This window comes from Populus trichocarpa, chromosome 18, assembly GCF_000002775.5.
Source record: "Populus trichocarpa isolate Nisqually-1 chromosome 18, P.trichocarpa_v4.1, whole genome shotgun sequence".
NCBI classification, from domain to species: domain Eukaryota; kingdom Viridiplantae; phylum Streptophyta; class Magnoliopsida; order Malpighiales; family Salicaceae; genus Populus; species Populus trichocarpa.
In genome coordinates this window covers 1495831-1552553 of record NC_037302.2, presented here as the reverse complement: position 1 = coordinate 1552553, position 56723 = coordinate 1495831, and the positions used below count along the sequence as shown (strand labels likewise).

At 33.1% G+C, this 56723-nt stretch overlaps 3 protein-coding genes across 8 annotated transcripts; 1 reads left to right on the top strand and 2 right to left on the bottom strand.

The window, feature by feature from the left end:
- The first annotated feature begins 13555 nt into the window (after positions 1-13555).
- Positions 13556-18352, top strand: LOC7458409 (two-component response regulator ARR12). Of its 4 annotated transcripts, XM_024590365.2 has the most exons (7): positions 13556-13955; positions 14722-14874; positions 15238-15618; positions 15979-16055; positions 16142-17404; positions 17795-17825; positions 18112-18352. In XM_024590365.2, exons 1-6 carry the CDS (start codon positions 13823-13825, stop codon positions 17810-17812), a joined length of 2025 nt encoding a protein of 674 aa, XP_024446133.1. In that variant the 5' UTR covers positions 13556-13822; the 3' UTR covers positions 17813-17825; positions 18112-18352. The 4 variants fall into 4 exon arrangements, with proteins under 4 accessions (XP_024446133.1, XP_024446135.1, XP_024446134.1 ...); XM_024590367.2 differs by lacking the exon at positions 17795-17825 and having other exon boundaries at positions 16142-17383; XM_024590366.2 differs by lacking the exon at positions 17795-17825.
- Positions 18353-23918: 5566 nt separating this feature from the next.
- LOC7458410 (CHD3-type chromatin-remodeling factor PICKLE) lies at positions 23919-41477 on the bottom strand. 3 transcript variants are annotated; one of them, XM_024590413.2, is made up of 31 exons: positions 41313-41477; positions 40818-40967; positions 39331-39468; positions 39090-39244; positions 38641-38802; positions 37375-37616; positions 37160-37255; positions 36930-37066; positions 36645-36857; positions 36459-36566; positions 35625-35675; positions 35414-35513; positions 34411-34553; positions 34213-34316; positions 33643-33781; positions 33351-33520; positions 32897-32963; positions 32683-32805; positions 32127-32236; positions 31959-32040; positions 29891-30088; positions 29008-29173; positions 28823-28928; positions 28648-28722; positions 28125-28186; positions 27951-28027; positions 27545-27675; positions 25899-26280; positions 25187-25322; positions 24858-24931; positions 23919-24665 (listed from the first exon to the last, which is right to left on the bottom strand). In XM_024590413.2, the coding sequence occupies exons 2-31, from the start codon at positions 40962-40964 to the stop codon at positions 24165-24167; spliced, it is 4395 nt and encodes a 1464-aa protein (XP_024446181.1). In that variant the 5' UTR covers positions 40965-40967; positions 41313-41477; the 3' UTR covers positions 23919-24164. The 3 variants fall into 3 exon arrangements, with proteins under 3 accessions (XP_024446181.1, XP_024446182.1, XP_024446183.1); XM_024590414.2 differs by lacking the exon at positions 41313-41477 and having other exon boundaries at positions 40786-40933; XM_024590415.2 differs by lacking the exons at positions 40818-40967; positions 41313-41477 and adding an exon at positions 40392-40410.
- A 6386-nt stretch (positions 41478-47863) lies between these two features.
- On the bottom strand, positions 47864-51088 carry LOC7458411 (cytochrome b561, DM13 and DOMON domain-containing protein At5g54830). Its single transcript, XM_002324868.4, has one exon. It carries the CDS (start codon positions 50821-50823, stop codon positions 48121-48123), a length of 2703 nt encoding a protein of 900 aa, XP_002324904.3. The 5' UTR covers positions 50824-51088; the 3' UTR covers positions 47864-48120.
- Between the last annotated feature and the right edge of the window lie 5635 nt (positions 51089-56723).

Below are 56723 nucleotides of genomic sequence, written 5' to 3'. Positions count from 1 at the left end.
TTTTACTTGTAGCAGACATTGATCAATCAAATTGCAAGTTTAGTCAAATGAAAGGGTCAAGTCATGTCACGTACCAATCAAACATTGCTGTTACAGCAGAACAAGAATAATCTGAATTTCTTCGATCGTTCTTTTAAAATGCTTGTTGTCTGAAAAATATAATAATTAAAATAATGATTTTTGAGTGTTAAAACACAGATATTAAATTATAGAAAATCACTCAGTAAATCATTTTATCAAATAAAAAATTATCTAAAAACACAATTTAAAAAAATGCTTTAAAGAAGAATATCCAATCTTCATTACCAAATGATGCTTCAACTAATTAAGTTTTTTTTCTTCTCATTATTATTCTTCACCTCCCTTTAAATTGCAGAGTAACCCTACCATCGTAAGAGAGTGGGCTTCAATTATTATTATTATTATTATTTAAAATTTTATTATATTAGTATTATAAATACCGCAAACTTCTTATTGTTGGCATTAAAAAAAGCCATTTAAATCAAAACTAATATAATGATAAGATTTTTTTTCATTTTTTTTTAAATTTAAACTCAAAATATAATAACATAAAGAATAAATCTACCTATCACTCCATCTAAACCTTTAATGATGTAAGCTTATACGTGATGATCATCAATCTTACCATACAAAGTGTTTATTCTAAATACAGTATTAGTTTATTAACCTGCACTATATTGCAAGTTAAATATAAAAAATTAATGTTGAGGCCCTAAGAAATTACTTGATATTTTTATTAAATTTGACTTAAAAGGTTAACCTTGAAATCTTTCGACCTAACTTGAGTTTAAAATTAACTCATATGAAAGTTGTCTTGACATGATTTAATAAACATATATAATAATCCGTAAAAAACATGGTTTGACTTTAATCTTTTTTAAGATTATATCTTTTTAATTTTTTAAAACTAAGAAGATAACATATTTGATCAACCTGAGTTTTGTGGCTTAACCTGCAATCCAGATCATAAACTCTATTGGGTTTAACAAATATTTTTTAAACTATTTTTTTACTTAATGATATGATAATAAAAATAGACGCTCATAAAATTAAGCACTAATAAAATACCGGGATATTTATTTGAGATTGTGATAACCTTATAAAAAACAAACCAAAACAAATTATGAAAATCAATCCAAAATCAACCAAATGTCTCGATATGATCCAATCAACTTGGCCGATCTAAAAATAAACCAAAATAAATTATGAAAACTAATTTAAAATTAATATATTATTAATGGATAAAATTAAAAATATATAAAAGATTTAATTGGAAAATAAAAAAGAAGATAGAATTAAAAAAGAAAAGAAAAGAAGGGGGCAGGTGAACAAGGAAGGAGCTGGGTTGACCCTAGTAGGGTAGGGTGATTTATTCTAAGAGGAAAAAAACAAGAAAATATAATGCAGGTTTCGTATAAAATGCCATGAGTGGCGGGGCATGGAAGAATGGCCGACAAGGAAATTGGGAAGCTGAGGTGGAGCCATATATGCAGAGGCAGGCTAAAATGAAGCCGATAGTGGCATCTTATGCAAATGGTATTATTGGTTTTGACATGAACAAATCCCTAAGAAAATTAATCCTTGAGATGAGCATAATCTTTACCTTTGTACTTTATATTATTATTATCGAAAGCATATGTCATTTTAGCCAGCTTCCTTGGAGCCCCACCTCGCTGGGGTTTCTGTCGTCTTTCTCTCCTCGGCTCGCCCATCAGAAACACTCCATCTCCTGATTCTATTCTATGAACATTTTGCTTGTCAAATCAGTTTGAATCAAATCTCTTCCAGATCTCTTGTCTGTCCAGAATTAATCCCAAACTCTTCAAAACCCTAATCAAACATGAAATTCCTATTAATGTTAGGTACATATAATCTAGCTTTCAAGTACATCATCTTGTGCTCTTTTTATATATATATATATATATATATATATATATATATATATATATATATATATATATATGTAGTGTTTTTTTAACGCTGCTTTTGTTGTCCGTGAAAAAATTAAATTAATGTATTTTTTTTTATTTTTTAATATTTTTTTAATTGAAAATCACTTTTTTTAACGCTGCTTTGATTGATTCTGAATCTTGTTGCTAGATTAATGATTGATTTTAAACTATATATTATACTTTTCTGAGTTTTGTTGATTTTTTAATTGAAAATCACTTTTATAAAAGTATAATATAGTCATTTTTATACTATATGGCATTATCAAATACACATTTTAAAATAACCAAATAATAGAGTCAGTTATTAAGTCTGGCTCAATACTCATGTTAAGGGTTGGACCCATTAGCTAAGATTAATTAAAACAATGTAGTTTTGTTTTTTAAAATACTGTTTTGTTTTTTAAAAAAATTAAACTAAGTTTTGATTAGATTATGAATTAACTTGTTAGATGATTTGATTGGATTATCCATATCTTTGTTCGAGAATAATATAAATCATATCTTGAGATCTTATCTAACAGCTTAAGCTTTTAGGTGAGATGGTTCTTTGACATGGTTTCGGAGCCTTGATGACCAAGCGGTCACGAGTTCGAATCTCATCATCTTCATTTATTTGATAAAAATTAAGTACAAAGTAGTGTAGATCTATGCAAGTTTCAAGTCCAAAGGGCTTTCACTTGAGGGTAGGAGTGAGCAAAAAAACCGAAAAACCAATTAAATAGAGAAAACCAGAAAAAAATAACCGAAAAAACCGAACCGAAAAAAAAACCGATTAAAATTTTGAAAAAACAAGCCGGTTCGGTTCGGTTTTATAAGCAAAAAACCGAACCAAAAAACCGAGCCAAACCGGTTTTGCCCTAAAAAACCGAACCGAAACGGTCGGTTTGACCCAGTTTTGGTTTTTTTTAAAAAAAAATTTCGGTTTGGTTATTTTTTTTGATAAAAACCGAACCGAACAGAAAATGATCACTCATACTTAAGGGGGTGTGTTGGAGAATAATATAAATCATATCTTGAAATCTTATCTAACAATTTAAATTTTTGAATAAAATGGTTTTTTTGATAATTTTAAACGAATCATCGGCCATATTGATTTAATAACATTGAGTTCGGCTTGGAATAGCACAAAAAGATTATCACAAGGTTGAAACTTCATCAGGGATATGATGGGGGGGTTTTCCATTAAAAATATTTATTTTTGAAAAACTTATAAATTTCTAATTTTATGTGCCACAAAGCATAGATCACAATCTTCACTAGTTGAATATTGAAATGACCCAGTACGGCCATTTTCAAGCAATAAAGATATCCCACTGCCTCGGTGTCTATTTTCTTAAATCTAGCTTATTAAAAAAAAAGAAAAAAAAAGATTTTTCAATGATATAATGATACGAAAGTGCACTTTACACTTGACATTTCTATAATTATTGTTTTCTTCCCCGGTTTTCAAACTTGCCGAGTAATTCATGGAAAACAGTATTAGATCACAAAAGAAATGTGCATGAATGTCAAGTGGGAGCGCCCATGCATCCAATTGATAGTTAGGAATATCTCGTAATCATCCAACTAATATAAACTCTTAAAAAATTCAATACGGATATTGTAAAACCCGACATAAACTTAACCCATGATATATATTTGTATTATTGAAATGTATATGCTTTAAATATTTATATTACTAATTTATTTTTTATTGAATAATAAAAAATAATTGTAAAACTCGACTCGTTGATTGTCGTTCTCATTCCTGATTTTTCTTAAAAAATTACATTCTAGTCCGACATTTATTATCGTTGTATACTCTCTTTTTTTTAATGTGTAAATAGTTTTTATGTCTCAACATGTTCTTGCGTTCCTCTAATCTTGAATTTCTAGCTCTACTCTCTTACGCACTTTATCATTTTTATTAATATTGTTTCAGCTAAATTACTTTCGATGTGATTGAAGAGTATTTGAATGGGCCCTAAAATCGGCGTGGGCTGACATTTGAAAGGCAAGTCTGGCAGAAAGACCGATACGAGAATCTCAGGTGGGTCTGGGCCCATCAAATCCCTAGTCTAGTTGATAATAAACCATTGTCATCTCCCTGGAATTACCTTTTCTTTTCATTTTTTGGGATGCCACGTCGAAAATTAAGAATTATATATATAACATTATTATTGTTATAATAAGAAAGAATTTTCCGGTTTTTTATTACCAAAAACTCTATAAACGGGTAGGAAAAATATTGTACATCCAAACGCATTTTATTTATTATATTATTATTTTTTCTTCGAGGAAAAATCAAAAGCTTATGAGATGGGCCCTTTTCTCATGGTTTATTAGTTTATTACAGATTTGATTAAGGGTATATGTGACTTTTCTTGATTTTAGAAACAATAAAATGATTTTATTAAGCTCTAAGTAGATAAAAACTAATGTTGTTGAAAAGGGATATTTATGAATTTTTTTTTAATATAGTAATAACACACTTTACCCTTGGAATCAAAAAAATATACCACTAGTCCAAGGGCCTTTTGGTCTTCTTACATGTTTTTTTTTTGTTAATTCCAAAACCATGAATGGTAATTTGGCTTTTTTATGACTATTAATTAAGATTTAAACTCATAAAGCTACTAGCATATGCGAAGCGCCGTAGTGTTTTTTCTCTCCTAGTGCGGCACGTATAGGTTATGGTTATCTAGTTGGTTGCATGTGGACATTTATTTCCCTTTTCTCCCCCCTAAAAATTGCAGGGTACAACTTTAATATTTCTTTTTTTATTGATAATTTTTTTTCTTGATCCTTTTGTGAAGGTTTCGTTTTCAATTTATTTCTTCAATTTCAATTTGTGATATATTATATTTTTCTAATTTGATATTTATTCTTTTAATTTTTAATTTTTTTGTTGGCCCTTTTACAAAAGTTTTGTTAGTTTTAAATCTCATCTTTTAATCCAAGTTTATGTAGTATTTTTTTTTAAGTATGATCCTCATTCATTTGTTTTTTTTCGTTGTTAAAGTTATTTTTCTTTTCAATTTAACTCTCTAATAAAAATGTGGCTGTCCTCTAATTTTTTATTTTATTTTAATTCACTGTTATTCTTTTATTTCAGATCTTTTATTTTAGTTTTATTGATTTGTTGGGGATTTGGTTTCATATTTTTTATGTATATTGTGTTTTCGATCTAATAACCCGGATTACGAGTTTAAAAGGTTAACATGAGTTTATATTTTTTTTATAATTGTTTTATAATTTTATCATTTACTATTACTCCTTTTTAAATCAGCCAATATTTTTTTGTCCTTTTCTTGCTTCATGTTAGCACATGCAGACAAGATGCGAATCTTCTTCGTTCTAAACCAAATCAATCTGTAGTACAATGACAATTCCCCACGATTTGACATAGATTTTAGAACCTTGTGGTCACACACCATTCGTAACTCTTTTAAAATAATATTTTTTACTTTAAAATATATTTTTTATTTTTAAAAATTAATTATTAATATTATTATATTAAAATAATTCAAAATTATATAAAAAATCAATTTAAAAAAATTAAAATCTTTTAAAAATCATTTTTAAATACAAAAATAAACATACTTTTCTTTATCAAGCAAACAATTCATGTTTTTGGTTAAGATAGAATAATCAAATATCAGACAGCATTATTCTGAAAATTATAACGAGTCCCGCTTGAAATCAGACCTGAACATGAAAGTCTTGTGTGGATCTTTGCTTGTAGTTTTTTTAGGGTTCAGGAAGGCCCATCAAGCCTAGCCAGCTACAAGATTTATTATCGATCCCCTTTATTTCTGGTTATTAAACTTGATTTAACTAGTAGATTAACTCACTGACCATCAAACCAAAACTCATTCCATATTAGGTTTTAAACAAAATATTATGAAGTTAATTACGTTAAATTCAATTAACTCGACAAATCAACTCATAACTTAAAAAAAAAACCTTTGAGACGATGTTATTGTGGATGTTGATTAGGTTAATATCGTTGTTTTGATTTTTTTTAAATCTTAAAATAATATTATTTTAGATTAATTTATGTTAATCAATTCAATCCATACCGGAGTTTTGAATCAGGCTGGATTCAATAACTTTGTTATCTTTTTCTTCTTCTTCTTCTTTTTTTTTTGTAATTTTGAACTTCTGACCTCTGGTCCTCAACAATATAATCAACAATGATTCCAGTAATTAACCATCTAGGTGGTGGCACAGTGGTAAAAGTTTGGGACCAAGAGGTTTGCTCCCTCTGTGGTCTCAAGTTCGAGCCCTGTGGTTGCTCATATGATGGCCACTGGAGGCTTACATGGTCGTTAACTTCAGGGCCCGTGGGATTAGTCGAGGTGCGCGCAAGCTGGCCCGGACATCCACGTTAAACTAAAAAAAAAATAAAAATGATTCCAGTAATTGATGCATTAGTAACAACCGTATTCTCCCTCTATTTACTAACCAACAAAAGCGTATTCTCCCTCCCTCTATGTCAAGCAAATTCCTAATTAAAAAAAAAAAAAATTCCTAATAAAAACAAAGCAGCCAGCTATACCGTGCTTACGAAGAAGCTTCAGGAATTTTTTTTAAAATATTCCCCTTACGGGAGACAATATTAGCACGCGAACCTGTCCTTCTGAGCGCGTGAGGGCTAGGCGCTAGTCCTGGATTTTTTATGATTCTATTTTTTTATATTTAATTTTTACACTCTGAAACAAATTTAATGGATTTATTTATTCTTTAATTTTGATATAATCTAAAAAAAACAGAAACAAAAACAATACATGGTAAGATAAATAAGGAATATGGTAATAAAAAGATTTATCTTTTTAAAAAGATTAAAACAGCGGTAAGTAATTTAGAGTTTAATAACAATGTTAAATAATTTTTAAGATCCGAAAATTCTTGGAGGCTTCTACTGTATACTGTATACATTGATTGAGCAACTTATGCAGATAAGGTACGCTGTTCTTCTCCCCAATGCCCTTTCAACTTGAAATCATCTCAAAGGGAACTCGTGTAACTTTCCAAAAAGGCAAGGGATCTCAAGATTTGGCACCCAACTTGAATCTTCTGGAAATATATATTATATTGCAAAAAACTATAATATATTTTGGTTGTGGAGAGAAAGAGAGGGTTAATCATGTTAGCATGCAAAGGCAAACTGGTCATCACCCCCATTTGAATATTGTTGGAGCAAGACTCAGAGGATTATTGGGATAATTTCATTGGGATCATACGTCCATCCACCTTCTGGGTCTAGCTGGGAATTACTTCAATACGTCCCAAGAGCTAGAACACTAATAACTTCTCTCGTTGATCCTTTTAAGTTAAAGAATTTGAGATAAATTTGTATTTTTCATGCTTCGACTTTACAACATCACAGTAAATAGCTAATCTGCTAGGCTATGTAATGCTCCGACCACCATAGTAATGGCCAAAAATTAAATAAATAGAAGTTTTTCAAGTTGAAAATCTATTTTCAACCGATTTTCATCAAAAAAATGAGTGCAAATGCCACCACAGTTACTTCTTTGTTGTCTCATTTTTACCTTTTAGCTTACTTGGTATGTAGCAGTAAAATAACACTCCTTTTCCTCACTCTTTGTTCACAGAGCCAGACAATTATCATGGAGTAAGGATGTATTATGTTCGAGGTTGATTATTTGGTCACAAAATCTTATGATTTATTGGCATGACATACTTCTGGATCTTTTCTAGACAAATCTAAATTTATTGTGGATTTTCTGAGTTTGGTTGATTCTGAATCTTTTTGCTAGATTAACGATTGATTTTAAACTGCTTGAGCACTTGGGGCTTGAGACGGACCTACCTGCGTCAGTAAGCCAAGAACACTGCACATGGTCTTTTGCCCTCTGTGTTTCAGCTTTGAAGACTCTAAAGGAAGACATGCTGTAGATTTTCTATATGGATCCGTAGACTTCCTAAAAGCACTTGAAAATGATCAGTTTCATGCCATTTCCAGATTTCCAACATCTAATTCTAGAGGTGCCTACTAGTCTGATCAGAAGTACTCATTTTGTAAGTTGGATTCCACGATCGAATATTAGGACCTTCTTCTGTTCAGTTGAACAAGTTTGCTCACTGTGCTGTTTGTGCTCATTGCATATTATTGCAACATTTTTGCCACTTGTGGTTGTCCAGTTGGTGTTCATTCTACTTGCAGTGTTGTCAGCAAACAGTGATCGAATGCTTGTGATGAAGGCGATCGATCACTTATGGGCTAAAGATTGCAGCCAAAGTCACAATGTTGAAAAAGGAAAACATGCAGATGTTGTATTCTTAATTAGTTTAGGTTCTTGCTAGCTAGGGGCAATGAAGATTTAGATCTAAAGCTAATTTGCAACCTCAGATAAGAAGGCTCCAACATTGTGGATATATATCTTTTTCAATATCAAGAAAATTTTTAATTGACAATAGAAAAGATTATGCTTGCATTCTAAAAAATAAAAAAAAATAAAATATATGGATTGATAAATAAAAAAATAGTTGATAACAAGAATTAAAATTTAAAGTGAAAAGCTGATTTTCATTGTAAAAATGAATATTAACTTATGTAACTTTATATTTTTTTTATTTAATTGTATGGCAATAAAAATAAATATTCATAAGAAATACAATAATTTAAATTCTAAAGAAAAAAATGTTCGTTTCCTATTTAGTATTGCGGTAGTGATTAATTTTTAAAATATTTTTTATTTAGAAATGTATTTAAATAATATATATTTTTTAAAATTTATATTTGACACCAACACACTGAAAACACTAAAAAATTTAATTTGAAGCAAAGAAAAAAAATATATTTTTAAAATTTTTTAAAACAAAAAAAAATAAACGGGTTTTAAATATTATTCAGAAAGATTTGGGTTTTCCCCTCCTTCCTCTATTCTTTTTTTTTTTTTCATTTTTTGTCCTTTTTTTTTCTTTCTATTTTTGTCTTCAAACTTTTTTTATTCTTTCATTTGAATCCTTTTATAATCTAATTAGATGAGAATAAATTTGAAATTGTGGTAAAAAGATCAAATTAATAAAAACAAAGAAAATAAATAATTGATCATAATTTTTATTTTAATCCAAAAGTTTAATTTGTTTGTTTTTCATTCATTGAGTTTGAAAAAGAAAAGAAAATCATCGAAAACAATGGAAAAAAAATAAAGTTATTGGTTGTCATAATTTTAATAACCAAAATAGCCTAACTTTGTATCAAAGAGTATCATTTGATAAGAGAAGTTTGATGGTGGTTGTTTTAACCTTTAACTTGCCAGAAAAAATTGATTGGGGCTTGAAAAGTTTTGTGATTTCATGTTGTTTTTGTGATTTTAACCGATTTTTTGTTTCAATTTTAAAGTTATAAATAGGTTTATCGAGGTTAGGTCTTGGGTAGTTAGCCAGTCGAATAGGCCTGGCCTCTCTCTTTATTTATTTTTGTAATTTTTAGAAAATTCTTATTTAATACCCTCCCTCTCTTGAGTGCATTCTTTAGTTTACATTAATCTTTTTATTTCAATTAAAATTAATATCCTCTCTCCCTACCTTTTAAATTGTTTATTTTTTTCTTTATTGATGCAATGTAACTTTGTAATGATCAAATCCTCTCGGAATGATCGAATCCAAGAGAATCTTGGAATGATCAAATCCAAGATTATTTGGCTACAAGAACACGAACACTATACTAGCCATTGTAGCCTCCTTTTTCTTCATGTTTAGTCATTATTGAGCAATAAAAAGGGATGATGGAAAAAGTTGTGATAAGATTTGGTCTAATTACCTTTGTGCTTAAAAAATTGATTAAAAGGTACTTTCAACCAAACTATGAAAGCCCAAAGTGATAAAATTAGCTTTGGGGAACACGACAGAAATACTGTTGGGTAAAGAATTAATTTTTTTTTATATTTTTAAAGTGTTTTAATATATTAATGTTAAAAATAAATTTTAAATATAAAAAATATTATTTTTATATATTTCATTTTCTTTTTACCTTGGTTCTCGTATTTGTTTTAGTTTTAATTTTTATCACTTATTACTTAATTGTTTTAAATCAACCAAACTAAAGATTTACATATCAAGATAACCAAAACAAACTACAACATCAAGTTTCAAATAAAACCAAATTAAAGAGATAAGATTAAAAAAAAACATTGAGGAGCCGAATTAAAAAGGAGACATGAACTCTCACCGACCATGCAAATCAACCTGTGATGTTGGAAAAAAAAAAAAGATTGAACATTTCTTTAACCTTCAAATTTGGTCTTAAATTTAGAATTTTATTTCGCCAAACCAAAAATTAACCAAGTGACTAAATATTTTCTCGACATCTCGAGTTCTTTGTATGCCTGAATGTAAAGTAAATTATCAAGACCAATTACAAAACAAAGCAATTTTAAAGAACAAAATAAGAAGATGAAAATGAAAAGATTAATTAAGGGTGGTTGGTTCAAGTGGTTCAACGCTTGTTGCTTTTAAGTAAGGTCTTGAGTTCGAGTCTTGTGAATGAAGTATATCATCACTAAAAGAGTTTTATCTCTTAGTAGGCCGACCTGGCTTGACTCAATTAGTTAGAATCCAACAAACTTCTAGAATCGAAGTTTAGGAAAAAAGAAGACCAATATATATATATGTATATTATAATGTATATGAAGAGGAAGTTTATCTATGGTTAGAGATAAAAAGATTTATAAAAAATTTTGATCACAGAAGCCAGTGACAGCAGAACCCATTAACTCAACTCTTTAGTAATCTTACCATGAAAACAGAAGTAGTTGGTTGTCATGGCCAGCAAGTACCAGTCCTAGCTTGGTCAGTGTTCCTCAACGAACAGGACAGAACTACAACCTGATATCAACTTTATCTATAAACAGAGTACATAAACCTTAAAGGGAATTCACAGCTCTCATGCATTCTGCTGCCATGAAAAGAATTATTTTTTTCATGAGAATGTTTTTGATTTGAAAATTTATTAAAATAATAATTTTTTATTTTTTAATATATTATTTTTAATATCAATATATTTAAAAACATAAAAAATATTAATTTTTAAAAAAAATTATTTTTTTAAAAATACTTTTAAAACACAAAAACAAACATATGATAAATCATTGTCTCTCTCGCGAACACTGGCATTTTCCCTTTCCATGCGTACTGGACTATAATATTTGCACATTCAATGAAAAATGTGAACAAGCATGGGTGAAAGGATTTGATTAAGAAAAATTTAAAACTTTAGGAATCTAATTGATAGAACATTATGCTTTTGGATGAAATCCAGAATTGGATTTGGATAATGGATTGGGTCAAGGTTTCTCGTTGAAAAAAGTTTGAAAGACATGGAGATAAAAGATGACACGGTGTTCACTGTACCATAATTTTTAAATTTAACAATGATGAATTTATTTATTTATTTTTATTAATATAGATATTCGAGCTAGCTTGCGTGTACTCGAATAATTTTACGGTCATGAAGTTAATGATCATGTAAATCTTCAGTAACCCTAATGTTTGTGGGGCTCAAACTGGTGATCTTTAGAGAGTAAACTCAGAGTCTGACCAGTTGAGCTACACCCCACAGAGTTGATAGCGGTAAATTCTAGATTATAAGTCAGATGGGTTGATATGAAATAATCTAATTTTTTTTATTTTATAAAAAAATAAAATTGATATTATTTTTTTAAAAAATAACAGATTTTAACTAAGGTTTTTTAAGGGTGACCGGATTATAAATTAACTTAGGTTTTTCATATACTCACACTAAATTAATTTTTATTTTTATTTTTATTGTAATCTGATCTGATAAATCTAGACCCATCTTTACGGGCGGATTTTAAAACAGCTGTCTGCACCTACTTTCACGCGGGTTAAAATTCTTGCCGTTCCTATCCGTTGTTTACTGCAAAGCATTTTCTATGTGGTCCCTACTTTCAAGCATGTCTAAAATGGTAAAACCATTCACCATGTCGTCTTTTCCTTTTCAAATCTTAGAATTTTTCTTAAAATTTTGGTTAATATTAAAATTATTATCCCACTCTATTAAAATACATTAATCATATTAAAATATATTATTTTTTTGACAAATTTGTATGAAGATCAAAATTAAGTTACATTTTCGATATGTCAATGTGATACATCCAAAGAAATAATATTTTTAGAATTTGATTCAAAAAATTAAATTATAAGTCTGAAAAAGGAAACAAATTTTCTCAACTATTAAATGGATTTTTCTTAAATTTAATTAATCATATTAAGATAATTAACAGATTAAAATCTCGAGATTACACAAGAACTCAATACTAAAAAAAAAGCAACTCATTATCATTCTAGCTATGCCTAAAATGAATTAGGGTTTAAAATTCTCAATTTCCATGGGCTTAAAATCAAATTTTGAGATCCCATTAGCAAGTTTATACCATTAACAATCAATGAGGATAAAAAAAAAATAAAGTTTTAATCATAATTTTTATTTAAACCTATATATTTTTTTAATTTAATAGGAACTGCAATAAAATAATGATAATTTTACCAAAAATTACTTATTAAATTGATTGATTCCCCTAAATTTAACCCTTTATATTTCATTTTTTTTTTGGGAAAAACCTATCCTTTAACTAAATTTTGTAAAAATAGCATTGTTTCTGATATTATCTTATCAAAAGTAGAAAGTGCAACTAAATATTGTATTTTTTCCATGATAATAAGAATGCAAAGTATTCTAAGAGCGTACCCAAACGGAAAATATCCATAACAATCGAAATGGATGCGCGTGGAAAGCACGCGCAACCATAAATGGTAAAAAAACATTGACAATGATAAAAGCTTTCATCTTTCAACCTTCCCATTCGCCTTCCACAACTTCCACCACCGTCCAAATCTAGCCTTAGATTTCATATTCTTCATCACAGTTTTTTGTAGGCTTAATTTGTGCATTTGGTTCCTCAACTTTAATTTAATTTACTTCCATCCTCTTTCTGTATTTCATTTCAATTCTATCCTTAATTTCTATTTCTGTTTTACCATGGGCCTTTCATAAATTTTCTTTAATATTCTTTTATTATCATCCTGTTATTTTCTTCACAAAAAATAAAATAAATAAAATAATGGTAATTTTATTTAATATTCTTTTCGATAAATTTCATGCATTAAATAATTGAATTCTACAATAGATCTTAAAAGTCTAATGGTTGAAAGATTTTAAGAAGGGATTTTATGCAAATATTTTGGTAAAATCTAAATTCTTTATATATTTGTGTTAATCCCTTACATTTACTTCATAATTAAAAAACTACTAATTTTATCTAATAGTTTTACCAAATTCATTTTTGGAAAAAACTCATATATTGATTGAGAAAATCCCAGTAATAAACCCATAAATCTAATGATTAAATCTTTTTTCAGAGAGTTAATTTTTAAATACTTTCCATAAAATTAGCATTGCTATCGATTTTTTAAAAAAAAATCAAGGTTCGATATTAGAATAAAACATTAAATAAGGATCAAAGTGATAAAACATTCATAGTAGAGGGACCAAATGCACCATAACCGGTTAATGTGTGTAAGAGAGAGAGGAGAGAGAGAGTGTTCTGTTTGTTCTTTTTGGAAAGCTCTTTTTCTCTCTAAAATACTATATTCCAAGTTTACCAATGAAGATTTATTTTTGTTGTCACTCTCTCTCAACTGACAAATTTTCAAGCTCTGCAATTATTATGGTTTCTAGGTTTTTGTTAAAAGCTCCAAACTTTGAAACAAAATCCAGTTAAAGCTCCAAACTTTGAAGCAAATTGTAGAACCCCACTCTGTAAATTAGTCTCTTTCTTTCATATTTTGCTTCGTCAAATTGTTTTGAAGAGGAAAAAATGACTGTAGAACAGGGGATTGGAGATAGCAATATAGATCAGTTTCCTATTGGTATGAGAGTTTTGGCTGTTGATGATGACCCAACTTGTCTTTTACTGTTAGAGACTCTACTCCGAAGATGCCAGTACAATGGTTTGTCTTTCTTTTTTATCGTTTCATTGACTTGTTCATGTGTTTTTGGACATGGGTTTTGGTTTTCATGTTTTTTTTTGTTAAGGTTTTGATGTTTTAGTTGTTTGGCAGATTTATGTAGTTAGTTGTGTAAATTATGAATATTTACAAGCCATTGGCTTGATAATCTTTGTTTTTGGTTTTGATTCTCTCTGTTCATTTAGCTGTTTTATGTAGTTAGTTTTTGTAAATATGAAATCTTGTTGAGTTAAATTAAGTCTCTTGTCTTGCTTTTGGCTTCTTGCGGAAAGTAGAAATCTATGTTCTTTACTCGCTTTGTCTCAGTTTGATACTTTTGGGAGATAGGCACCTAGATATGTATCTACTTTGACAAGATTATAAAGGTTATTGTTTACTCATTTGAATCTTTACTGTCTCTTATGTCATTCTATGTTTTTAGCTACTGGTGGTTTTTAATGACTGGAACTGTTGGATCTTCTAAATTGATTGCACATGTACTGTTGGGTTATTAGCTCTTCGGAGTAGATTTATATAAATTTGTTCTGTGTTTAAGTTAAATCTTATGATTTATTGGCATGACATACTTCTGAATCTTTTCTAAATAAATCTAAATTTATTATTGATTTTCTGAGTTTTGGTTGATTCTGAATCTTTTTACTAGATTAATGATTGATTTTCTATGGTATAATTTGTCCCTTTTTCTGGCATACTTGTGGAATTTTTCACATGCTGGACTTGCTCGATAAATGGGTTTTGGATTGTGCAGTTACTACGACGAGTCAGGCAATCACGGCATTGAGGATGTTGAGAGAAAACAAGAACAAGTTTGACCTGGTTATCAGTGATGTCCATATGCCAGACATGGATGGTTTTAAATTGCTGGAGCTCGTGGGGCTTGAGATGGACCTACCTGTCATCAGTAAGCCAAAAACACTGCACATGGTCTTTTGCCCTCTGTGTTTCAGTTTTGAAGACTCTAAAGGAAAACATGCTGTAGATTTTCTATATGGATCCGCAGACTTCCTAAAAGCATTTGAAAATGATCAGTTTCATGCCATTTCCAGCTTTACCACTTGTTTGACAATTTTAGAGTTGTGTATTAGTCTGATTAAAACTCATTTCGTAAGTTGATTCCAAAGCTGAATATTAGGACCTTCTTCTGTTCAGTTTAATAAATTTGCTTACTGAGCTGTTTTGTGCTCATTGCATATTATTGCAACATTTTTGCCACATGTGGTTGTCCAATTGGGATTCATTATAATTTATTGATGTTGATCTGCAGTGTTGTCAGCAAACGGTGATCCAAAGCTTGTGATGAAGGGGATCACTCATGGAGCTTGTTATTATTTGCTCAAGCCTGTTCGAATTGAGGAGCTAAAGACCATCTGGCAACATGTGATTAGGAGAAAGAAAAGTGATAACAAAGACAGAAACAGCTCGGATAACCGAGACAAGCCTAATCAAGGAAGTAGTGAAGCAGTACCTGACCAGAAGCTTAATAAAAAAAGAAAAGACCAGAATGGAGACGAGGATGAGGATCATGATGAGGACGAGGACGAGCATGAAAATGAGGATCCAACAACCCAAAAGAAGCCCCGGGTTGTATGGTCAGTGGAGCTGCATCGCAAGTTTGTTGCAGCCGTTAATCAATTGGGCGTTGACAGTATGTTATTTAGCTCTTCAGTATACTAGAAGTGTTTGGAATGTTTTTCTCAGGGTATATGACACTGGTTTTATTTATTCAATCTGTGCTTGTGGATGTGGGTTTTATTTATTCAATTTGTGCTTGTGCATGTGCATGTTTACTATTTTTCCTAATTAATACTGGAGTCGATATGTGGTTTATGACATTTCTCAAGTATTAGAACTTTTTTCTCCACCAATTGATTTGAGCAATAGCAATTTCACTGGTTAATAATTAATTCTTAGATCCTTTACAGCCATAACAAATTCATTCATGGATGAAACCACGCTTTTGTTATGGTATTTTGTTTTAATTTTCATTCATTTTGTTTCAATGCAGAGGCTGTTCCAAAGAAGATTCTTGATTTGATGAATGTTGAAAAGCTTACTAGAGAAAATGTGGCAAGCCATCTCCAGGCATATATTCTTAACCTCTCCTGGCATAATTGAAAATGAACTAATTATTTTCATCCAGGAATCTAACTACACCGTTGTGATTGTAGAAATATAGGCATTACCTTAAAAGGATCAGCACCGTGGCAAACCAGCAAGCTAATATGGTGGCAGCTCTGGGCAGTTCAGATGCATCATACCTGCAAATGAATTCTATGAGTGTACTGGGATTGCACAGCTTGGCTGGATCTGTGCAGTTTCACAGCACACCCTTCAGATCTCTCCAATCTAGTGGAATGCTTGATAGGTTGAATTCTCCTGCTGTTCTGGGCATTCACGGTCTTCCTTCTCCTGGAGTGATTCAATTAGGTCATGTACAGACTGCACCCCACACGGCTAATGGTCTAAGTCACTTCCAACCAGTTGGACACCGAGGAAATAATGGGAACATACTGCAAGGGATGCCAATGCCATTAGAACTTGATCAAATACAATCCAACAAAGGTGTGAACTACATTCCGGAACTTCCTACTCATCTTGATGACACAGCCAGTTTCCCTGTTTCCAGTGGTTCCACAGATATGAAAATAATTGCTGGAAGCTCAAACAGCCCTTTTGTTGGTGTTTCAAACAAACACCTGATGTTGGAAGGACATGGTCAAGGGCTCCAAGATGGCCAAAAATCTGGAAAGCAATCTTCTCTTTCAGCAGGGTCTTTAAATCCAGGATATTCTTCCCATTTTCCAGATCATGGTAGATGTAATGACAACTGGTCCAACGCTGTTCCGTCAAATGGGGCCCAGTCAGATTCTTTTACGTTGAATGACTATTTTAAGCAATCTACTCTGCATCCTAGTGCCATCAGAGACCGCATGTCAACAATGGCCTTGCAAAGCAGGAATAATCCTTGTGATGTTTCTTCTGTCTCAACTCTTCCCATGCATTTACAGGACTCCAAAGCAGATCTACCATGCCGAGTGGGAGTGGCTACAGTGAGTAGTAATGCTGGACAGCTAATTAATAATGGCTCTCTAGGGTGGGATGACCGTAGGCAGGATGATCCTTACCACTCAAATGGCCTATCTAACTCAATAAACTCAGCATTTCCTATTAATGGTAATGGGAGTCCCAATGGGTTCAATTTAGATCCAAATAACCTGTTTTTTCAGAGAACCACAAGCTTCATTTCAACTGGACCGTCAAATTTTGTTGATACCTCATTGATGAAGCATAATGAGGTTGAATGTTCAGCCATGGAAACATTAGTGAGGTCAAAAGATGGGTATTTGCTAGGCCAAGAGAAGCCACAGGACAGTTCTGTTTCGAATAATTTTGGCTCCTTGGAAGATTTGGTGAGCGTAATGATCAATCAGGCAAGTCCTCCATGTCTCTGTGCATTCCTGTCGAGATGTCTTTGTTTTTCCTATTGTATTTTAGCCATAAAATTTGCATGAGGTTCTGAGCCTTTACCATTGAATAAGAGAATCTCCTCTAGGCAAACAAAGTTTCTTTTCCCTCAATTATCATTTGGCTCTCAGTCAACCAGCTATACCCCAAAAAATGCGTTAGGATTTATCAACTTTTTAACTATTTCTCCTGACTATCAAATATATGTTTCAACTGTAACATGGTTTAAAGATGGTGTTCCTAATAGGACCCCGCAAAATACAAGTTGATGCCAGTTCTTGTTTTTGTTTTGAATGAGTTCTTATCACTTCAACTTTGAATCTCTTTGCTTATTATGTTTTTCATGTTCTATGCAGCCAACCATTCTTGGTTAGGAGAATAGTCTGGGTGAGTATCTGTCTCTGTGAGTGTTTCGGATATATCTTGCGGAGTATTGTTTTTCAATAAAAGATTTTTCTAGCCTTGAAACATGGAGGGCCCTCCGAAGTCCTTAAATTGCATGTCATGTCCTTTCACCTGGAGTTATCTTTTATGATATTACTTGATGAAAACACGGTCTGCCCTAGTCAATGAATCATTCTCGATTTACCTCCCTTTTCAGCATTTTTGGTGTTCCATATCACTTCATCAGCTTTAATCCTAGGCATTTTATAACATTGAGTTGATGATGCAGGAACAAGACAGGTGAAGCTACCAGAAGGAGACTTCGGATGTGGTGGTTATTCTCTAAGGAATTGCATATAAAGCAGATTTAAGCTGCCAAGGTCTCTAAAGAGGATGATCTGCAGAAGCTTTGTGCTTTCTTGCAGATGAGTTATTCCTAGTGTAATTGATACTCAATATATCTATGTATTCCACTTCTAATTTTCTTTAGAGAACTGTATGTTAATTGCAGTTGTTTTGTCCTCCTCAAATTCGGCAGAGTGATTTGTTTCTACCTAGTCGATTCAGCAGAGCATTTGCAATCTCAAAACATTCCCAAGAACTTGGTTTTGAACTGGGAAAATTCACTGTTCACGGGCCCAGAAGAACAAGTGTGTTCGGCATTATTGGTGATATTGAGATTGTCTTAAGGCCCCACACTAAAGAAAAGAGCTATCATTTCTACCAAGAAAAGTGTCTCCACTTGCTATTGACCAGAAATGTGTTCCTGAGTATCTCTCACCAGACAAAAATTCCACAAGAATATTTCTAGTAGCATGTATTTTGAAAGAAAAAACACTATCTCTAGAACACATCATTGTGGCATATCATTACCATAATAATCAGTATTTCCTTGTAATCTTTTCAGATGCCTCCTAAATTTCACCCCCCACTTCAAACAAAAAGAGAATTTAACAAGTAAAGATAGAAAGGCCAATGCATGAGGCTCATTGCACATTCATGAGAAAATAACGAGAGAAGGCATCCAGGGACTGCGGAAGCAGGCCAAACATCACATCAATTCCTGCAGGGTCAATAGGATTCTGCATCAAGTATGCAACCTGAGGGATTGGAGTAACCAATGGAGGTGCATAGGCTGCATCTCCATGTAGAAAACCCACCTTGTGGAATGGCATCCTTGTCCAATCAGAAACTATAGTGAGCTCCTTCAGAGGAGGGAGAGTGCCTTGTGGCCCATCTAGTGCTTCCATATATGCGTTCACATAGTCACTGTTGACAGAGTTCTTAGCTTGTTTTATCTTCTCTATTATGGCCTCATGGCTTCCTTCCTCTAATTCTCCAGCTGTGAAAGCTACTGAAATGAGTACATAAGCATTGCCACTGAAACCATTAGGCAGTGGAGGCGTCTTCTTGTTCCTTGCGTCCATAGCAAATTGCAAACACACCGTTCTTTCATTCCTCACTCCTAAAGCCTTGGTCCTTGCCTAAATTATATGATGATTACAGGACTACAAAGCAGATAATTGTTCTTGATTATTACAAATTATTCTTTTAAGTTGAACAAGTACATGGAATTAAATTAATGTTTTGAAATATCTAAAGAAAGATAATAAAATTTTAATTATGATGCACATATAAACCTTAACTTTTTGAATGAATACATCTATCTATATTGTAATAAGCCTCCAACTTTTGCCTCAAATAGTAAATGTATGGATAGATGCTCAATCGAGTCGAAAAATGATGGAGAGTATCATCTCAAGTTTGTATATTGTTCGAATGATATTCATTTTAAGCTTCTTCATTTGTTGTGTTTGTAACTTGTTGGAGAATATATCTCTAAAGAAGTGATCGATCTCCGTGAGTGCATCCTATATCCCTTTTAACAATAAATCCCGATAAGCTAATGGAATGAGTGTTTGCATAAACACGTGTCAGTCATGACTATTTATTCCATACAATTTGCAATTTCCAAATTCATCAACCTTAATATGTTCAAGGCATGTCCATCATGAAAACATAGACTTTTAAGCCATTGATAGACAAGTAACTGTGCATTCTTATTGAAGATGAAACTGACTTTAGGCTTTGTGACCCATGACTCAACATAAACCAACTCTATATTTTTACGATGAAAAAACAAAGTTATAGCTATTCTAGTCTTGATGTTGTCCTTTTTTCTTCCCCTTCACGTCTATAATCGTGTTGAAAATATTCTCAAACATGTTCTTTTCTATGTGCATGACATTAAGGTTATGACGGAGAATATTGGTCTTCCAATAAAAAATCTCTCAGAAAATATTTCGTTTTACTCAATTGTGGGTCAAACCAAAATCAGGAAACTTCTGCTTACCGGATTGAAAACTAAACACAATGTCACCATATTTTGACACCACGTTATACAATTCTTCACCTTAAAGAAATGACGGTGAAACATCCCTTTCAACTTTGCCAACAAAGAAGTCCTTTTTGTTCTTTCAGAACTTGTGATTCGTTGGTAAGAATTGTCAGTGATAGCAAAAGAAAATGTTTTATCGCTATTTGTTAGAGTGAATGCCTTGTTATTTTTCATACAGTATGGATATGCTAATTTTTCATGTGCGCTCCAACCATAAATCATTTCATAAGCTAGAAAATCATTGATAGTTCACATCAAAGCTGCCTTTATCAGGAAATTTTATTTCTTCGATACATCATAAGTCAAAGCTACTGATGACCACAACTGTCTCAACTCATTAATCAACGGTCAAAGACAAATATCCATATTTCAACCTGGACTATTAGTACTGGGTATGACCATAGATAAAAACATGAACTTTGGCCTCATACATATCTTGATGACAAGTTGTAAACTGTGAGTATCATCGGCTAACAAGAATAAGAAGAAATAAATGACCCGAATAGATTGAATCCGTTTGTACATAACTCAAGATGCACATTCCTTATCTCCACTGAAAACTGAGGATGCACACTATTAAAGTGTTTCCAGGCTTCACTATCGGAAGGGTGCACCACCACTCAATCCATCACATCATGTGATTGGTGCAATGTCATGTGCTCATTAGTCTTTGGTAACATAAATAACCTCTATAGTCTAGGTGTGATTGAGAAGTATCTGAGTTTTTTATGTGCGACAAAAGTCTTTTCCCTGCCAGTTGTAATGAGAATGCCACATGTTCTGCACTCAATCAACTTTGTATTTTTAAGGTAGTACAACATACAGAAGTTTGAACACATGTCAATTTTATGGTATCCTATACCGAGGGGTTTTATCATGGACTTGACAACATAAAAGTTCTCTTTTAGCCTGTTTCCTTCAGGTAAAATGCTTCTCACTCATTCGATAATTTTATCATATCTAACCTCACTCAACCCATGATCTGATTTGATGTTGAACATTTATGCAACAACCGATAATTTACTGTAATTTGTGCAATGATCCCATAATGATTTCTTAGGAAACTTTCAGAAGATAAAAAAAACCTGGTTGTGTCTACATTAGGTTCTTCATCTATGATTAGACATTGACCGATATGACCTTAATTTATTTTCATCGTATCTATAACCATATTCCTATAAAGATTACCATTGCCATCTACAACTTCATGCACATTGCTAGAATTAGAAGTTGACCTAACCATTTTTTCTACCATCGTATCATGAAGAATATATGGTTCTCTGTGTGCATACCAACACAAATATTTCTCAATGAAATTTTTTTTTATTATAGAAGATGCATAGTTACAACATCTAGATTGAAATTTTTTTTATTTTTACACCTCTTGCATGAACATCTAATACCCCCTCCACTAATATTTCTCGGATTAGATAATGTATAATTAATAAAACCCTAAATCTCATTACAATAATCCATCCTCCGCAACCTTTTGGGTGAATCTTTATACATCCATGAACGATAATCAATTATTTATATCAAACCTATATAAAATAGTGATGACAATATGCATTAATTAACTACGTTAACTAAATATTTTGCAAAGTATTGATTTATCTCAAACTTATTCAATCTATTTTAAAAGTACTCTTAATTCATTATCAATTATCTACATAAATTCAAATTTCTACATATTTACTAAAAAATTCAACTTAGCAATAAAATTGAAAAAAATATATAAAACAGATCCATTAAATAAACCATTATTGTTTCATCACAAAACACATAAATAAAAAATTCGACATAAGTTTCATCAATTTACAAACAAATACAATTTTATAAAATCTAAAACAAACCCTAACATATACAAATCATAAATCCATACAACAAATTTGTATGAAAAAAAACTATAAAACAAGTAAACACCCAAACAAAATACATATACTACAAAAAATATGCAAAAAAATCAACATTTTAAAATGGAGTTCAAATAAAAAAAAAAGTAGATTTGCTTACTTAAAGTGAAGAATTCTTAATAAAATTTGAATCAAAACACGAATGCTGACAAACTGAGTGTTGTGATGGTCAGATTTGTTGTGAGAGGTTGAATTGTGTTGAGATTAGGGGGAGGGGTGACTGTTTGTTGCAGAAAAAATATATAAGAAAGAAGAAGAAATGAGGGAGGGGGAAAGAAGGGTTGATTTTCAGGTCATAAATTAAATATAACCGATAGCGTTATCGAGGGAATTATTCTGACAGTAACTCCGTTGATCATTTTATCGGTAAAAATGTTACGTCATCGTACAATTTATCTTTTTGAATCCCACTATAATACCCTCCGTCATTCCTTTGGTATATACCGAGGATATTTTTTTGTTGGTGTTTATCGATGGATACAAGAATGGAAAATTATGTCGGTAAAGGTCATCGCAATATACCGACAAAGTTTTTTCATTGGTGTTTTTGTTTATATTTGCCTCTTTTCTGATGGTGTTATTTTGAAAAAAAAAAAAATGTATTGCACAATGAGTACTTAATGAGTAGTGAGATTATATGTATAGGTGTAGGAATCTCTAAGGTTGGCACATCATTCTTTAAGCAAAAAGAGAACCTTGCAGAATTGTTGCTTGTTTGATTACTGACTATTAGTCATATACCAAAATAGCAGAGTAGAAAAGATGTTGGCATTTGATAAGCTTTCGCCGTCCTCGTAAGGCACTGGACTAGGCTAGATTATAAACCTTTCTATAATGTAATGAGGCCTCACTCCCATCTTGTTGAGCCATTCCAAAGAATAATTGCAGGAAATCAAGCAATAACGATATCAATATTCACCCAAACCCTTTCATCACATAAATGTTAATTCTCAATTCTTTTTCAGTACTGTTCTTGTAAAAAAAAGACCGTATGCAATTTTTCTTCCTAGCCTATTTGAAATAAGGTTAGCATTGATTTCTTGGTGAAGACACTAAACTCGAGACATTGTTTACGCATTTATATGATCATAGATGATGGAGGGTAGTCTAAACCATTAAAAGATTGAACTTTAACTTATGTTTTAGTTTAATTTATATGAATTTTTAGTTGAGGTTTATTAATTAAACTTTATTTGTTAAGTTTGATTTAATTATTGTTGGGTATTTTATTTAGTAGACCATAAATCCAATTGCTTGTTCTAGTTAGAGTTTTAGTATTTATATCCTACTTTTCTAAATATTAGACAGTTTTTGATGAATTGAATAAAAAAATTGTAATGTTGCAAGCTTTTCCAAGCCCTTTTTTTTTTTTCTCTGGCTTTTTCTTTATTTTCTTGCTTTTAATTGTTAGCTTTTTTTCTCTAAAACTTCTTTATTTCCTGCTTGAATTCTTTTTATTCATTGTTTCGCATCACTTCTTTAGTAGAAAAGTCGATCTCCATTCAAGATTGGAACTAGACTTGCTGTGAGAAGTCCGATTGTAACTTGAGTTTCTACCGGCTTGAAGCGGGAAAGAAACCCAATTATTAGTAACAGCTGCTTCAAATCCCTAAGAAGAATGAAACAGCAATACCTTGCATCACCTTTGAGTGAGTTGAAGCTGTAGCAAAGAAGTGTTATGCATTAAGAAAATGATATTAAATTAACAATCTCGCTTCTAGCAGGCAGCTGAAATGTAGCGGTTTGTAATGAGCTGCATGGTTAGCCAATGAAGTGCACAAAATCTCAAGCAAGCCAAGATTTGGTAAATATAAAGAACTATTCGGTGGTTTTTGCAAAAAGAACTGCATGGTTTAAAAGTACATAAAAGAGTTAAGTTTAACTCGTACTTGTTCTTTTGCTAAAGCCTGTAAAACTAGTTTGTTGCAGCTAAAAGGAACATGAAAAGGTTACAGGTATTCCATTTGTATGTATCAATCTAAAACGATCATCCCCGAGTCCGATTTCTCTGTGGTTTCATTTGGTACAGCATCAGTGTTGGGTGTCATTTTCATTATTCATATCGACCATTCCCACATCCTTTTCAGTTGTCCCTGGTGAACAAGTTGGTTCTTTTGGAGGAGTAACTGGGCATGCAGAAGGTGGAGAATCACTAGGAGATTTACTTGTTTCTTTAACTAGTTCTTCGTTTGATAATGCAATGGTTCCTTGCAATTTTGGCTCTGTTGTTGCATCTTTCATCTCAACAACTTCGGTAGCAGCAGTGGTGTCATCATTCTCCTTCAGCTGGTCAGATGGTGAATGGAAATCTGCCTGACTGCTCTGTGATTCAGCTTGGACATGTTTGCTTGAACCAAGAGTAGCCTGTTCTGAAGTAGAAGATTTCTGTTGTGAAGGAGAGAGAAATTGATTTATCTGTTCATAAACCGTCTCTAATGGCTGAAGATCCTGTCTCAACTTGAGACTTGCAGGTTGGTTGGTCAAGGATATCTGAATTGATTCATGAATGTTTTGCTCCAACACCGTGCACATCTGCCAGGATAATCAGAAAAAAACATCTTGTTAAATCCTCACATGCCTTTGGCTCATCCACTACCCAGTCCTTTTATGTGTGTGTTGTTTGTCCAATTTTCATCCTAAGTGTTTCCTATCTGACACATGATACAAATTCCCATCCATTGAACCTTACAAGGAGAATTCCAAATGAAATAGCAGAAGATTTACCTTGTTATAAAGCTGAGGTAATGCCAATCTATCGGGATTGTCATCACAAGCAGCTGCTGAAATTTCTTCTAATGCTGCATAGAGAGAATGTTGATCATTCATAAAAGTTTTGATAATTAATCAAACCTATGTCCCCTAAAATATGATTAAAGTGTCGATAATTAATCAGGATATGTTTATATAATATCATTCAAATGTTTTGCCACTCCATCCTGTAGTAATAGTAATTAATAACGAACTCCCCTTCACAAATCTCTCAATTTCTTTTTTCAGCAATCCCTAATTTGGTAATCTGCAGGCTATAATTGATAAAGAAACAATGAACTTACCAATTGATTCCATTCGAGGCAACTGGTCAATCATTTGAGCACTAATCTCTATGGAGCCTAAACTTGATCTGTCAGCCGCCATTGTTTCACAATCAGCCTCTTCACTTGTAATCTCATTTGCTTTTATATCACCACCCTGAGACAAACAAGGGGGTAAAGGAACTTGTGGGTCTAGAATCAACTCAAGTATCATATCATTACAAGCACCAACTACACACTCTGCTTTACTATATGCTCGTCCTCATGAATGTGCTACAGAATGAATATCTAATGTCCTATAACAAACAAGAGTGCAAGGATTTTGACTAGCTCTAAAGATGTGAGGGCATGAATCGAGCCATAGGATTTCCACAAATCAGCCAAAATTCACAGAAAGAAAAAGCAGTGATGAAAAAGAAAGAAGAAGATTCCACATGTCATTAATACTGTTGCTAAGTGTTGCACATTCTATAGACAAAATTACCGCCTAAATCTAATTGGTAACAGTAGATAAGGCATGCCCAGCAGTGGTCCTCCTCAAAACCGAACTCTCGTTAGAGTTAAGGTGTTCTAGATTGTAAGTTGGGTATTCTTTTTCCTACTATATGAAATGTTGCAACTTAGATTTCTTCATAATTGCTTGCATCAGAAATGTTACTCTTTCAAATTTAAAGCTATCTGAAAATGCAAAATAGTAATAGTACAGGCACTAAAGAAAATGATAATCACTTACAAAGTATTCTTTCTGGTACTCTGCGTAAAGTCCTCTCTCCAAAAGAAGCACTCTTTTCTTAATGAACTCTACCTGTCGTCTCTGCATATCTCTAAAATGAAATAAGATAGATGAATCTTGATATAACTGTGCTTGATTTGCAACATCAGTTGTTCCATGAGCAACATCAGCTGCTGCTACATTTCCAGTACCATTTGCTTGTGTCTGGGTGCTAGGAGCTTCTGCATTATCCATGTTAGAAGTAGAACCGTTTTGTGCTTGAGAAGCAGCTTGTCCAAGGACAGGTAGTCTTATAAAAGGAAGATTCAACTCTTTACAAATGATTTCTTGAACCTTTAAGTCCTTGTCATCAACAATAGCTTGCCATCTTCCATACCCATGCCTAGAATTTTAAAATTAATCATGAGCAGAAACGATCTTCATAAATGAATTAAGAATATATTAAGCATGCAAATCTGGTTCAAATAATAGAGAAAAAACACTTGTGTTCCAACTTAGTGAAGCATCTTTGCATTCATTCCCAAAGCTAAGTGAGAACACCTACTTTAGGAGGAATGGGATTTTTTTGGCACATTGTTTATAGATTAGGCAGCTTTATTTTTATATACCTATCATGAGATGTTTGATGTGAAGCATATTGCGATAGTGAAGCGTATTTCTATCAATCCATACAAATGTAAGGATCAAATTACACCAGGTGCATAGCCTAAGCTCTTTCCCATGCCGGATATGCACCAAACATTCATATTTTTTTTTTTATAATTTAGTAGTTCTGATGGAGGGGGTTTTGAATATTTAACTTCCAACCTCCTCTTTATATAAGAGAAACATGGATACAAATCAGGCTGTACCTCAAGCACCAAAATCCTATGCATCACTCTCCTCAAGGTCAAGTCTATTGAAGATGAGGAGCAGCATATCCTATGCATGTGATTGGATTTTATTATTCTTTTCTAAAAATCCAATTTATATTTCCATAAGCAGCAATACATCAAATATTTAATTCCAAGATCTGGACAGGATGGGCAACACATAAACTCCAATCAACTTGATGTTTGATGAGAGTGGTGGTGGAACACTGCTAAAAGTAGGTAAGGCATTGTCTATGATGCAATCTGTTAGCTACCACAAAAACTCACATATTGAGAATGAATACTAGTTCATTCAACCTTCGAAGCAATGTCCTAAGCATAATATTCTAGCAAGATATCCTTAAAACCCCAATCGTAAATCCTGTAATAATTGTTGGGTCTTAATGAGACATAGGAAAGTTGCACTTTTTACATATTGAAGACTACTCTGGCAAGACCAATCCATTTCAAAAACATATTCAACTGACCTGAGCACATCTGATCAAATCTATTCTGAAACATACAAGGCAACTAGAGTGCAAGTGAAAGTCCTAAAATGGGCTGGACAATGTTCAGCCTATCCCCTAGTCAAATCTTTAATTTGTATAAAGAATTTAAGTCCTAGTGCGTGCACACTCACATACATTGGGAGATAGAGCACTTAAGAGACAAGCAAACTCAAACTAGTTGAGGAGTAGCTATTTAGAGGCAAATAAAGGCAAAATACAAAAAATATGCATCATATAAAAATTAACAGATAAAAGTGATGTGACAGATGGTAATGAGAAGGCATACTTCAATACCGCATGAAGTAACAACGAATCATGCTCTTGTTTCCAAAATTTTCCGCTCTTCAGGCCTGGGTAGCGGACCATAATGTCATCTGTGTAAAGGAGGCTGCCTGGGTTCTCTGATGCAAACCTTGCCTATCATTCCCAAAAACACATCAAAAACATTGAATAATTGAATCATTTGACCAATGGAAGTAACATGCTTGGGTACAATTCCTTTTTTCTTATCTTAGCACATGCATAAGGAAAGCATACACAAGGAAAGCACTCATGTCATGCCTTTTCTGCTTTGAGCACCTTTGAAAAGGCAGGCCCAAAAGGGGGAAGGGAGGAAAGGGGAAACCAGATACAAAGAGTAAAAAGAACAGAAGGAAAATTAAAGAACCAAGAATTTCGACTTGCAGACTCACCTTATCCCTTATCAAAAGCAGGACAGCAATCCTAATAAGTACATCTTGTATTCTAAGACCCTCTTTAGGAACACCATCTACAATCAAGATCATAGATGGTGAACAAAACAAACAAAGCATATTTACAGCGCAAAAAATACACAAAATAAAAGCCTCTGTGTGAAGATCAGTGACCTGAAAAATTAGGGGAGTCAGATAGATCTTCTGCTATATGTGTCAAGAATAATCTTCCATAACTGAAATCAAGGGGTGAAAATACCATCTATGAAAACACAATAAACTTGGACATAAAGTATTAAAGTTGGCCCAAAATAATAATAATAATAATAATAAAACAATTGCTAGAACTCTTTTAGCACTTGCAAATATGTAAGAAAACAATAGTGGATTGACAAGATCGATCTCTAATATGTATATATAGTAATAGCAAACTCTTGAGCTTCCTTGATTTGCATGAAATTGAAGAAAATACATACTTGATAGTTTCCAAAAAAAATCTTTTCTTTTTGCCTTGAAACTAAACAAGTGTATCTTCTAGCAACTACAAGTGCATGCATACAAATGTCATCCAATCCAAACCAAAAAAATAAAATGCAATAAGATGCAAGATGTGAGTCATGTGACAAAGATGATGCTATTATTAAAGTTTTAGAACATTAGGTTGCTATAAATAAAAGGTGAAGCTGATGTTCAATACTTTTCTACTTCTTCATATGTCTTCTGTTTCAAACGAGGGGCAAACTCCTTCCAGTCATAGTCTCCGACCCCATACCTGCAATATAAAATTTATGTGGAAAAGCCAGTGCAGATGCATTTTAAAAATTTCATAACCCCAGGAGCAAAATTCTTCTTTTCTTAAGGTGGGAATTAACCTCATCAAAATTTGTACAAATGCAGCCCTCTGATTTTGATTAAAACCCAATACTCTAAATGATCTACCTTCACCTTCCATCAGAGGAATTGGCTCCATATTATCCACTGCAAACAAAATCAGTAAAACATCAATTTCTTATCACTGAATCATTAGAAACAAACCAGGAAGAAAAAAAAACACTACCTCGACCCTTCTTCTTATAAGGCCTTTTTAATGTCTGAATTCCAGATGTCTGAATTCCAGATGAAGTTGTTTCACCATCAGTCAGCTCAGCTTCATAGTTATCATCCTCGCCATCAGAGCTTACATCTTCTAGACCAGCAAGGTCATCTTCTTCAACAGAGACCATCTGAATCAGTTGAAAACAAACCAGTTAATTTCATTTCCAAAGTCTCAAAAATAAAAGTGCTCTGTACTATTCAAAGATGCCAAAACATATGAACTAGTTAACATTTTTAAGCCTACAAACACTTCTTTATCAAAATTTGCTACAGAAGGTCAAAATAACAAATCACTTTAAGTCATCATCTTCAAAAGAAGAACTATCTTACAGCCTAATTGCAAAATAGGATATGGGGTTGATGTCAACTCAGTTCTATTTCGAAACTTAATTCTAGCGCTTGGGAGGCTGGATTTGTTAAAACATTTATTTCTACACCCTAATAACATTTGAATTCTGACCCAAAAGAATCAGATACTTTTGCATGGATGGGTCCCACACCATGCCGCGGTTATATTTCCTTCGAAAAGAGTCCTTTTTTTTGCAATTTCACCCTTATGCCCTTCACTGTAACAGGGAAAAAAAAAAGGAACATGCAAACAGGAAATCTTGAACTACCCACTTGAAGACAAAAGTCACTTGAAGCAAATTCAATTCCACCTGAACAAGATTTATACCAAACACATATGCTTTACTGTTAATTGATTTGAATTTAATTTTTAACCAAATTGGTTCCAAACTGGCTGTAAGTGAAACATACAGTCTCATGCCAAGTAAATTTAACTCCTCGATGATAACAAGCAAATGTGCTTTCCAAAATATGGTAGAAAGAAAATACAATAATACCTGCTTACGGCTTCTCTTTCCTTTGCCCAAAGCATTAGACTCCTCGATTTTGTGCACTTCATAACTGTCTTTTAGCAAGTCCTCCCAATAGTTTGTTTTTTCGGAATTGCTTATGGTAGTTTTAGTTTCCATTGCTGCCTTTTGAGCTTCCTTCTCTGCTGCAGCCTCTGCTTCGTCAATATACTCAAAATTTGCAACCTAAAACACGCAAAAAAATGTTTTCCAATCAGAAACATTTCAGATACTTGTAAATCAGGAATCAGAAAGAACAGAACACAGGAATAAAGAGCCTGCTCCGTTTTATGAATAACTTGTAATAACAATTACAGATACAATCTTCAATATATTATTTTTACACTGACTATTTTAAATAGAGCCGAATACTCAAACTATAAACAACACATGACACAAGCACTGTATCTAGGAATCACTGTACTCATGATCAAGAGTTCAACCATTCGTTGACTTAATACAATTTCACCTATGACATACTGGAGATGAATTTCAAATGATGGGTTGCTTCGCATTGGCATCATCATTTAGAGAGAGAATCTAGGAAAGATAAGATCTGCCATGAGGATCTAATTCTTATGCAGCCCCACTGTACCAAAAGACCTTTGCTCTCAATGATCTACCAAAATTTCTTAAATGAAACTAGAAAACATTCACAATATTCCTCTTGTATAATATCTATGTATATAAGAAACAACATTATCAAAACCTGCAGCCTTAGAAGACTAAACCCCATGGAAATAATTTGCACAATCAAGAGCACTCCCAATATAGTTCAGACCTTGCTCCCAAAGAACACCAAACTTCCTAAAAAGTCTTATGATAAAATTCTCAAGTAATGCAAATGCAGATTTGAAATTGAAACTCAATTCATTTGAAATCCACTAACCCCAAAAATCTAATTACGATTTTGACCACAGTAAGACAATTCCAGACACACAGGGTGGGGGGGGGGGGTTCTTCATCTGTATTGAAAGAAAGCAACAGGTCATAAATGTTTAACAAAGGTTTAGATTTTATTTTAATGACTACAATTCCAATTATTCGTCCAATTTGGCAAGTGTTTAAACAGAAAGACTGCATATATGGTAAGAACAGGCCTTATGATAAGTATCACAGATATAACCCAAACAGAGCATCTGCAGAAAGGGAAATCATAAACAATGTATTTTCTAGACCACAATTTTAATCTTAATTGGCACTGGTCATTATAAGCATAACATAAGCTTTTCTTTGTTCTTTCTGAAGCTTGGTGCAGAGGCACCCCAGGGTCTTTGAGCATTCAGTGAGACCAAAAATCATGCTGACAGGTGGAACAACCACGAAAAATCCTTGCGGTTGGCCACCAAGGGGTCATGGCGAGTTCAACTCTATAGTAACAGAAAATTTACTTAGAACAAGTTTGGTTTATGTTTCAAGAAACAGTAATCACAAGAGAACGCACTAAATTTACTTATCACGTTCAAAATGGAATAAGACTTGAAATTGTAGAGATCTAAATCACAACACTAATGAATAAGAGGCAAGTATATAAAGAGTCCAACAATCATGGTTGGATAACTAGAAAGGATGACTAGGTAAATGCTGGAAAACATAAAGATGATGAAAAGGCATCCAGAGAAGCTACATGAACCAGATGAATATTGAGAATTTCTCTGTAGGCAATGTAATATGGATAGTGGATGTTAACTAATCTGCCTACAATAGCTAAGACTAATAAAAAACAAAGTGGAATGTGGTGAGGAAGATAAAACACGTGATGCAAAATTTACTTCCCTTGCATAATGCATCCATCACACAGACTAGGCTAGTCCACAGTTTTTCTTCCAACAGGCAATCATAGTTTTCATCTTTTAATGCCATCAATCAGAAGTGTGAGATAACATGTGCGGAATAAAACTGTCTAAAGTCTACATGGGAAAGGAAAAACAATTGCTAAATAGAGCAGGCTTATTCTATGGCAGTTACAGTGGAAGATTGAGTACTATAGAAAATCACCACAAAGGCACCTCAACAGATAACAGAAAAAGACATTATAGTATTAAAAAGAAAAAACCTTAAATGCCTTTAAAAATCCATCTTCCTCTTCATCATCCAATGACGTTTCTTCATCTCCAATTTGTTCGCGGTCAAGTAATCTATTGAAGAAACAACATAGACTACAACTTTTAGCAAACAATTAAATTTATAAAGCACCAAGATACTAGCAGTCAAAAGTGTTTACCGCTGTATAGCAGCATCGTCATAGTGAATTTGACGTGATTTTCCTGCTTCATCATTCTCATCAGCAAAAAGCTCCTTTGAACCATATCTTATGATGTCATCTAGCTCTTCCTAAAAATAGAATCATAATCTTTTAAGTTTTTTCTTAAAATTTTAAACCCACTCAGCTACTTTTTTTTTCACAATATGAACACATATTTCTACAACTATCTTGTTTTAACTTCCCAGCTAATATGCCTGCATAAAGAATCTTGCAAGCTGTACACCATAAACACAATAACCAGCATTTTCTAAAGAACTAACCACTTTAGCCAAGAAAAAGAAGAAAAAAAAATCTGCTGATGAGTATGCAGTGCTCTCAGTATAAGTTCAGCATAGATCATATCTGTTTAGATTTTGCCCCTAAATCATACTACGATATTAATAATAGTTAAATTGTGACATCTCTGATCAGAAACTCTAATCATAACTTTCATTTAATTTAGCCCACACAAGCAACATAAGTCTACTGCCACACGTACAACCAAAGGCCTTGACTAATGAAAAAAGATTATTACTTGGTTAATATTTTGTGCCTTCAGCCTCCCAACAACAAGGTGCTCTAAAACCATTTTCTTCTTAGTCATCTGCATCATCCGTTCCTCAATAGTTCCTCGGGTTATGAGCCTATAAATCATTACCTGCAACACCAAAAAACACTTCAATGTAAAACAAACAAACAAACAAACAGCAACAGAAGTTATCTATGAAAACTTGAGAATAAATTTTAACCTTGTTGGTTTGCCCAAGTCGATGTGCCCTAGCCATTGCTTGAAGATCAGCATGAGGATTCCAATCACTGAAAAGCCAAGAATAATATGTCCAGTGAATTGAAACCAAAAAAGGAAAAAAGAAGCAGAAAATCATCACAACCCCACAGAAAAAATTGCAAATCTAGAACTTTTGAGTTTCAAAATCCCCAGCACTGGAAAAACAAAGTGATCTTTTAAAAACATAGCCATTAGAGACGTCAGTAAATTTAAATGAGCACAGTGATAGTGCCAACTTTTGACTTAGTCAAATTTTAAAAATTCATAAAACACCAGATCACAGTCACCTTATATTTTATTACCATCATACCACCCTTCAACCACATAACTACTACTCTACCGACATTTCCATAGCACCAGCTTTCTCATTATCACTTGAAAAGGGAATACTAAAGCAGAAAATGAAAACACTCAACCTATCATATATAATAACTGTATCAGCAGTTGCAAGATTTATTCCCAGTCCTCCAGCTCTAGTTGAGAGAAGAAAGCAAAATCTTGAAGAATTTTTGGCATTAAATCGATCTATGCGTATTTGTCTCTCAGCTCCACCAACCTTTCCATCTATCCGTTCATATGTCCATTTCTGACCACAGAAACAAAATAAATGATAAAATACTGGATCAAATTAGTGTATATCTGAACAACCTATCACTGCAGCAGCCAAATACAGATACAGGATGGATCATAATAAGAAGATGCTGATACCTTATGAGTGCAGTAATCTTCCAGTAGGTCCAGCATGTGCTGAAATTGTGAGTAAATGAGAACTCTATGTCCTTGTTCTTTAAGTCTCACCATCATTTTGTGCAACAGTTGCAATTTCCCAGAAGTTTCCACGAGCTGCCTGCCACATAATAAAACAAGAACAAGAAGCACAAAATAAATCAGGAAATAATATAAAGTACTTTGAAAAGAGTCTTTATACACACTGAAACAACAGAGTTCTACAAGAACAAGCATAGGAAGCCAAAACTGAAATGAAACATCAAAAGAACAATCCACTGCCTCTCAAGCAAAGAACACAGGCTGAGAATAGGCAAAGAAGATGAAAATATAAGATAAGAATATGTCCTATCGTAATGCCAAGGTACCACATGCATAACTGGACACATACATGTGTAAATGCACATGTGAATGCAATTGCACAAGCACAAAAAAAGTATGAATATGTAGAATTAAATTAAGCACTCGAAAGATTCATTGCATGTGTAAATGCACATGTGAATGAAATTGCAAAAACACCAAAGAACAAATACATAGAATAAAACTGAGTACTTGAAAGATTCATTGGTGTCTTCTATATCTGGTTCCACTCCTTCTAACATATAAGGATGACAACAGAGTTTGCGCAATTCCATAACCACATTGATAAGAGAAATCTGGTCAAGGAAGATCCAGGGAAAATAACATGTTAGGTTGAAATACACTAAAGTAGTTAAAGTATCTTTATTTCTCTACAATAATAAATTGCACCTGTGCACCGCCACGTCGAGTCAGTATTTGATAGTTACGAGTCAGAATGGCCTTGTAATATTCCTTCTGCTTACTACTTAGTTCAACACGTAGAATGAGTTCCTTCTTTGGAGGTAGCTCCTTCATGACATCCTTCTTCACCCCTATAAGAGCATCACAAATTTGCATCCACATTCTCATCAATACTAAAATTTTAAAGAAAAGGGAATGAAAGCCATCTTTTGCTACAGAAACCATAGCTGCAACAGGCCACAAAAGAGAGAGAAAGAGAGAGAGCCCTTAAAATTGCATATTTAACAATTAAAAGGAAAAAAGAAAAGCTAATGGAGCAAATAAAATACACAGGGAATACCTATTTCATGGAAAATAACTTGTCACCCAACTTGTCATAATATTTCTACTACAAGAAAAGTTTTTCCTAAGATCCTGCATTCATTACTTTTACATTTGTGTTCCTTTTCTTGCAAAAGGAAACAGGGTGAAACCATAAGTGATTCAGAATACGGGACAAAACAAATAAAAAAAGAAAAAAAGCGAGGGTGCTAGCAAAAATCAAATCGACTCTGTAAACTCAGCCCCTTCAAAGAAATGTGGAAAAATTTATCGCTTCAATTGCAGAGGAAAAACAAAAACCAAGTAACTTTAATGTGCTGACAAGTGACGAAACTACCAGGAGACATGTTTTTCAGATGGTTTCTGTGTTATGAATAACAATCTATATATTAGTTCGTGATGGGAAAACTCCAAAAAGAACTGTTTGAGAAAGTAAGACCCCAAGAGAAATCAAATGCTTAAACAGAACTATGGAGGCATCCACAAATAGTCTGATAACACTTCATTTGGCACCTTCATGTCCAAAGAAAAGGCAGAAAAGGTCCACAGTCAACATAAAAGAAAAATAATAATAATCAATGCACCAAATATAAATCACATATATCAATAGCTCTGGAAATCCAATTAATCAAATGAAGTACATGTCAGATGGAAAAGTTTGAGATTTTACTTCTAAGGAGATGGGGAGCCAACATTTTATGAAGTCTCGATATCTGCTCCTCTTGATTTATATCCTTAAACTCCTCTTGGAACTCTTCTAAACTCGCAAACTGCAAAGATTAAACCAATATGAAGAAAAGGCTCTTTCAACTTATCACCAGGCTCTTATAACCTATCACGATCTAACTAAAATCATAGGCAAAGCTGCACATTGTACTAACCTTCCCAGCATCAAGGAAATGCATGAGCATGAAAAGTTCATCCAGATTGTTCTGAGCACGAGTCAAATGAGGGAATAAGTTAGTAAATTCAACAAACACATGTAAACAGTATTATTAAGTGGTAGAAAATCCCATAAGGCAAAAGCAAGCAAAGAAAGCTAATTAGCTATTCATATAATGATGGGAGGGCACTGCATTTTACTTTCTATCCAGAGTTTGCAATCTAAATATTTGACTCTAAGCCAATACTGTGAAAATTAGCATGGCATGCATAAAGAACTTGAAATACTGAAGCAATAAGATGATTAAAAGCATCATATTATAGATATGTGCACATAAAAACTGAAGATAATGATAAAAATAAAGTGCAAACAAGAAGAAAGAAACTAAAACATGCATTCATAACGTGTTGCAAAAGTGCTAATTGATTAGACAGACTAAATCTGCCTATCTGCCAGTGTTTAAATTCAGCAAGCTAACTTTACAACATGATAAAATCAGCAACAGATACTCCCTCAAATGCTCCAGTGGCAGAGCATCAAAACAAATGCATGTTAATCAAAAGAACGCTGAACAAGCCTCTCAATTATTGCCGTAAACAGTGGTTTCATACCCAGTGATTTTGCTTAAAAAAATACAAAACCAGTAGGAATCAAGAGAAGCATAAAGGCTTTTACATCATATAATAGGTTTACAAACATAGGCATACAATAAAGTATTTTTATTTTTCAATTTTGTTCTGATGTTGGTATTTATTATATGCAAGCACTATTCTCTGGCAAAAAGCAATAATCTTAAGTCCATGTGATTCAATTGTATCATTAGAAAACAAACCTGAAGAGGGGTTCCAGTCAAAAGCACACGATGGTTACTATAGTACTGCTTCATGGAGAGAAACAATTTTGAGTCCTTATTTTTTAGACGATGACCTTCATCAACAATCTACAAGTAGATGTCAGTGTTGAGTAGCCATAACATGCAGGGGACTAGCATTGTACTCGTTAGGTTGTAGAATGTTACCATGCACTCCCACTTTATTGGTTTCAGCGATGTTGTGTCTAAGTTAATCATCTCATAAGACGTTAGAAGCACATCAAATTTTATTCTATCTTGCTTTCTTTCAGTGACAACTTGACCAGATTTCTTTTTCTTGATCTTCTTGTGCTTCTTGGGGTAGTAAAATTCATATTCCCTAATGACAGCACGAGCTTGTGCAGAGCCAACATACATAACCTGTACAAGAGAAACTTCCACTCAGTGTTCCTTACCAAGGAGTAAGATAACTAAAGAGTTCCATGTACATACAACATTCATTTGAGGCGCCCATGTTGCAAATTCACGTTCCCAGTTTCGCAATGTTGACAGTGGAGCTACTACCAAATGATGAGAGATGCCTTCTTCAAAAAGAGATGCTAAAAATGCAATACTCTGTATAGTTTTGCCTGTAATCAAACAAAAATAGAAAAAACATGAATACATTGGGAAAAACAATGAAAAGCTATCAGTGCAAAAGCAAAAACACAAGCAAGACTCACCAAGGCCCATCTCATCAGCAAGTATTACATGTGTTTGTTTGGACCAAGAAAAACGTAAGAAGTTCAGCCCTTCTAGCTGATATGGATGCAATGAGCCTTCAATTACAAGAACAGGAGCACTTGGGAATTAACAATAATCAAACCAAGTAGATATAATATGAACAAGCATGCTAGGTTTTCAAGAAAGTAGAAAAACATCAGATGGAATGATGTACCTCCAGAAAGAAATTCAGGACTGTGTTCATACTGTTGAAATTCTTTTGATTTCTTCTTTGAATCAGTAGCATCTTGAAGGCTGCTCTTTTGCTTACTCGGTTTGTGAGACCTAGACTGAATTCTATTAAATCTTTCTATTTCAGGCTGGAATGTAGATACATCTGATTCAAATTCCCAATAACATTCATCATAAGGAAGTTCCTTGTACTTCACAAGATATTCCTTCTCACCCTCAACTCCCCTGAAGCACGCAACAGTGTCACATTCGTGAATCTTGTGACAGAATCAAACAATTTAAGAACAAAAGTAAAATAAAGAGAAGAAAAAAAGGCTAAAATAGCATATCTAAAGAGCAAAGCACACCGGTATTATCAAGAAATGCAGCCCATGATAAGAGGCAACTGCATATTATAAATGGAAAATTTTCACTCTGATGCTTTTATGCTCTTATCTACAATTAATGATTTTAAAGTTCAAGAAACGGGATGCATATAAGAAATACCCCTTGTAAAGACAAAAGAACATTAAAAAAAAATGCATAAAGCTATAGTAAAGAGGTTCCAAAATAGGATGATGGCAACAGGGACAACAGATAGCCATGTAAGATGAGCATCCCTTCAAAATCCCAACTATTCTGCTGAACTACCCTACATCCAGGGAAAGATCCAAGGATTAAAAGCTCCATCCCAACCCCCCTTAAAATATAACAAAAGGTTGATATTCTTCAAGATGATATTTTTTATTTTATTCCTAAATGAACAGTTGTTTCTTTTTTCTTCTAAAAATATTTTACTCAAAAACTTAACCCTTCATGTGTGAACAATTTTCTCCCTCTACCTCAAAAAATGAAAGCATCTGATCCACCAGTTTCATCCCTGAAAAGAAAATTTGTCTTTTCCCCCAAAATAACTCAATCCTGGGTAGGTCCCTAACCACGTTTAATCTTAGATATGAAATTGTTACTTGAACAGTAAGGATAATTCTTTCCAACAACAAAATTCTGGTAAAAAACATGCATGTTAGTTATTGTATTAGCAAACTACTTGTCTGTCTGCATTTTCTCATATATAATTAGAGCATAGAAGGCACATACTTTTAATAGTGAACTCCACTCCATAGATTTCAAAATTCAACAAAAAACTTCATAGAGCATTTCCCCATTTCATCGTTTGTAATCAGCCATAAGGAAAAAAAATGCAGCATAAAATCAAAACTATCATATTTTGTGTGTGTGTTTGATGCATTAAAGTTTCAGATGAGTCAACCTGCAAGCAAGAATTCGATCAACAGTTGTCCATTCAGGTCGGATAGCAACAAAGTCATCCTCAGAGTTATTGTTCGACGCCATTTGACGATTGAAATTGTTTACTTTAGTCTTCAGACGAGGATTTGACTTGAAAGCTTTTAGAAACTCTCTCTCAGGTACCCTGTAGGGAGTTGTGACGAACAAGGAAGGAAACCAGAAAGGAAAAAAACCAGCTAACACATGAGCAAGCGATGCCTAATAAGCAGGAAAAAGACAACATTGAACAAAAAAACAAGAGAACATCATACAAAAGTCGAAATGGATTGTGCTACAGCAACACCACAATATAAGGCATGTTAGCATGGAGGGGAACTTGAAAAGATTATAAAAGGGTTTGCAAAACTAACATATCATTTTACAAGCAATTGTTCTACCTGATAAAATTGGAAACCATAGAAACAAAATTACCAAGTGCAATGTAGATAAGATAAGCCTTTCCACTTCACAAGATACTGTTTTACAAAAATTTGCTTTGAGCCTAGCTTAGAGGCATCACTATCATCAGCTACGGTAGGGCGCATTTCAGTGTCCAATAACTTATCAATATCATTCAGAGGGCTAACCTGAAAAGAATGGTAATTGTAAGCTTTGAAAAGCATAATGTTTTGTGAATTAAACAAGAGTGCCCATGAGTTCCAAGGAATCATACACATTCAGGGCATCTCCAATTGCTAGGAAAAGGAGCTTTTAGTGGTGGAAGCAGACACTTGGGATGGTAAGCATAAGTGCAAGTTTCACAATTCAGAAGATTCTCACTCTCTCCGCAAGCTTGACAGGAATCCTCCTTCTGAATAAGAGGCAAGAAAGCGGAACTATTAAAGAGACAAAAAGTTTATGAAATTTGCAATGCTAAGAAAGACAATCATGAGAGGACAACCAAATCACAGCATCTATGTTCACTGTAAACATGTGTGGGAGCATGGACATGAGAGATGTTTCAAAAAATCAGATATATATTCTGCCAAATGTTTAAAGCATTATTCTCCATCAGTTGTTTTGAAGCCTAAAGGCCTCAAGCAGCTAAACACCTAAGCTGTAATTTCTACTCGCTCTTGTGCATTGTATTACATTGCACTATGTTCCACAAATACATCATTATTTTTTAAATCAATTTTTAGAAATATGCATTTATATTCTCAGCCGTAATAAACTACTTTCCAGTTCCATCATCATAATCATTAAAGTTGAAGGATTAACATGACAGCTGATGAAGGCTTGTTCAGTTAACCTACAAAATAAATCCAATGAAATCAAGAAAAAAGAGCACCAAATACATGATTATAGAATGGAGTCCGGGAATCAATGAAGATCACCCACGAAAAGGCCCAAACAAGCTTACAATTTCATAAACCATCCCAAACCAGAAAAAAGAGCAAAAAGCTGGTGGAAGTACGAAACTACTCAAACCCAAGAAGTTTTCAATTCTCAATTTTGACAGGCTGTGCCCCTCATCCACAAGAGAAAGGGCACTGGTAAAAGTAATGCAGTGAAAAAACATCTCTAACAGAGATGTACCTTAAAATAGAACCATCTAACTCAGAGCAACTCAGACATGACCATGATTTCATCAGGCCAAGCACTAGACCATATATATACAAATATATATATATATATATAAACACTAATGGAAAAATCCATGTGACTAACAACAGCCACAGGACAACAAAATTGTATAATTTTTTCTTAGTTGTTTCCACAGAACATAGTTACCTCCACTCAGAAATCCCTGACCAAAGCCATCCCTTTATTTCCTCAGTTAACTAGCCCATGCATCTAAGGCAGCCTTAAAAACATCATCAAAACATCCTTAAGAATAACAACTCAGCCACAATCCCGATCCTTTTACATGATAATATCGAATAAAATTTATTTTCGTGGGAATTAAACTCCTTCCCAGAATTCAAAACTAAATATAAAAAATAAAATGCACAGAATTCACCTTAAAACCATTAAAAAAAAATCCTTCAAAACACATCAAAATGTTTGAACCTCAACTATCTTAACTTCCAGATGAAACTGTAAAACATCAAACTCGGTAATTAGCCTCGAAAAGAAAAGGGAAAAAAACAATTATCATTCAGCATTAAAGACAGTACACACTAACCTACGAAAGAAGTAAGAAGAAAAGAAACAAACCGCATCATCCCTGACAAATCTTTCAATTTTCTCCTGGGGTTTTTTAGCTTTCCCAGAAACAAAATCAGCATCATCATCTGATTCATCCAGGTTATAAATTGGCCTCCTTTCTGATCTAACACGTAGCCTCTCCACTAAGCTACTCATTTCCTGCAACCAAAACAGAAAAAACAAAGACATGGCATTATTAAAACCACAAACTCAAGAATCATAAACAAAACAAGGAAACCAAGAGTGCAAGAAACCAACATGACACGTGCACCAATTCATGCAAGAACAAAATCACGAACCACAAGAACAAAAACCCACTTGATAGAGAATTATCAACATTAATCACCATTTCAATAATTAATGAGTTTCTGGGTCAGTAGTTATTGAAGTAAAGTGTGTATCTTTATGCGTGAGGTCTTTAAAAGCAAAGATGGCAAATGGGTTTTAACTCTTTTCAAGGAATTTTTGCCAAATAGAAGTTTAGAGTGAGAGAGAGAGAGTTACCTGAGGATCTGGAGCACCAACGTAGTAAAAATTTCTGCCTAGACCCAAAGAAACATCAAAATCGGAGTTTGGGCTAGACAGAGAAAACTAAAAAGATGGAGGTTTATAAGCGTCAATTATGCTGTCACCTAAGACAACATTTTTCCTTGATGTTTTTTAAACATGAAGTACTGTTTATATAATAACCAAGGAGTTGCATTTAAGCCCCAAAAAAAGAAAAGATTAGTGTTATTGTTTTGCAGCAAAATAAACAAGGTTGAAAGGTATACCTTACTATTCATCTTATTACATTGTTCTGTTTTAAAAGGGGTAGTCATGGCTATATAATTGGGAAGCCCTTTATTTTTATATTCTAGAAATGAAAATCATAATAATTGAACTCTAACCTTGCCTTATAAAAATAAAATACTATATACATAATGTTTTTTTATTGGTGCCACTTTACAAACTTAACAATAAACAATTGTTTTTTTTTATTTATAGCAATAATACATGATTTGTTTTACATTTTTTTATTGAATTAATGAGAATTGTTGACTTTTAATGTATTTTGAAAGATTATTATTTGTTTAATTTCAATGTCTAGCGAGGGTTAAAAATCATCAACTTTACAACTACAACCAACAATGATGTTCATTTATTTGTACATAGAAGGAGTATGATGAACTTTAATCTGTTTCTCTTTAATTTATATTGTGTTTAGAACTAGTCTATTTTATATGTATGTGTGTACATAAAATCTTGTATAATAATCAATGAGTTGCATTTAAGCTAACAAAGGAAAGATTATTATTTGCTATTTATGAATTTATCTTTATGTGTCTAGGGAGGGAGGGTTGGAATCGATAGCTTAAGAGGTATGTATAGAGTAGTGTTGTTTTTTAAATAGTGTATTGATGAAATCATTAAGAGCACATAAAATTCATTAATGTGAATATGGATAGTTAATAACTTGGAAAGCGATTTCTTTATTTTATTAGGTAAGAGTGAAATTGTGTTTTTATATTTTTTTTTAACACAACTATACTTTGTTTCTCTATCTCCTTCAACATTATGTCAGAGTCTTGTCATTCAAAAATAATTTCAATGATAGATGAAACTACATCTATCATATATCAAAGACAAAACCCTAATTTTTTTCAAGGGTTGCTAAGTATAATAGGTTATTGTCAACCCTACCATATAGAGAAAACTAAAAAGATAGTGATTTATAAGTGTTAGCCGTTAATAATGTTATGTCACCTAAGATGTTTTTCTTTAGGGTTTTTTTTAACATCAAATCTTGTTTATACAATGAGATATTAATGTTTATTAATTATAGGATTGCCCTTAGGTGTATGAGGGTGGAATTAAAGGGGTGAGATGGTCTTTATGGAGTTGTATAAGTTTTTTTTTTTAAAATTTGGATAGTGTTCGGAACTAGGATATTAGTGAGATTAACGGAAAAAGATAAAGTTCGTTAGTGTTGATTTGATGATTTAATTAATTGAAAAATTATTTTTTTATGATGAGAGTGAAATTATGTTTCCATGTTTGGTAATAAAATGATAGGAGTTTTTTTTATCGGTATCCATATCTAATTTGGCAAGGAATTAAGTGAGTTAAATGTAAGGAAGTTACTCATTATTCCATTTTAAATATCAAGTATTAACCTAATCACAAGGTTTACAAGGTTTGAAATAAGTGTAAAGCTATAGCAAAATGATCAAGGGATAATATGAGAAACATACAAGGACAAAAATGAAAATAAAGCCAAAAAGACAACTCGTTATGTATATTAATCAAAGAGTTGCATAAAATATTAGTATTTGTTATTTATCGAATTATCTTTATATATGTAAGGAGGGAAGGTGGAATCATTAGCTTAAGAGGTATTTATGAAGTATTATCTCTTTTTTAAATAGCATATCAATGAAATCATTAAAAGCATGTAAAATTTATTAATATGAATTTAGAGATTTAATAACTTGGAAAGCATTTTATTTTATTTTATTAGGTAAAAGTGAAATTGTGTTTTTATGTCTTCTTTTACAGCATAACTATACTATATATTTTTTTTACCTCCTTTAAACATTATAAAGCTACATTTATCTTAGATCAAAGACAAAACCCAAATATTTTTCAAGGTTGCTAAGTATCATGAGTTATTGTCAACCCTATCATATAAAGAAAACCGCTTCGTTAAAAAAAAAAGTTCTAACCGAGGAGAAGTTAAATTTGGTAAAACTAGATTTAATATTTAGGATCTAGATCTACCTGATTAATTTATTCCAAGATTAAAAACTTGATGAAAAAAAAGATGGATTGTTGTCATTAATATGTTTGTTTAGACTATAACCATCAAGAATAGGTATGAATTGAACTAGTTCACTTGGTTTTATTTTTCTAGAATCAAAACTGAAATCGAATCAAACTGAATGGTTTTTTTTATTTTTAAATTTTTTTTTTTTATTTTTTTCTCAATTCAGTTTATTTGGTTAAATTTTTGGGTTTTCTTAGTTAATTTGTTTTTTTAAATATCCCTAATGCAATGGCTCTAGCCTTCAAATTTAAGATGTGAACATTTGGTGACACAACTTCTTAGTTATACAATTTTGGATTTTTTTTTTAAAGATAGACTCGTTTTTCATGTCTTAATATTAATTAATGTTTTTATATAAAAAAATCCTTATTTATCTATTGCAAGAATATGTAAAATTTTTCATTGAAATATGGATCAACTAGCTTGAAATGAATTAATTATCAATGGAAGTTACGTATGTTATAATTTTCTTTTTAAAATAATTGTTAGTCCATTCATAAGATTATATGGATTAAATTATATATCACCAACCAAATCATTTTTTACTAGTGTCAATTTTTTCTCATGCATGAATTGAATTGGATGAAGACAATTAAGCCTTTGGGTTAGTAAGCTTTGCATCTCTCATTTTTCAAGTCCGACACCAAAAAATATGAGAACTCATAACAAAGCCCTTTCTCAATTTTTGTAATTGGGCCAGATAAGAAACATCTCAGCTTCCTCAACATCCCAGTCCAGTGATAAACAAGTGGCTAGCCGATGCCTTAATGGAGTTACAGCATAAAGAGAAAGTGGCCAAATCCTCTAGCAGAAGGTTTGATTCCACCAGCAAATATAGGCCATTTGGTAGAAAAGAAGGCAATTAGGGTTGATTCCCCTTAGGCATAGAAGCCATTTGGAAGAAGAGGAGGCCAGATTCTCTAACGTTAGGTTTGATTCCCCAGACACATGCAAGCCATTTGGAAGAAGAGGAAGCCAGATTCTTTAACGTTAGGTTTGATTCCCCTGACAGATGCAGGCCATTTGGAAGAAGAGGAGGCCAAATTCTCTAACATAAGGTTGATTTCCCAGACAAAAGTAGCAACCTATTTTTGACGTTATTGGTGCATGAGCCATGCTTTTCTGACGAACAAGCTCCTTTAACTGCATTACTTGAAACAAACGTGACAAAATCTCATGAAAAAAGGTGGTACTTCTGGCACCATCTCATGAACTTGGCAGCCCATTTGTCATGGGACAATGAGAACTTGCCAACGGCAGGGCAGGGCGGAGCGGTTAAAGCATCTCGTCTTGAATACAATGAAAACTGTGCAGTATTTGGCATCTTAACAGCACAGCAAACCAGAGATTATTGCAAGATTACAATTTACAGGCAGGTTTATGGGATTGAATGGATGAAGATTACCATTAAGGCATCAACGTCACATTAGCGGTAATTTAATTAGTTAACAGAAAACTGAGATTTTAATGAACGAAACTCTTGGAATTTTGTATCTCCATTCGTCAAACTTGTAGCCCATTGATTCATACCACAATTTGTGCTCAAAGGAGGCCTAACTTGTTGTGGGCCTTCTATTTTTCTTCATCGTCTGGGTTACAGCATGCCCCCCGTTTTGAGAAGCAGCAAGATGGATATATATATTTTTTGTCCCAAACTGTTGGATTTGGATTAAGTTGAGCTGCTGATGATGAGCAAGCACAAGTCCAATTACAAAACCCACTTGAAAGTGGGTTAAAATTGCACAATTTTATAAGTGTTAGTTTCTTGAATTGAGAACCTAACTATAACACAAGACCGGGTTTATCCGGCTAAAACCCAGGTCATAAAACAAGTAGATTGACTCGTAAGTTATCTAGCCAATCTAAACTATAATATTTTTTTTAAAAAAAAACTGGAAATAAATATTGTTTTGATTATTTTTTAATAAAAAATGAAAATCAAAAAACATAATAAAAAAAACCTATTCAAAGTAAAAATTAGGATCGACAAATTATCGAATCAATCCGCAGGCGAAAGAGTAGAGCACATAGAATATATCTATATACTCTCGAAACTCTGCATGTTTTTTCTCAACAATTCAACTGTTCATGGTTCTCGAGAGGTGAAGCATGTGCCTTTTCCTTGTGATTACACAATGATCCTGGTACACGTGAGATAACAAATGACTTTGGATTAGCAGTACACTCCTAAATCGCATTCTTGATAGGAGAACAAGTAGGTTTTCTACTTTGTTTACAAAAACATTTTGCTTTGCAAGGCTTCCACCCTTGCATGCACTCCAGGAAGTGATCCCTTCGTTTTAATATCCTACAAAATTGAAATAGCTTTGATCCTGGACGGGAAAGAATCTGATCCCTGGAAATTTGGCTCCGTTGATAATGGTGGCTTTTGCAGGTTTCCTCAACTTTTAATCTCTGTGCTTCAAATTTCATTCCATAGCTTCTCATGTATTCTGGCACAAAGAAAACCCTCGTTATGCAGAGAATTAATTCTTAGGTTAAAAAAAAAGAAGTAAACATGTTAGTACCTTAGGCGGGCGATGACCAGTTCACTCTGACTAGCCAACCAATGAGCAAAATCAACGAGGAAAACTATGAAAAGCTAAGAACGGTAGAGTTCTCTCGTCTAAGTTAATCATCTCACAAATCCTTGAACCACGAGCTTATCAAACATGTCCACTACTTTTTACTTCACAAATATGCATAAAATACAATGATTATCATGAGGGCATTTATATTTTTGTATGAACTTAAAAGTTATTCATGGCTTTAATATACAGTGAAAGGTTAATTTCATTCATCTACTAAAACATAAGCCACTCCTGCTGAATGGTAGTCTTGTGAAAGCAGTAGTCTCCCTTCATCAGAAAAGCAAGTTATCCTGTTCATGACGCGCATTCAACTTGCCTCAATCACGCAATTAAATTTCATAAGGTGAGTCAGATATAGTGCATACCTCTTCTAAACTTGCATGTTCCAGAAAGGCTCATCCTGCTTCCTCTTGTCCCACCACACTAGCTCTTCAAACCATGCTGCTGGAAAGATGAATAAACTCCGTTGACTTCAAAGATGCCCGTAAATGTCCGTGTGGAAGAGCACGCCTATTCTTCTAGGAAGTTAAACAGGCATGTTTCATATAGTCTAAGGGGCATTCAAGGCACATCATACAGAGTGGAGTTCAACCTGGTTGTATTGTAAAATCCAGGAGTTCAGTGAACCGAATAGAGGAACAATATATTGCATACCAGGGCACCTCTGCAGCCTTTTTCACGACAAGGGTGAAATAATTTCGAAGAGGAAGAAGAAGGGAGGGAGGGAGCACTCAAATCTATTAATTTCCAGGTCCTACGATCATTATATTTGTTGACAATCCTTTCATCCTTGTACAAAGACACGGGCAAAGACAATATCAAAGGCAAAAAAACACTGGATACTCCAGGGTAAGATAGGATGGAATCAAGGGAAATAGAATTCGTTAAAGACAAAATATCAATTCAATGCTGAAGGCTTTCACGGTGATCTTAATTTCAAGGAAAAACCAGAATTAGAGGGTCTAATTATTGGAAAATATTAAATAAAAGGAGGGAGAGACAGAGAGATACACAAAGTTATCTAAGTTGATTTGAGTAATTGTGTCTGCTTCAAGGTAGCAAACACATCAAATAGCTAAATATCCAGACCAATGCACAAAAAATCAAAACAAAAAGAACTTCAGCAGAACAATTTGTGAGAAACTAAATGATTATTGAACACTAACTGAAGCGATTTACAAAAATCCAAAGCTACAAACAGTCAAGTTTCGATTATAAGGAGGCAATTGAAAGAAATCAACACCATGACAACAATCTTTTTTTGCCAAAGTTTACAGAGAGGATAGAAAGTCTCACACTCCAGCAGTCTACAAACATTGATCAACCTTTTATCCCATTTGTTTTTTTTTTTTTTTCAATTAGCATTCTGTCCATTCTGGAAACCAAGACCATACAAAACATATAAACTAAATTGATACATATCTGGGTTGGAGTGCATAAATCTCAAGCGGTGATTAAATCGCACAAGAACAAAGAGTGATGAGAAACTTCCCAAGGAAATCAAATGAAAGCATGTGTCTTTGCTCGGCACTATGCAATTCATAGCACCAAAAAAAACTGGCTAAACAGATATGATTCCACAAAACTAAACAGATAGTATACAGCACCTAATGTGTAACACATGATGGACAAATTCTCTCTTCATTAAACAGAAAAGATACGAGGAAAAAAAAATAGATCTTCTATTGTATTTAAAGATGTATCAAGTATACAAAGCAGAGTTTTCTACTGTAATTGCTCTTCTGGGAAAATGGCTGGAAGGAATACAATGGGTCAATGATTAGCATGTCAAGCCCCCTCGCGTCGAAAAAATAATTCGGGCAAAAAAACAAGCCTGCTATTCCGACGTGAGCAGAAAATTTTAAAAACTGATGGCGAATTGACGAGCTTGTACCAAAATTAATCATTGATAATATCACCTGTTCATAGGTTCTAACTGAACTTCCATTCGTCCAGAATGCTGTGCATCTTTTTGTGCTGAAACCCTGGCTGGACTCAGGAGGTCAATAGAATCCTCTTCTTCGAGGTTACCCAACACCCAATTACTTCTTCCAAGTATTCTGCCACTCCTTCGCTGTTTTTCTTGATATTCCAGATAAGTGACAATCATTGTACCAATCGCGAACCAAAGAATTAATGCCCAGAGATATCCATGAACATTTTCATCTCCATATCTATCTCCCAAATGCTTCAGGCCACTGAAAAGTGCCGCAATTCCTACAATGATGGCAGATCTGCCAACAATGAAGTGAAGATACTCCCAGAGACACCTTTTTGAGGAAACCTCCTCTCCATTAGCAGGTTTTTTAGGCCTCATGGAGGCATTAACTGGCTGTACACAGGCCAGAAATATAGCAGCAAGCCCAAATTTAACATGAGCTGAACTGACATAGAGGCCCCGAAGCTCAGCTACTGCAAATAGAAGGCCAAGTAGGAGAATGGCTAAACCTGAATACTGCAAGTAAACATGTGTCTGGTACCAGCTATCCCCTTTCACATGCTTCAAGTATCTAGCGGCCATAATTCCACCAGGAAGCAAAATACCCCAAGCAAGGAACATCATGAACCCATGTACAGCTAACACCGGCCGTAAATCTTGCTCTGCTTCTGCAGAACCACGCATAAGCAACACCTGTATAGGCCTATGGCTAGTTTCAAAATGCATATTCTTCTCATTTAGGTGTTCATCTGACCATTTAGTACCCAGTGCCCATATGACCTTGAGAGGAGTTGTAGGATCGATGATATTTTTACACTCTACCCGATCATTGTGACTACAAGGTTTCAATGGTCGTGTAAACTCAAAGGTAACGATCCCATTTTCTGATTTGCACCTTATATCCGTCAAATTCTCATTTGTTGGATGTACACTTGAGGCATCCCTTCCATCAATCCAAAATGAATTTACATGCCCTTTACCGATATCGTCAATCCAACCCACATAAGCATAGCTATTAACCATTCCAGTACCAAATCCTATCGCAATATAACCACTCTTTTTCTCACCGCGGGCAGCAATAGATATAGAGTCTTTTGACAACGTCCAAAAGAATGTGACTTGCTGATCATCCAAAAGGACACTGTTGTTATACATATCAGATAAACCCCCATCAACCACCTGAACTCTCCAACCCATCTTCTTCTGAAACAGAGAATGATAGTACACCTGATCTGGAGTATTCCTATCTGGTTCCCAGATCAATTCCATTGGACTAGCCAGAACACCTTCAGCTTCAGACCCTCCCGCATATATCGTCTCAGTCTTGTTCCTCAGTGTTGCATTACCACCAATCAAATCTGAAGTAATGTACAATGCAACATCATGTCCAGCTTGCACCGAAAACTTCACTGGCACCCCTCTTTCAACTTTCAAAACAGGAGCCTCCTTCTTATTAATGTACAAAACTTTTGAAGGATTAGGTGGATTGGGGTAATGAACTGCAGGACCAGTAGTAACAACAAGAGGCTTGTTTGCATCTGCAATAATCAAATCCTGATCCTCCTTGTCTGCAGCATCCAAGGGCCCTAAACACTCATTCACCTGATCAGATACATTGAGCACCAAATGCCCATAAGTCACTGACATTCGCCCTCCATGATTCTGCGGCAAATAGTAAGGCCGAATAGTATCAGGAGGCCTCATCAACCCCAAAGCCCAAATCACTGTCATGTTCTCTGTATAATTCACCGGCAAATCATACTTGGTATCAACCGAAACCAATGGCCTCCTGTACCTGATAAACGACACCCCATCCCTTCTATGCCCATAACTCAACTTCGTATTGTTCACCAATCCAACAGGGTCCGATCCTTCATATATCGTATCAGGGCAAACCCCATGAGCTGAACCATCCTTATCTATAGTACACTCGCTATACCTAGTGATATAAAAGTCATCAACAAAAGGCATTCCTTCCTCCGTAAACCCTGCCACCGCCACATCACCACCGATCATAACCTCCGAATTTGCATTCGGATTCGCCCAACCAAATGCCATATAATTTTGAATAGAAATTGCTGCCTCTAATCCTATATCAATAAAATCCTCGTCCAAACTCCACCTAATCCTATAATCATTAGACAATACCTTACAATTATCAAACATCGTCGGAACTCTAAAAGGCCCAGATTTGCCTTCCTCACCACCACTATCATTACCAGACGGTGCCGGGGCCAAATCAGATCCATTTGAGAGAATTACATGCCCAAAATCGGATTCCGTCAACAAGTCCCATATGGATAGGACTTGGATCCGATCCCAAGTAGCATTTCGACTCAATTTCACACTAAAGCTTGCATTTTTATAAGTCTCATTGAGTTTATAATCAGAAATTATAAACCCATTTGTGAGATTATCAAAGTCGGGCGCGATGGAGCCCCAAAAGTGAACATCGGATCCTGATAGCATATCAAACTGAGAAACCGTAAAAGAGCAGTCATCGGTTATGGTTAGAAACCCACGTACTTGGTGTTGAACCATGGAGAATTCAGACTTGAACCCCACAAACGGGCTGGTCTTCGGGCAAGATTGACCCGGATCCGCATTAGAAACGAAGAAGAGGAAGTTATTGAAGAGAAAAAACCCAAACCCTAAAATTATTAGAAGATTGTAATTCATGAGGGGAAATCAAAATCGAAGATCCAATCTGGATCCAAATGGGAGTATTTGGGTTCGAATCAGAGAGAGGAGTGGTTAAATGAGCTAAGACGAGTTTGGGGATGAAAAAGCGAGTTAACTCAGTGAGAGGAGTGAGTTCTTGATGATTCTTTAAAGATCTTGTGTTCTGTTTTTGTTACAGTTCGGAAGGAACTACGAGGAAGAAAAAAAAAGGAAATGTGTCAGAGAAGGGGTATTTTCGTCTTTAAATAAGGTTGTGATTGGTTGGAAGATGGACTTGCTTTTTTGGCTTGTGTATCCCGGTAAAAACCATTAACGGATCCCGGCTCTCTGTTCTGTTCTGTTTATTTTTGAATTTAAAAAAAACAATTTAATATTTTTATTTTTATTTTTTTTTATTTTAAAATAATATTTTTAATGATTTTAGATTATTTTAATACGCTGATGTCAAAAATAATTTTCTAAAAATAAAATATTATTATTTTAATAAATTTTCAAGTAAAAAATATTTTAAAAAACAACCGCAATCACACTCTCAAACATCCACTTTCAAGTTAAATGTTGTTGTTTGGAATAAAAATAAAATATTATTATTTTAAAAAATATATATATCTTCATGATATTTTTGAGTTTGAGTTTTGTCATGCCAATTAATAATTTATAAAATCAAGTTTAAATTAAATTTTAGATAAATAAGTTGAGTCATTCAATCAAATCGTGTTTAATAATTTCAATAAAAATAATTTTATTTTTCATAAGATTTAGAATGATAGTATTTTTTTAATAATTTTTGGATATTATAGTTAGTAATTTTGATGGGATTTGAACATTATCAATAATTATACGAGAAAAATAGATAATTTATGTTTAACTTATAAAATTTACGAGAAATTATTTACTAATATTTAGATTCATCTTGTGCTTCTATTCATATAACAAGTGTCCAATTTAATTAAGTTAATAATTTTTATATTATTACGTCAGGTTTGAATTTAATTAGAATTTTTGAAAACTTTTCGTAAATATATCAATTTGGACATGGAATAACTAATTGAAAAAAAAAATTATCTGTATCAAAAGAAATATTTTCAAGATACTATAACCGTATAGATAAATTAAACAGGAATTGACGTGGCAACATAAATTAACTTTATGTTGGCATATCACTTGTGGCACAACAAACCGAGAATATTCGCCTTGGGATTTGCTTTCATCATCTGCAATGTAGAAAAAAATTTGAGGTTAATCATGTTCTATGATTAAATTATGGGTTTGGTAATATTTTATAAATAATTTTTAATTAAAAATATATTAAAATAATATTTTTTTATTTTTTTATTTTAATATATTAAATCATTGAAGAACATCTAAATATCAATTTGATATTTTCTCAAGTGAAAACAATTTAAAAATAGAAGGTCCCACAATTCTATAATATATTAAGTTTCCATTTAGAAGTGCGGTATTGTTGTGTTTTCTCTTAACCATAAGATAAAAATGTTTAAAAACTGTGTTTAGAAAGGTGATCCCCACCAATAACTAAGGTATAAACTTAGTAATGTTGAAGCATCCTGGAGATGCTTTTTTTTTAGGTTTGATTTTAATTGTTTTTTTCACTTTCCTAGCACAAAAGAGAGTTATAACCATTGCAAATCATTAGCCCAAAATACCTTATTCTCCTCCTATATGTTTTCTTTATTAAAAGCTAGCCATGTCTTTTTCTTCAAACTCCAGTGATAATGTGAAAAACAAACTCATTATTTTGAACTAAAATCAATTTATAGAGCTTGATAAGTACAATAGATTAGGTTATTTGTCATATGAGTTTTGTTTATTTATGATGTTTTCTTCTTATTTTGATTACTAAAATAATCATTTTCTTCACCTATATCTTTAAAATCATAGATTAGGTTATTTGACATGTGAATTTTGTTTATTTATGATGTTTTCTTCTTGTTTGATTACTGAAATCATCTTCATCTTCTCCTACATCCTCAAAATCATCATCTTCTTTTCTTATCTTTTCAAATTGAATGCAAAGATCTGTTATATATTTTGGTTTTTTAACATTTACACTTATGAGATTTTGTGTTTTATCTTGAAATTATAAGGTGTGTTTATGGCATAAACAGAAAGTAGCTCCAATTAGTTCTTTTTGGTAAAAGAAAATGAAGAATATCTCAAAAATTGCATTTCTAAATTGGAGAAGGTGTTGATTAACTTGTAGTCTATTTTTTTTCTTAAAAAAATAATCTTTAACTCATAGTAAAAACTTATGAGTTATTCTTTTATATATGAGTAAGCATTAGTGTTGAATTATTTTTTTGGATCTGAGCGGCCTTGAAGTTGATATCTAGCACAATACTGTTGTATAATTATATTATAAGGCTTATTAATTGATATTGGTGTTTGGAATTTCAATTTTGTTAAATGTATATTAGTTCCCATCAATTATTTAGGGTTTAAGGATTTAATGAGTTCAACTTTAGCTTGAGTTAAAATATCCTGGCATATCGAATTGTTTTTTTTTTTTGTGTATGCAATTTTTTATAGACAAGCATCACTAATGAAGGCTCTAGCTTTTATTTCTATATTTTGAGCCATTTTCATTGATTTTCTATCTTGCTTTTCCTAGCTAGCTAGCTAATTAGTATACAATCTTTGGGCTCTAATTTTTAACCCCAGCACATTTATATAAATAAGAATAAATGTTGTGTCAATGTGTATACTACATTGATCATTCCTACAATATATAATATTGTCAACTAGCACTCCAATTATTAACTCCTAACACATTTATTTATGTTTTCCTTACATCTTAGTATATGAATTTTTGGACAAAAAAAATATATTTTGTGATAATTCTTGTTAAGAGAGAGCTAAATTTTGTTTAAATATAATATATGAATATAAGACTAATGTTTGTGCTTGTGTATGTTGAACAAGGCTAGTAAACGAAGCAATGAAAAGTTGTTATAGACAAGATCAAACATTCTGGACAAAAGAAATGTTTCATATTTGTATGGCATGTATCATAGCAGTTGATAATTGTATCAGACCAAACATATACTTAGATAAAAATAGATGGAAATGTGTGATGAATACATTAAAAGAAAGTATTGAAGAATTGAAATATGTCATTCTTTCATCAAATCATAATTGAAGAATAAATAGGATGTTATAAAAAATATTTGAGGATTTGAGAAAAAGAAATTAGTTGCTAAAACTGATGTTAGATGTAATAATGAAAGTGAGACTATTAATGCAATTAACGAGTGGTGGACCTTAAAACTTTAGGTTAGTTTAGGAATTTTATATTCTTAACTTTTAATTGTTGCTTTTAATGGTCGAAAGAGTCAAAAAGTTCAAGTATACTAGTATTAAACCATCTTTTTGTAGTAAATTTGATAGAATATTCAGCAACATTATGGCTATTAGAAAATCTTTGCAAAGCATGTCTGTTTATGTATACAAAATACAAGTTCAAATTGTAACGGCATCAATGTTACTATATAATTACATTACAAGAAAATCCTAGAAAAATCATACATTTGCAGAATTTGATTGTCATCAATACCTTTTTCCTAATAATATTTTAATTAAAGTTGTGTCACGTTAAAAAAAGTCATGAATATCATAAGTCATCGTAAATGGATTGTGTTTATAATGAGATTGCAGCTAATTTAATGAGATAATAAAATTATAACCTTAATGATGATTAATGTTGCTTTGCTATAATTTTTTATATATTAATAATCACATGCTTTTTTTTAATTTGAAACTATGAAATTATTTCATGTTTTTTTTAATTAGTTCCGTATCAATAATATTTTCAAAATCAATTTTAATCAAATATCTTTAAATTGTTTTTTATTCGGCGTCAATCTTAACAGTAATTTTAACAAAATACATATAAATCATACTAGCAATAATTAAAAATATTTTTTATTAAACTTATTTTTTTTAAATTATAATCACAAAAACTATTCCAATATCAAATAATACACTCTAACTAAGTCGGCAGTCAATTTCCGTTGAGATTAGATGAATATTTAAACGTGTTAATGGAAAGACGTGGAGTTCCATTTAGGCATGTTCTTGTAGGTAGCCACCCACTAGGAGTAAGTGGAATTTACAAAATTTGGATGTCACTATCATGTCACAGCAAGTCTTTATCTTCAGAAAAAAGCTGCACCAAGTCGTGTCGTCAACCTTGGCGGCATCATAGCCTTGTAGCTAAAATTCTCCATGGCAGGACAGCATTGAAGATGGTCAAACATGGAAACTAAATTTTTTTTCTCATTTTAACCATTGAGCAGATCGTGTCATCGAAAGCAAATGTGCTGCTCATACCAGAAAGTTTCGTGATCGTTCAGGGGAGGCCTAACTTATGGCGTGGACCTTCAATTTTTCTTCAGCCCTGGGGTTCTAGCTTTATACATCGGGTGGAAAGCGATGCAAATTATATTTTATAAAAGTTTAATTTTTTTTATATTTTTAAATAGTTCAGGAAAGGCCTAACGTTCTAACATCCAGCATGAAAGATCATTAGTGATGCACCAGCCAAATACTGGGATCAATCCTCACCATTCAGAACCAGTTCATGCTGGAAACTGATCGCCTTTATATGCGTTGTATGCTTCGTTCTCTCATTTTTTTAACTGCAACTAACCCTGCCACAGAAACCCAAATTCTAACTCCCCTCTCCCTGCCTTGCCGGCCACATTAATGTTAAGCTTGGATGGTAAAGTCCAGGTGAACCTGTGGCAAGGCTGTATGCTAGATTCATGACGGTTTCAATTCCCGTTTTCTTTCTTGCTGTATTTTTGGAAGTAGAGGGTTCAATTTGGCCAAAAGTAAAGTTATGGGACTGATTTGACCAAATGTTTGAGGTACTTGGATTCTTCAATGCTCTTCCGAACAATCTGTAGCAAAAAAAAATAGGCTTCTTTTTGGAGATCCGGACTTCGTTAGGCATGTTTCTGAGCATGTCCCGGTTTGGCTTGTTCACTGCCTACAAGACATTTACCATTCAACAACCAGTACAACTGGAGTTTACTTGGTTTTGATTGGCAGAAGACACTTGTAAACCCATGTAAATATAGCAACATCATCCAATTAACTTCCAGAAAATGCAACCAGAAACAATAATAATCACTCAAACAAAGAATAGACTAGACTGGAACACAGAAGACACAAAAAAGTTGTCAACAAGAAGATCAAGCAGAAAGGGGGGAAGAGTTTTTTCATTCATCAAACTTAAATCATAAGCTACTCTTGCTTCATGTTGGTCTTACAAAAGAAATAATCTTCCTTCATCAGAAAAATAAGACTTAACAGGCTCGTCAATTGCTTCCTGGCCATGACATGCATTATACTTCGCTCAATCAACTAATTAAAATTTACAAGGCGAGTCTGATACGGGACATACCTCTTCTAAACTTGTATCTCGGGAAGGCTCAATCTGCTTCCACTCGTCCCACAACTCAAAACTCTTCAAACCATGCTGCTAAAATTGAGTTGTTAAAGATGCCCACGCCGATGATCATTTTCTGTGAATAACTACGCCCATGCCCCATTGTACTAGCAAGTGACAACAGGCACAGTATATCAAGCTCACAGGAGTTCAGCTGGATTAATGTTTGGTATTGTGGTAACTTTTGTGGTCATGGTTTGAAAAAACAAATTTTATAAAAAATATTTTTGATTGAGGTTGATTTGATATTTATATATATTTGGTTAAAACTGTGATTGAACAAAAAGTAGTTTAATATGTTTGATTAAGAATGTTTTTTAAATTGAGGTTATATATATTATTGATGGTTTTTAATTTAAATATTATAGATTTAACTATTACTACTATTACATTATGAAATAAATAATATTTATATAAAATATTT

Coding starts and splice junctions, on each gene's coding strand:
- LOC7458409 (XM_024590365.2), top strand. CDS start 13,823: ATGACTGTAGAACAGGGGATTGGAGATAGCAATATAGATCAGTTTCCT. Junction 13,956..14,721: donor CCGAAGATGCCAGTACAATG/GTTTGTCTTTCT, acceptor TGGATTGTGCAG/TTACTACGACGAGTCAGGCA. Junction 15,619..15,978: donor TAATCAATTGGGCGTTGACA/GTATGTTATTTA, acceptor GTTTCAATGCAG/AGGCTGTTCCAAAGAAGATT.
- LOC7458411 (XM_002324868.4), bottom strand. CDS start 50,823: ATGAATTACAATCTTCTAATAATTTTAGGGTTTGGGTTTTTTCTCTTC.
- LOC7458410 (XM_024590413.2), bottom strand. CDS start 40,964: ATGAGTAGCTTAGTGGAGAGGCTACGTGTTAGATCAGAAAGGAGGCCA. Junction 37,617..38,640: donor GATCGAATTCTTGCTTGCAG/GTTGACTCATCT, acceptor TGCGTGCTTCAG/GGGAGTTGAGGGTGAGAAGG. Junction 34,554..35,413: donor GGCTCCCCATCTCCTTAGAA/GTAAAATCTCAA, acceptor ATGCTCTTATAG/GGGTGAAGAAGGATGTCATG.